General features: G+C 44.4%; 1 protein-coding gene and 2 long non-coding RNA genes across 3 annotated transcripts; 2 read left to right on the plus strand and 1 right to left on the minus strand.

Annotated features, from left to right (window-relative positions):
• The first annotated feature begins 8,835 nt into the window (after nt 1-8,835).
• Nucleotides 8,836-9,704, plus strand: LOC135414513 (uncharacterized). The gene is made up of 2 exons (XR_010430703.1): nt 8,836-8,933; nt 9,587-9,704. It is a non-coding gene; the product is annotated as an uncharacterized LOC135414513 (long non-coding RNA).
• An 11,848-nt stretch (nt 9,705-21,552) lies between these two features.
• Nucleotides 21,553-42,357, minus strand: GATA6 (GATA binding protein 6). Its single transcript, XM_064655322.1, has 7 exons — nt 42,231-42,357; nt 39,986-40,914; nt 36,476-36,642; nt 32,999-33,124; nt 31,521-31,608; nt 31,279-31,385; nt 21,553-23,179 (listed from the first exon to the last, which is right to left on the minus strand). Exons 2-7 carry the CDS (start codon nt 40,893-40,895, stop codon nt 23,012-23,014), a joined length of 1,566 nt encoding a protein of 521 aa, XP_064511392.1. The 5' UTR covers nt 40,896-40,914; nt 42,231-42,357; the 3' UTR covers nt 21,553-23,011.
• On the plus strand, nt 41,699-52,925 carry LOC135414510 (uncharacterized). Its single transcript, XR_010430702.1, has 3 exons — nt 41,699-43,243; nt 44,224-44,420; nt 49,549-52,925. It is a non-coding gene; the product is annotated as an uncharacterized LOC135414510 (long non-coding RNA).
• The last annotated feature ends 18,487 nt before the right edge of the window (nt 52,926-71,412 follow it).

Consider the following 71,412-nt stretch of genomic DNA (forward strand, 5'->3'; position numbering starts at 1 on the left):
TACTTAACCAAGGATGCTGTGTGGCAGTGTTGCAGATATCATACGTTTCTCCCCACCAGCATCCTGCCCAGGTCTGAGATTCCACTGCCTGTAAGAAACATATGAAATATTAAAATGCATAAACAAATTCCCAGTGTAACTGTTGAAGCAGTCTGCATGACAGTAAGTTGGACCAATTGCTTTCAGATGAACTGGTGGTCTTATCATAAATCATAACATCATCAAGCTACTTTCATGTTCAAGATGATAATCATTTGAGTGTCACAGAAGAATGTGAGGCTTCTACAGTAGAATTTGGACCATCCCCTCTCAAATCTATTTTTTCATCCCAAGTTGGAAGGACTTACCATCCACTTGTGTTTTCCTTCAAACAATGACACTCTCTGAAGACTCTAGGCTGAGATCTTGAGCAGAAAAAATAAAAATGGATGCCTCTAAAGGAAACTTATCTCAAGGGAGTTTGGTAGCAGATCAATATCATATTCTGAATATCTGCCCAGCCTCTGATAAGTTTTTATTATTACAAATGTATTGAACTTACAGGAAGAAAATCTAGAAATTGTATAACTATTGGGGTCTTTTTCTACCTTTCTTCTTTTTAACCACTTTTTTTATGTGACATATGCACAGTTTTGCATTACTGAAGTCCAAGAGTGCATTGACCCATTTGTGCCTGAGAATCCTTTAAGGTACTGTGCTGAATGCAGACTAGGTAACATTTTTGCAGCATGAGAAAAAAAACACAACTGTAAGGCTGATCACTTAAAAGACTGAATGTTTTGTTCCTCTTCCTTCAGCATGAGCTGCTCTAGCCAAGAATATTAACCCGAATAACAAAAGGGATGGCTGAAGGGGAAGTGCAAGATGAGGCTTAACATCCTCCAGACCTGAAAGTACTTTCTGCAGCCGAAGCTTCTATTGTTGCTAAAGAGGCTGTTGTCAGTTCAGGGACACAGGAGCCTTTATCTATGTTGCTTTGACTATATTACTTGAAATTCAAGGAGAGTAAATTACTGGAGTTACAGTATGAAAAGAGTGTCTTGTCATATGAGACCACCCAGAAGATGTTCTCATATGCAACCTTGTAAAGGTCCATATTTTTCTAGTTGTTAAGGATTCATTCCTTAACAGTGAGTGTCCTCTGAAAGCCCTGAAAATGTGTCCCTGAAAGTCCTGATTTTCACCCAGTCAGGCCATCAGACAGCCATGCTGTTTGGAGGAGGGGGAAGGAGTGGAGCAGCCAGCTTCACTGGCTTGTAGTGCCTGGGTCAGCTGAGCCTCAGGAGACCGCAGAGTAGAGAAAGTGTCTCTGCTTGCACATCTCACCATCTCCATGGGGCAACTGTATCTTTCTGTTTTCCGTGGGTGAACTCAGAGCCTTTGCTCAGGCCGAGATGCAAGTTCATCAGTGTTAGATGAAGTACCAAGTCAATGACTGGCCGGAGACCTGCCTGGTGTAATTGCCCAGGCATTGGACCACGGAGGTGTTTGCCCCAGGGTGCACCCATGACTGTCAGGCAGGGACCTGCTGGCACCCTGACTGTGATGTTGAATGCTTCTGGGGCTGCTCACAGACATGCTGAAATGGGAAAAATTGTGACTTATTCAAATAATAGCTGGCCCTCTAGTCAGAAGAACCTGTTACCAGACACAAATAGGCAACCTAATGCATACGCTTTTTTTTTCCACTACCCCCCTTGCACAAAAGAAGCCATTTAAGGCTCAGAGAGTGTTTCCCACAAAGCCAGAGGGCAGTGGGTTAGTGGTTTCCTTCCTTAATGGGACGTGGACTGTGGGGCTCCCTTGGCTGTGTCGTGGCAGGGGGCAATGAAGGAAGGAAGCGGATAACACACAGCCATCCTGCATGCACCAAAGGGGCACAGAGGAAAAGTTAGACGTTGTGAGCTGAGAATATCTGGGTTGAAGAATAAAAGCCAGGTGATCTGCAAAAGGGGCTAGAGATCCCTCCCAGCACTGCTGCAACATCTGTGAGAATACACAGGAGCTGAGTGCCTCCTGCACCTCTTAGGCAGCACCTATCATCCTGCCATCCAGCCATCCTGCCATTCTGCCATCCTGCCACCCTGCCTCTGACATGAGACAAAGGGACAGGCTGTTCAGTGAGTGGCAAGTGTTGTGATCAGAAAAACACAAGCAGGAGACAGAGGGAGAAATTTCAAAACAAAGCTAAATAGTCAACAGATACCATCCTCCCTCCCAAAAATCTTGAAGGAAATAGTTGTATCCACACTGTTTTTCACCCTATCTGTGGTTTTATACCTATTATCTGTTTAAAAAACAAGTAGTGGTGTCAGGTCAATGTATCATATATTATCTTCTATACATAAGCTTACTTCTCTGTTCAGCCTTACTATTAGATGAGCAGGAAGCAAGAAACGGTGACTGGTTTTGGTGGGAAATTCCCAATATTACAGTTTGCTTTGTATTTTAGATAATGCAGAAAATTGGAAAAGCACTGTGCCTACAAAAATTGCAGTGAAAATCACAAATTAAGTATTATACCAGTATCTAATTACACCGAAATCTGAAGGAAATGATAGAACATCTAAGTAAGGTGAAATCAACAATAAAACTCTCTTTCACTCTTGTGGTATGCCTTTCCCAAAAAAATATACCAGATTAACTAAAGGATTAAAAGCAAAGATGAGGAAGAAAAGAAAGTGGGTGAAAGTGGCAGCAAATGAACAAAAAAAGGAAAGACAGTAAGCTCTTATGCTTAAATACAGCCTTCCACAAGACTACAGATTGGTGTAAGATAGATTGAGAATACTTTTTTTTTAATTCATGTGTCTCATGGTTCAAAGATGAAACACTGGAAACATCTGTGCTCTTTTCTGCCCTATTTAAATCACTTCAGGACAAATCCATCCCTGTTGTAAGTGGGTGTAACTCTGTTCAAGCCAGTGGAGTTGCACCTGCTTACACTAAGGCGAAATTTGGCTCAGTTTGGATCCAAATTAACTCAACATTTGGAAATAAAAATGAGAGGCTTGGCATATTCCTGTATTTCATCTGGAATCTCATAAAGCTTGAGATTAGTTTATCTAATAGATTTACAGCTTGAAAAATATTTTATTCTGTTATCAACTCAGTCCAAAACTCTCTCTTTCCCTGCTCTCTTCATCCTTCTTCCCTCCTCTCTCTGGGCAGGAGGATCGGTCCTGCCTTGGCCCATGTTGTCCTGTTGCAGCTGGTGGGGAGCACAGCTAATAACAGCACATCCTTTATGATCTCCAGAGTGCTCCACAGGAGATTGTTCCTGTCGGTAAGGCTGGCCCTGCTGCACTCATCTGCCAGCTTCTCCTCAGACCATAAGGATGTGAGTGCCTGAGGAAGAGGAATGCTTCCTGTACCAGCACTGCCAATGACTGGGCTTGCAATGTCTGGCATCACCAGGAAGGAGGAAGTCTGGTTTCCTCCTTTAAAAAGAACTGATACAGAGGCTCGTGTGGGGAGGAGAATTATATCTTTTTTATTATTTTCTTATTATTATTTTTGCAACTTAGTACATCTACATTTCTTTAGGAGTCATCAGGGCCAACTAGTTAAGCCTGGGAACTGGTAAGCATTTAAAGGGATGTCTTTCAAATAAATGTAAGCACAAGGAAATGTCGAAGATCCTCCACACCAAACCCACCCATTCAGAAAAAGCCTGAGTAAATAGATAGGCTCTGCAATGTGTTGGGAAAGTCAACAAACTCAGGCTCTCTCACAGGAAGGGGGAAGTGAATCCCTGAATCAAGGATTCTCTCCTGAGGAGACCCTGCCCACTACTCCGAGAAGTATTGAGTTACAGCCTGTTAATACAGTTTCTTGCTTAGCCCTCCAGAAAGACTAGTCCAAAAAAGCACCCTGGAGAATCTGGCTCAACAGAGGAGAGGAGCTTGTGTTATGCTTGGAAATGACCAGCAAGACAGATTAGTCTTTGCATTACATGTTTGCTATGTTTGAACTTTGCTATATATGCACAGATAGGTGTATGATACCCCAGCCTTCAGGGATAACCAAGCGAGCACATTGTCATGGTCCAGGAAGGGCTGTGAAACCACTGGTAACATTTTCAGATTTGGCAGATGGTAGGAAACACTGCTTGGAGAAGAGGAAAAAAACATACGGCTCAGCCAGGAAGGTAGTGGTATTTCTTGGATTAAGTACTTGCAGGATCACAGAATGGCTGAGGTTACAAGGGACCTGTGCAGGTTTAGGCTGAGGTACAATTAATTTTCTTCATAATATGGGGTTATAGTTTGGATTTGTGCTGGAAACAGTGTTGATAATTCAAGGATGTTTCTGTTATTGCTGAGCAGTGCATACACAGCCTCCTCTTCACCCCACCCCACCAGGGAGGAGACTTGGGATGCATAAGAAGCTGGGAGGGGATACAGCCTGGACAATTGACCGTAACTAACCAGAGGAGTATCACAAACCATATGGTGTCATGCTTAACCTATAGAGCTGGGGGAAAAGTTGACCAGGGGCAGCTGCTTGGAGGCTGGCTGTTCATCACTTGGTTGCTCGAGAGCAATTTGTTTTCCTTTGTACCGTTTGTCTTTCTTCTGTTTTATTTTGCTCTCTCTTTTTTTTTTTTAATTTATCTTCCTTTTCATTACATTATCACTATTATTGTTGTTGTTATATTATTATTATTAATATTGTTATTGTTGTTGTTACTAAATTGTTTTTACATCAACCCACAAGTTTTCTCACTTTTACCCTTCCAGTTCTATTCCCTCTTCTCCTGATGGGCAGAAAGTGAAGGGGCTCCTGGGCGGTGCTTAGTTGCCAGTTGGAGTTAAACCACAACAGTACCTCTGGAGCTGACCTGGACCAAACTCTCAGCTTAAGCAGGGCCATCCCTAGATCAGTTGCCCAGGACTGTGCCCAGACAGCTTTTGATATCCCCAGGGTGACAGACTCCACAACCAACCTGTGCCAATGCTTGATTAATACTGCCCTGGTAGAATTTCACAGCCCAGCATCTCTTCATCTTTCAATCACAGGATTGCCATTTCAGCCATGTCTCAGCCCAGCAAGGGAACTGAGCTGCTGCCTTGCCTGTGTGGGATAGCCGGTGGGTCACCTGATGGGTCAGAAAGGTGCTTATGCCACCACAGGACACAATGTCCCATTGCTTCCCATGTCACCTTCATATCACATGACTGTGCAGGTTATATCTATCCAGAACACACCACAGACCACAAAATTCAGAAGTTAATAAGTTCGATTTTCTCTATGTGGAAAGAAAGCAGCAACTCAGATGGAGCATGATGACTTTAATTCATAGATATGTTTCTGTCATCTCAGGACCATCAGAGCAGCATCTCATGGTAGATGTTTAAGAATCGTCATTTCCGCCAGACTTTCATCTCTTATGAGAGGGGGAAAAAAGTGCATGCTAGTGCATGGACATCTGTAAGCACAACTGCAGCATCTATCCCTAATCTCCACTCAAATATGAGTCAGTCAAATGATCCACCTTGTCTTTGCTTGTATGCTTTTGTCACTACATGGTTTTTACAAATACTGTTTTATTAAACCTTTTTTATCAAGCAGAAGACAGGAGCTTGTTGATAATGTTGTCCATGTCAGGATAAACCTGAACACATTATTTGTCAAACGGTGAGGCTTGGCTTTTCTGAAGGAAGCTGTCAACAGCTGTCATGAAAGCTGTTTGAAAGAAACCGCTATTTGCCTATAAAAATTTTGTCAGCAATGAAGAATCTACTTTAAAACCACAAATAACAATCAGCTCACCTTCCAGATCCTGCTAGAGTTTTCCTATTTAAAGCATACTGGATTAATTTCTAGCAGCATGCAAAGAGCATAGTTTGTTTCTTTGTGCTCTTCTTTAGCTCATTGTTGATTCAGAGAACTACACCACCGAGACCAGGGCACTGAGAATGAAGAAACCTTATATTAAAGCAGATGTAAATTCTTGTTTAATGAAAAGAAGTGGGAATTTTGCCATTTACTTCAAACTCCTCTGCTCTGATCCATAAGAATTTGAATCTAAACACAAAAATACAGCTCTAAAAGTTTGGACACCAAGAAGAACAAGATAAATTAGTTGTCAGCAGACGTGAGATATTACATATTTTTTGGCTCTGTTTGGGATCTTTTGGAGCCGAGAACTTTGATAAGTATCCTTGCTATTTTACTTTATCCAGGAAACAAGCTAGTTTTTCATTTTTCCTTCAAATGTTCAGAAGTGATTTTTACAGTCGGTAAGTCCACAATAAGAAGGATGAAAAGTCAAGCCCATTGTGGTGTACCTTGGATGAAAGATTAGCAAGGATCAGCAAAAAAATTTTAAAGAACATATCAGGCTGTTTATTCTATAATAATTCATAACTGGAAGTTAACTTCTTCTATGAAGAAATCAAGAAGTACTTCTTCTCATTATAAATGGTTTCTAGTATCTCTGAATTTTCTTCCTGTCACAGGGACTGGTTGAAAGATCCAGCCAGTGTATCTCGTAACACAGATTAATTGTGTCATCTGATACATAAAATCTAGAAAAGAATTTGTTCATCTTGGCTTCTGATGACTCTTGTACTGGTCATGTCATCTAACTTGAGGTGGGTTTTTTGGTTTTTTATATTTCACCAAGATGCAAAATAGAACTATCAAGTTTCGTCTGTCACTGGCACCCAGATTCCATTGAAGTCACTTATTTTCAAGGCTGGAATTTACCCAGAAAGCAGGAGTACTTTTGTCTTTCCTGCAGATGTCTGTGTGACAAGCCTATCAATCTGTACAGCTGATAGTGATTCCACATGCTTGTAAAAAGCATGCTTGTAGCTGCCTATGGTAGTTATTTGCTTTGTTTTGACTAGCTCCATTACTTATTTTTTTATGTCTTGCAGTCAGAGAAAAGTAAAATTGCTGATAAACAATACTACAATGAAGTGTTCAGAGTTGTGAATTAAAGAAGCTGGAAGGGAGGGGGAAATAACAGAGGGGAATTTTATCATATATCTTTGACCTGAAGCAATAATAAATGTGAAGTCTGTATAATCATGGGTGATGTTTTTATATACGTGTCATATTTTAAATTGGTTTGGGAGAGAAACACATAAAATTGATTGGCTGGTGATGTGGCAGTAATTATGCAAATATAGACACTCGACCATAAAACACTTTAAAGGGGAGAAGGTAGTTCACTAACAAGTAAGCATAAAAAAATGTGATTATTGCATCTGTCCTAATGCCCTGATGTCTCTCCTGCCAAAGCATGAAAGCAATGGATGTTGTGTAACAAAATTAAAACTTTATAAAATGTCAGATGAAGGTCATAAATAACTTTTCCTTATAAAAAACATGTCTTTAATTGTCAACTGTGTCTTTCTTACAGTTTTGTTCAGTCTTGGGCAAAGTTCAGTTTTATGAGACCAACCTTGTGTAGCAAACACACCTTTGCTCTGCTGCTTTACTGCAGCGTTAATGTTTCGTTTGCCTTTGGGGGCGGGGGAAGGTAAGGGCTGTTGCTGTTCTAGCCTTTCCCTTATGCTGCTCAAATGAGAACTCTGAGGTAATAGTTCATGGAATCATTCCATGAATTATTCCTGGTTCCTGCGATAGTAAGTAATGGCAGTGTTCCCTTGCTGCCCACTGCACAGTCCCTGTATTCTTCAGCTGCATGAATTGTGGTGTAAAATGGTGGATGCTTGAGAAGGGGGGGAAAAAAATTACACACTTCTTCTGATCCTAAATGAAGCCTCAATAAAAATTGTCTGATTTTTTTTTCTTGCCACTCGCTTTTGTCCAAGATGTTTTGACCCTATCCCGGGCCACATGTATCTCTATATGTCATCATGACCCCAAACAAACTCAACCCCAGTCTACATTTGCATGTACCAAATGCCCACAGCCCTTCCTCAGCATGTGGACTGCATGCTCTTGAGGGATCCAGGTTTTGAGGTATTAGAGGCAGTCATTTATCAGAAGGGGCTTGGCAAGGATCAGCTGTCCAGAGTATCTTCAAAAGTTGACCTAGGAACCGTCAAATGAAGCTAATAGCATCAGGGTTCATGGCAAGCCAAAGGCAGAGGTTGTTCTTGCAGCAGGTGCTGGACCTGTGTAGTTTCTTGTCAAAAGACACTGTGGATGCACATGATTTACATGGGCTCAGGGAGGAACAAGACAAGCTCTGGACAAGAGATCCATTGCAAGCTAATATGTAAACAAACAGCAGGGGCTAGGAAAGTCCAAAACATTCTGAGCTGAAAAGAGTGTAAGGAAATTAAAAGAAAGCATACATACTTGTCCTGTTCCTATGCTTCCCAAGCATGTAGCCAGTTTTTTGTATGCAGTTTTATAGACGGAGTATTGGACTAGAAGGATGTTTGCTAAATGCTTTTTTGCCATCTAGATAGGACATAATAAATATATAAATAAGAGGGATTAAATCTTGGACCTTTTAGTCTCTCAAGTAGAAAATCACTCATACCTCCATTATTTCACAACTAGTTACAGAAACTAGTTGAAACCAAGACTGAAAAGGTGAAGGTGAGGAATCTCAGCTGCTCTCAGTGCTGTTATAAGGCAAGACCATAATCATGCTAAAAATGCTCATTATTATATAGTCCAATAATCAACATGAAACCAATAGATGTTGATTTCTCCCATGTGTAGAAACGGTGATTTTAATACTGTATGGTGAGATCAATAGGTCATAAAGCAGCAAACACCATGTCATGACATGCAAAAGTCTGTCTGCTCTGGGAAGCCAGGAGCTCCTGCCCTGTACAGCTTTCAAGGTGACAGTGCACACACATTTATTCTTTTTTTCTTATTTCGTTATCATGCAGGTTTCTGGAGCCCTTATCAGGCATGAGGTCACACAGACAGAGAGAGCCACAAGGGTAACAACTTTCATGGCTCCAGTAAACACAGTAGCTCGGTGTTACCAGGTGAGATGCACAGGACTTGGTAAGGCCATGCTTTTTAGCCCTATTGTTGTCATCTGCATTTAGTCCAGTGTCCATCTGGACTAAGAGAGAATTAGCTTAGGAAAGATGTATTTATTTTCTGACACCAACAGCCAATATAGTCAGGAGATAGTCCTTCAACACAGTACATATCAGACACCAAAGAAAAGGCATCATTTCAACCCATGTCCTGCAGCTAGTCCAAACACAGAAGCTAATTCCTGATGGATTCATTTAGCACTTAAAGGTAACTAGTAGGGAAGTGAAAAAAAAAAAAAAGTCCATTTCTGATTTAAAAGCAATGTTTGAATCTGGCACAGCAGAAACAATAGCCTGTTTCCCCAAGTGGAGATCAGGTATATTTATTTTACAGAAATATATGGGTTTGTGACAATCAAAAGCAGATGTTCATTAACAGGCGGGATATAGGTAGGTTTCCAAGGCATAAAGCATGAGGAGAGCAAAGAGGCAAAACATTCAGTCTCCTGCCTTGCACCTGAATCTGCCCAGCCCCTTAAAACAGTTTTCAACCATGCTTTTTGATTTTCATTTTTTTTAAGTTACAGCTATGCAGATGCTGTTTCTGCTAGCCTTGCAAAACACATATTTCAGAGATCATTTTGTTTCCATTTCAGGATATTTCTCACTTGCTTGCCTTTAACTTGACCTAGGATACAGAGCTAGATTTGAAATCTGATGGCTGCAGATGTGCAGAGCTGAAAGACTTCTTTTATAAACCCACTGCAACCTTCAGTCTGGAGCTGAGTTTCTTCAGATCCCATGTTTGGTACAGAGGGATCCCTGTGGACATGTTATTCCTTATATAGCTTTTTTGTGTCTCCTAACAGTTTGAAACTCCCTGACTGGAGGTGAGTGATGTTGCACTAGACCAGGGCAACCTTATTTCAAGCAGGAACTGTCAGCAGAATCGGTGCAAGGTCAGCCTCTCCACTTGTTCCTTTCAGGAAACTACTCCTCTTACAGACACCCTTACACTAAACAAACCACCTCAAATACATGTGCTGCAGCATTCCTCCATATGCTGGCGTCATGAAGACTGGCAAAAATGCCATGGCAGCAAATGTTAGCAGACTTCCAGACCAAATCAACTCCCATTTTCCCTTGTACAAGGACAACGCCAAGATAACTTGCCAGTTGGCTGGGTTTCTCTTCCCAAACAGTGCGGCAGAGTATCAGCAAAAAAAGTCTCAGGAGTGTTTCTGCCAGGGAAATTGACTGATGGAACTGGTAACTGGATCCAACACACCGGCAAATGAATTATTTTTATCGACTGACCCCGAGTACGCCTATAAGATCATGGTTTTTAATTTTTGTCTGCAAGGGTGTCTGAATCGCAGTTCCAAACCAAACTGGGGTCTACATGCTGCAGATCAGTCACTTGTGTGCTTTAAAACTTAAAAAAAAAGTCAAGAGAAACACGGTGGACTTTGGCTTGTGAAAATTCCCCCAATGGCACACTTTCCTTCATCAAAAAGCCTGAGACATCTCTGTCCACCCACCCAAGTGGTTCACGCTCCCAGAACATGCGTGGTCTCAAACCAAGAAGGCTGGCTGCACATTAGACGAAATGTGGCCTACGAGTTATCCTCAGTGGAAATGCTCATAAGCCCACCTTGCAAAACAGCTCTGAAGAGGAAGGGACTCAGCACCTTAGCTGCTGCATTTCAGGGATAATGGTCACAGCAGCAGAATCCTAGTCGTAACTCCTGCACAAATCTTCCAAACCTGTGCAGTTATACAACATGATACCACTAACATAAAGATAATAATAATATTGACTATCTGAAGCAATAATGACCAGGTTGAGTCCTGGTTCTCATCAGTAGTGGCTCCTGGGTCCCTGGTACCCTGAGAGGGAGTTGGCAGAAAGAAATTTCAGGACAGATGAGGGAAGGACTCCAGGGACTCTGGTGGGCCAAGGAGCTCCTCAATGTCCCCCTACACATGGTGCAGAGAAGCGTTTTGGAAAGGTCTGGGAGCAATGGGCATGTAGGTTCCACTCCTGGCACAGACCCTGAGGCCATATGAGTGGTTAGTAGGTCTATCATCCACATACATAGGGGATGCAGGAGCTGGAGTCTGAGCCATGGAGAGATCTCTGCACCCCCCGCTCTGCTCTGCTTCCAGTGCCTGATCCCTGCACTACAGACCATGGGACAGGGCTAACAAAGTTAAAACAGGTATTTGTCACCACAGACCTTATTTCACTGTGTTATGGTAAGTCACACAGAGCAGTCTTTATTTCTCAGGCTCAGCATTCAGAGCAAACACACTGCTGTAATCTTTAGCAAATACATTTTTGCTTGCACAATAAATCTGTTCAGAAATCACACATTTCCATTCAAACTAGTCACTAAAGAGTCACGTGTTGGGGCCTATCTCTGCTTTGTGCTGACACTGCATGGGCAGAGAATCACGTGCCTTCATGAAAACATATCCCCAGTCTTGAGGCAGGGCTTGGCTCAGGGTCACATAAGACTCATCCATATTTCATATCATGTTTACTCTTCTTTCTTCACCAACAAGTCTTGAAATATGTCACTTCCGTGCCAGCAGACCGACACACACCACAAATACATGCCAAGTGGCTGTATCTATGCTGGGAAATAAAATGGGCCAGGGAACAGTTAAAGGAGGAGTACTGCGAAGTACAGCCCATGTTCCTCTAGCTAAGCTCTCACCCTCCAAAGCAGGGGGAGCAGCAATCCAAAGCAGGAGCAGTCTCTGGCCCAGCTGCTTTTCCCTAACCATGGGCAGCAGTTGGGAAAGTGTAGGTGGTCCCAACCAAAACCATGCCAAATAGTAATATGAGCTGGCACACACCATTGCCTGTGTCCTGGCACTGGTGAGTCCACCATCGGGGACACCATCTGAGACCCAGAAGGTGCTCAGTAAATGTCTTCTCTATGAATGACTCCTGTGAAATTTTAGGGAAACTACAGAGGCTTTCTAATCCCTGTTGATCCATAAAATGGAGATAACAAACCCCACTGTATGTCTCAGCAATGGAGGGAGGACAGAGCATTTTGCATCTTAAAAGTAATGGGAAAACATGAGAGCACCCCAGCTGTACAAGTAGGTTTATCCCATTGTGTTTGATAATTTTCATCTGAACAGAGAGCAAATACTGATTTAAGTGAGTAATTCATAATCAGAACAGAACTTTGGTTATTGCTTTAAATTACAAATAAAGCCAGTCATCTGCATTGGAAATAGACATCTTTGAGATAAACAGGAATATATACCCTTAAAATATACAGTTAAAAATATTTTGCCATAATCTGAAATGAAGTGTTCTGCATTTTATTTCTTTTTGATATATATCTTTTTTTCTTCTTCTTTCATTTGTGTGAGTGAAAGATGATTATCCATTCTATTTTTATGACCTACTTATTGCTGCTATGCGGAATCATATCACTACATGAACTTCAGTAAAGACAGACACAACTTTCTTGTATTGAAGAATCTAATAAATGGGGTGGAAAAAAATCAGGAATTGATTTTATACAGTGCTGTGGATTTAAAGATTTTTTTCCAATCCCTCAATTGTCCAGAAAATATATGGGAGACAAACCTGTAGCTGGGAAGAAACAAACCAAAATGCATAGGATGGAACAGAGTGGGAGAGGGAGAAAAAAAGGGAAGGAGTGGAAGAAGGAAGGAGGCAAAGCAAGCAAAAAGAAGGAACCACCTGGGTTGATGTTCTCTTGCTCACTTATGCACCCACATGCCACTACAGCATTCACAAGCCAGCGGCTCCACGGGATGCAAAGCATCCCCAATTTTCAGACTTCAGTACTGAAGATCATCCAAATTTTGCAGCCCATATGTACAGCTACATAGAGATATATGTTTGGAATGCCTAGTTTAGCTATAGATCTTCCAAACTACCTGGCCTTCCCCTTATATATTAGATTTCCATTAGATTTTGCAAATTCTGAGGTATGAAACACTTTCAAATGCATATACTTGATGGGTGTGGGAAGCCATAAGTGTAAAACTACATCTTCTGCTGCCATGGGTTCACAAAACTGCAGTGATGCTAGAAGATGGAGAATGAACACTTGATACCAGGTGAGGATCAGCTGCAAAACATATTTTTCCATGTGGAAGAGTTAACTGGAAAGATGGTTAAAGAGCAATATTCCATGACGTCAGTGGTGTTTATGACATGCCCTTTAATTACCCTTACCAGTAAATCAGTGTGTGCACTTTAGTACCACAAAGTAGGGCATACTTCAGAGAAAATAATAGCTCTGTTGATTAGCTAATGAATATGCTATCAGAGAACTCGAGGAGCCCTTTCACTACTGCTCACTTTAAATAATAATGCTAATTAAAAACATACTGCAGGCCTCAAGTACACGCTTAACTTTTCAGACAGTGAATCTCTCACATTCATTCCTTCAGTTATCTGCTCTGTATTTATTAGTAGAAGGATGTTGTCCTTTTCCCTGCCTACATGCTTAATTCATAGGAGTGTAATAGTATACACAGAACAGAGGAGTGAATCTGTTCTGTGATCTTATCTGTGTCTAGAAAATGAACCTCCCTTCTCCATAGGGCCAGGGAAGCCCTCTCAGGATGCACACTGTCCAAGCCTGCTGATTGAGACATAGCCTCGGTGTTCATGTATCAGGGGCCATCCTGCAGCTGAGGATGACAGCCAAAAAATACAGTGTCGGTGGCTTCCTCTTGCCCCCATTCACCTGCTGATGAGGCTGAAGACAGCATGGCTGATGAGGTTAGGTGATTGAGAGAGCTCAGATAGTCACTGCTGTCTCTCCCCAGTGCTTTTACCTTGTCTGCTTACATAGCTAAGTCCCCTCTCTGCTTAGAATGATTTTACCTAAAAGATCATTTAATTTGGGCTATATTTCCTTTACACATCCCTAAACTCAGACTTTCTGGGCCAGGTTATGCCCTTCTGGAGGACTCTCTTTTGGGGGCAGTTGTCTTCAGGACAGCATGTAGCCACTGTGTCTGTCAGTGTCTAAAAGTATTCTCAGATGCAAGCAAGGGAAGTGCAGAACATGCCAAAATTACTGCAAAATTACTGCAACAAGAAGTCTGGCAAATTATAAATTTCCCTTAACTCCACTAAGAAGTTTGCTATCAATAGAAGAGACAACCAAAAATTCATTTTCTCAACCAAAGAGGTTCCGCAAAATATTTGTATTCCTGTCATAGAAGCCTGGCTGTAATGAAAATGTTGTTTTGTTGTTGTTTTTTTTTTTTTTTAAACCAGATACTTTCAACTCATGGAATTAGAACAGCAAATTAAATATCTTCAAAAACTTCAACTGAAAAGACTTGATCTTCTGATCACACTACAGCTTCTGGTTCATCCTGCTTTTTCTCTTGTGCTGCATCTGTCCTTAATCTTAAATCTGAAATCTTCTCCCTGGAAAGGTATATTCCCACTGCCTTCTGCTGCAATGCTTTTTATTAGCAGAGCTCCATCTGACCCTTACTACCTTGCTTCCTTTCCACCCATGCTGAGTAGGTAGCACACACATTTTTTTTAAACACGGGGGTATCCTTTAAACTGGCCATTTTTGCTCAAAACCGAAATTCTGAGCCTGAAGTGCAAGTTCTCTCAGCAGCATCCCAGAGGAGCACTGCTCTCCTGCACCACCACCTGGGTGCTGGAGGTGGGAGTATAACATCTAACGCCCCAACAGCAAAGGGTTAACATATCCTCCCCCAGGTACAGGTGGTAGTCAGGGCTTCTGATGACCAAGATTGCCTGATAGCTCTGGCACCTGGCAAGCCCCTGAACCACAGACTGGCCAGCTCAAACTGCTTGGGAAAGCTGGCTGAAGCCTGCCCTGAATTCCTCTGCTTTTTATAAGGCTCCTCCCAATGACTGGGGCTTGATCTAAGTAGCTGCCTCATTAATTACAAAGGTGTCAAACTTGCCTTTGTTGCTAACACAGGTTTCACCTCAAACCAGGCTACTTGCTGCTTCCCATGTGCTTGCCTGCTTTAGTTGGCCATAATGTCGGGCTGGGCTTGTCTCTTTTGAAGTTTCCTTATAAATTGGAGCTCACCTATGCCACTGAGCTGTGCGGAGTTCCACTCCTGACTGCAAGGGGAGCAAGAGCAGGCCTAGGGCTGGGAGGGATTGGGATGATGTCAGTGTAAGTCTATAATAGAGTAGAGAGGCTAGGTTAAGATTTATCACAGCTGTGTACAGCTGAAACCTCAGAGTTAACATTTCACTCCCGTAGGTTTCCCCATCAATGGAGTACATTGACTCATGACTAAAGCATCCTGACCACCTTTCAGGTTGCCCAGAACAGGAAAAGCAGAGTGTACACGAACCCCATAGTGCCTCAGTATACAACAGGTGTGAAATAGGAGTTTCTTTCAGTTTTTCCCTGAGTTTTCTTATATGTGGCTCATTTCAGAAGTTCTAATCCTTTGCTTTAGATAAGAAAGGGTTTTGCAGAGTGGCAGATTTGACCCTGTTGCCCAATCCTGATGCAAGTGCTCCAGCTCACATCCCTAGCTACCTGCATAAGGGAAAAATGCACGCCAAAAACTAATCCTGCAGTGGGATCAGGACTGATTTACAATGGAGAAGAGGTACAGAACACAGCTGTCAGTGCCTGTCCATGTCTTCCCTGGTGAGCTTGGACACAGAGAAATGGTAAGACATCAGTATCTTGTTTACAAAACCCAAATCTGCTGGAATCTATGCTTAAAGTCTCTTACCTTTGCTGAAAACTGATCATGGAGGCTTAGAAAAACAAGCTGTTTTTCCTGAATTTCCTGCTTATACAAAGCTTTCATTTAGTCCCAGGAATTTTATCACTACTCAGAGTGAAGCATAAGACTGGGTAACGAAGTGGGACCTCTAAAGACATCCTTTGCCTCCTTCTGCCTTGAGCACATTTAATCCTAACAATGCTTTCTGAGAACTCGCCTTTTTTAATTTTCTGAGAGTTCCTGAAGTTTACAGAGTAAAATTGTTTCATGCCTGAGTGATACCTTGAAGGTATCACTTGGTGGTTGCAATAAGAATAAACATTTTATTGGTCAGACTTTTGAGCAATTTTTTCTCCCTTTTGTTAAAATTGTAATGCTATTTTCCAGTACCCAGGCTCTCACCTTGATCTGAAAAAAAAAAAAAAAAGACATGTCAAAGTTATTGGAAACTATAGGACATCATCTTCTTATAAAGAAGGGAGTGTTGCTGTCTTTGGGAGACTGTTTCAGGCTGAAAAGTTCCTAACAGTTTAAAATAAAATAAACTTAAATGAATCTTGTGACATACTTCATTAACTCTGTGAAGAACAGAGGGTATGCCTTATTTCTTGTCCAACTCATGAAAAGTCAAAGAGGTGCCCCAGGCCGGGTGTACAGAGTGTTGGGACAGGTGTGTCTGCCCAGACCTCACAGGTGCTACTTTTCATCTCTGGCCCATCATCCCAGCACTATTTTTAATAAACTTCGATTCAGGTAAAATGGAACAATCACAGGCAATTGTGGATTATGGTAGAAAAAACCCAGAGAATAAAAGATCTAATTTTAAGAAAACATAGACACGTGCACACACACACCCACACACATAGAAGATGGGGATCCCCAGCTTGCCAGAGGTCCTTCCAGGCTCAGAAAAGGCCAGTTTCAGCTTCTTGGTCCTCAGGTACCTTGAATTACAGTGAGCAGAGCCTGCCCATGAGCAGCTCCTAATGATGCTGCAGTTGAGGCACAGCACACCTCCCCTCCATCAGGCCTCCTTCCCTCTCCCCTCTACAGGCCCCTGGCCAAACACGCACACCCTCTCCTGTCAGCAAGGCCACTCCTGGGAGGCATGTCTGCCAAGCTTGTGCAAAACCCCTTCAGAGTGGGAGCACTCACCAGGATCTTCCTGGCTGGTTTGGGGCTCCTCTCTACTGCAAAGGGATCAGATGAATGACCAGCCAAACAGACAAACCTCATCCCCACTCTCTCATGCCACAAGATCGGGTCCTCTGCAAGCAAGGCACAAAAAGCAGCATTATTTTAAGTGTTATTTATTCCCATGAGAGGAACAAGTAGAATTTGGATCCCAAGTGGGGTTCAGTGCATTAACAGAAACCTCCCATCATGCTGTTTTTTTTTTTTAAATTGCTACATTCGTAAGTCGACCCACATTGCCTCTGTTCCTTCTTCAGGCTGTGGTCTTCACAGCATCGAAAGGTCACAGACTGAAGACCTGCAGACCACAGTCTTCAGAAGAGGTTTCCTTCCTGCTTCTCCAAGAGCAGGGGCTGTTTAGCAGCCCCTGTCTGCGTGCTATGCCATAAGACGGGACAGAATTTCATGTCTCGTTTGTTCAACTTTGAAATGTGGCCTTTTCTTCTATAGAACTCAGGTTGTATTTAACAGGAAACAATAAAGATGTGGGACAGTTTTGGAGAGGAAGTAGGACGTTTTAGGTAAGCAAAAAAATAATTACTTATGCTGAAACTGGGTCAAAACACCACAGTGTTTACCACTGCTCTCAGGAAGAGTGCCATAGTTTTTTTAATAACAACAAAAATTCAAGATCTCAGCATTGGGTCTCATCCCAAAAAGTTATACGGTTTCAGACAAAATGGAAACTAATACAGCCTATAAATCATGATGCAGCAGATGTAACCCGCTCAGTCCTGAACCCAGTCACTTTTGGTCAGCTAAAGCTGGTCTTCCAGCCAGCTTTGTTGCAATGGCAACAAGAAATTGAGCACTCGTCTTCCTCCCTTGCTCCCATCACTAATTATGTTCGCTGTTTCAGCTGAAGCTAAATGATCGTTTTAATTAATCCAGCTTCACCTTCTGGCCACTAGATTTTGCCATGTCTTTCTCTACAAGGTCAAAGGCCTCCTAGCACCTATCATTTTCTCTCCATGAAGGGACTTACTATACCAGTCACATTTTAGTCTTCTTTTAGGTATTCTAAGCAGACTGTGGTCTTTAAATTTATCAAGACTGGATATTTCCCCCAGTTCATCAATCATTTCAGTGGTTCTTTTCCCTACCTTTGCCAATTTTTAAACACTCTTTTCAAATGCGGATGCCAGGTCTGGATGCAGCATTCCAAAGTAAAATTACCTCCTTACTCCAACTCACTGTTTTCCTGATTCTTTGTTCAAGGGGTACATTAGCGCTTTTGGTTACAACATTGCTTTGACAACTCTTGTTTGACTGCGTATCCACCCAGGCACCTAAATTTATAGGTCAAAGGTCGGACTTGATGATCTTGAAAGTCTTTGCCAACCTAAATGATTCTGTGATTCCGTGAAATTCTACTCCCCTTTCCTACATATGATACCAACTTCCATCAGATCTCTTTAAGGAAAGATTAAGAAGTGTTTCCAAAACACATTACAAATACACAGTGAAGATCTCAAGCCTTTTGCAACATGTGGAGCAGAAGGCACATGAAACTGCTCCTCAAGCCCTCAGTTTCCTTCTCGCTGGCCCACTGCAATAACCCTTGCCCTATATTTTAATACTGAATTCAGTGTGTTTGACACAACCCTGGAATGTCCAGTGTACACAGATTTAGGAACTGGAGGATCTGTGAGGAATGAAGTTCATGACAGCTGGATAAAGGAAGATCTGGAGCTGTGAGCACACAGAAGAGTTGAAGAACATTTCGGGTTTCTGCAGCCTATGCTCAACTAAGGCTCACAATAGCAGGGGCAGGGTGTTACTCTTAAATCTCTTCTTCTCTTAGACAGAAGCAGAAGTTACATGATTTTTGTGCAGGAACAGATACTATATTACCCAAGTTCTATACAGCAAATCAGCTACTTTGGTTCCTTACTTCACACACAGGTCCTTGCCTGCTGATCATTCACATGAAACAAAGTCCACTTGCAGTTCTAGAAACAGACAGGCACCTATTACTCTCTTTGGGCAGCATCCAAGGCTGCTTCTCTTTGCTTTACCAACCAAAACCCAGCAGCTGTTGCACCCTCAAGTACCTCTACAGCACTCAAACCACAGCAGTATACACCCTAAATGCCATACTGAAAAATACCACTCTGAACCACAGTACGGATTTCAACTTATTTCAAGCAATTTGAACAGGAAAAAAAAAAAATTATGAGTGAGGGTGTCAGTAAGACTACTAAAACAGAATCTAGGACCTAGGGAATATTGGATGCCAGAGTAACACATGTGGCCAGGAGCAGTCTGATCTTGGGGGGCCACCCAAGCAAATTTGAGCCTTCAAGTATTGTTTGGTGGGGGACCCTGAAGCAGATGCTTTGGGACACTGGCTATTTAATTTTTACTGTTTTCAGAGAAAAGGTACTAAAGTGACAAGTAGGCATATGCCTTCTTTTCCCCCACAAATGTCAATTCTGAAGCTTCATGACAGAACTAAAGAGATGCTCTGGGGTCAATCTGCCTTGTTCAGCCTCACTAGTAACCAAAACTCACAGTCAAACTCTTTCTTTGTTCTTTCTCAGCCCACCCCAGGGCTGTCACTGAAGAGAAATGGGGATAAGAGAGGAAAGCAGTGATACTGATGATGTATGAGCCACAGCAAAGTCCAGCTCACACACTCAAAGAGCTATGCCAGCTCAGCAAGACTAAAATGCAAAAAAAAAAAAAAAAAAAAAGAAAAAAAGAAACTTTTATTTCATCTAGGAATAGCAGCTCCAGCAATCAGTACACTTGGAGAGGTGTTTTGGTAAGTAGGGATGCACTCTTCTTACAATCTTTTTCTATGTAAAATCATAACAAGGCACCTGGCTTTGAGCTCCTCAGCACCTATACAGTAAGGCAACATGGTACTGCATCTGCCTTTACTCTTACAGAGGGTTGAAAACCTGACAGTACTGCTTCTGGTCCAAGGAGGCAAAGTATTCCATTCTTGATTTGTTGATGGAAAAAAAATTGGAAATACCTTCCCTATGAAATATTGGGGGTTTTCTATGGGTTTTTTCCCCCTAGAAGAGCATTTTCATCATCAGATCCAAGAGGAAGGTTCATATGTTCCCTGCAAGACTGTAGGAACCACCCTAAGATAGACCCTGGGTCAAGGTGGTGCTGAAAAGGGAGCAGGGCCTCCTAGGAGTGCTCTTAAATTGTGCCACAGGGTTTCAAAGCAATGTGGCCTTCCACAGGCTGCCAGCAAGAGCATCAGCAACCAGCAGCACAAAACTGGAATATGCTGCTCTAAACCTCCTGTTTTATGATAACTCCAAGTAACGCAGCTCTGACATACCCATCAAGTATGAGTTATGTGCTAGGCTCTTCAGAATTGGCACACCAAATTTCACCCTGCCAAGAAAAAGGGAAATAAAAAAGGATGCCGACCCTAGCTAAGGCTGAACACTCTGCAACACCACTTAGCAACAGCTTACTGGAAAATCACAAGTAAGGGCATTTTAGTCAATAAACGCTTCAAAACAAAGGATATTCACCCTCTTCTCCACATCTGTTCCTTTCTAAACCCAGTGTTTCTCTGCATGGCTCACCTTGCACTTAGATAGGTATTTATTTTTGTAAGTCACAAGATCCAAGGCCCCAGGGCTAGCAGGGCTGGGGTACCTGGCCATATCAACCCACAGGCAGCAAGGATGTGAGGTAGCCCAGTACCAAGCGTGGCACGAAGGTCATGCCAGGAAGGGTGAGTGATCCCCACTCCTGGCTGGCCACAGCAACTTAAACCCTAGGTAAGGCTTGGCCTGACTCCTTTTTGCTGTTTTCCTGCTGCAGCTGTACAGCATCATTCATTCCATGGTCCTCACAATACCCCCGGGGTAAGGAGGTAGCCTCAATGGTGAGGTTTGAAAACCAAGGGGCAGATTCTTGGCTGGTGCAAGTCAGCACAGCTTCACTGCAGGCCAAGGAGCTACCACATTTCACCTAAAAAAAGATCTGGCACAGAGAGGCAAAAAGATGCATTGCAGCCACTCTGCAGGTCACTGGGTATGGAGGTTGGGCATCCTGGCTTCCAAGTCCAACAGTACTGGTGACATAGCTGGAAATGTCATACATGGCAGTAAGTCTTGCTCCAGTCAGCTGAGCAATGAAGAAAGAGGACCAGTTCTCAGAGCCAGCAAAAGGTTTTCCACTTCCCTCAGTATCTAAAATTCACTGTCTTCTCTTTTCAGCAGCAGTGCCATCAGTTTTTGGTGCCCTTCACCTTTGGTCACCGGAGGATGCCAGCAGGCACACAAATGCTCTGCCACTCAGCAGTTGTGTCTGCAGTGGGTGACATTCTGGTATTTGCCCACTCATCACTGAGTAGACCCTTTAGCTACAGTGTGAAGGCCAAGAAAAACCATGACAGTCCTCACAGGGCATGGGCTCAGTTCCCCAGACGTCAGAAAAATCTCACATGTGCCCATGTCGAGCTTACATTCATAGGTGAAGGCCCTAGTTTTACATATCATCAGAGGGTATATTGAGGGAAGCTGCAGAAAAGCCACACACAATGCAGACTTAGATAGACAGAGCAGGCACTTCAGCTGGAGACCTCTGGGGAGCCATCAGACATGCCACCTCTATCAGGTACATTTCCATAGCTTTTAATGTAGCTTAACAATTGTGTCTGAGACAAAGGAGAAGGCACACTGTACAGGAAAAAAAATCTCAAAATGATACCCTTTTATTTTTAAAGCTCTGATGAAACAACTTTCCAAATGACATCCCACTTAAAAACCAATGGAAACCAACCTAACTATATGTCAGTCACACTATACAGATTGCATCCTACATTTTCAAGATGCCTTCAAGATATCTTTTGTAGTATTTACAAATATATCAGTTAGGTAGTAGTAAAGGTTCATTGCAATTTGTTTCTTTCCAGCACACAGTTACTCAACGGCAAAAAAAGCCTTGGGGATGCATTTGCATTTTTGTACAACACTTTTGAGCAAATGGCTAGGGCAATTTTCCTGAGAGAAGGCTTGTTCTTTGAAACTCTTGCTTTAACAACTGGAAATACAGAAAGTGGATGCATTTTTGTTGAGCTAAAAAGCCTAAGGATGCCTAGTTAAGTTTTTCTTTTAAATTACTTACGTACCATTAAGTTAAAATGTTTACATTCATTCGTATAAAAACCGTTGTTAAATCTTATGCAAATGATTTAACACTGATTGCTGCAACGCAAATTGCACTTCTTTAAAAAAATTATTGTATATATGGAAGAAAAATATCTGATTGCTACCCTGTTTACAAATTTTGACTGACTCTATACAGTTCAGCCAGAAAATATGAACTTTCATAAATCTCAGTCACAGTGTACTTTAAAAGTTATATCGTAGTCTTGCAAAGTGAGTAAATATCTTAAACCAGGAAAAAACCAACCCCAAAATCTCCTTAACCAGCTGGACCTTGTGGGACTTGTACCAAACATTGTGATTTCTTCCAGGGGCATAGCTGGGCTCTGAGGAGCAGAGCAAGGCACACTGAAGATGGAGGGCAAAGGAGGGAAGAGGTCTGACAGGGCGAAGATATCAAATGTTCAGTGCAAGAAGTCTGTGCCGACTCAAGCCACACGCACTTCTGTCACTCATTAAAAAGTATCTCACTATCTCTGGTAATTAAAGTCTTTGCTACTTCCTCCCCGACAATGGTGGCTTCCACCAAATTCCTAGGGGAAAAGGCGATGAGAGAGTGAAAACAACTATGCAATCAGAAAGGCAGCGCTGCTGGGTAAGTTGAAGATGTATTTCTGGAACCCGTCAATAGGTCTAGGTCTATATGTTTTTTTTTCTTTTTCTTTTTTTTCTTTTTTCTTTTTTTTTTTATTTGTTTTGGGGGTTTTGAGGGTTTTTTTTGAGATTGTAAGGCTGCATTAGCTATCCCCCGGTGGTCATTTGCTTTCCCTATATTTTTCTTGCATAGATGAGGAACTGGATGCTTTGGCAGAGCCTCTTTCAGAGGTTGAAAAACACCTCTGCCACCAAGGCTCAAAAACTATTTCAGAGGAATGGTCTTTGCCAGCACTCTTGCTTCTGCTGCAACCGCTCCACAGGAGAAACTGTGTGTGGACATCTGGGGGCTGCCGTGCAGCACCAGGATCCAGCTTCCCTCACATCGGGTCATGCCAGAGCCAGGGCACACCAGGGATCTTGTCTCACAGACGCTGTCACTTCAGCCGTGGAGGTCAGGCTGACTCCTGTGTATAGCCCATCTTGACCTGAATACTTAAGGTTGCTGCTTTCGGGACTGGTGCTCTCTCCTGGGCCAGACATCACTGACGAGCTCGCCTGGAGGGGGGGAGAGAACAAAGAGAGAGGCATTGAGCAGGTGAGCTTTGCACACACTGGGTGCAAGTGAGAGCACAGCAGGCCCAGGGCACAGTCATTATCCCAGGATTTCTGCAGAAAAACAAGGTTTGCCCTCTGCTTGCCCCTGTGCCTCCAAATCCTGAAAAAACCCATGTCTCAGCATTAGCCCAGTCACTGAGCCCTGTTGATGGGAGAGATATCTGTGTTTGGAGAGGTGGAAAAGAAAGCACGTGATGTGCACAAAAACCTGGAAATCAGACCGTGGTGAAGAAGCCCGTGTGTGTGTGTCCCGCTGCCCCCTACTGAAGAGACATAAGTGACAACTCCAAAAATGTGATCTGGGAATGGTGGCACCTGTAGTTTTTCTTCCACAATTGGAGAAGCCTGATACATCCCAATTCTCCAGCAGTAGATATGGAACACCTCCTGGAAATCAGCCTTCTTTGGGTCCCTCAGACCCTGGAATGCCTAAAATCATTCCTCACCCTTCAAAATGCTAGCCACGACCACTTCATCCCTGGACACTAAAGGAGATGCTCTTTAATCTCCAGTGGAGAAACACTATGCCTTTGAAGCAGGAGAGACTTTTTGTTCCGCTGCCTATACAAGATAACGTGCAGGGGAGCCCTGGTAGGCACGAAGATGAACCTCTGAACTGCACTGGAACCAGTCCATTTATTTTAACAAAGAAATGGAGAGTTACAAAGACAAAGGAACAATCATTTTTTCCATGAGTCTGAGCAGATCTACTAAAGAGGAAAAATTCACTGTGCCAGACAGAGAAGGGGCAACATTTTCACCTGATAAAGGAAATGTTTAAGAGCTGACTTCATGCAAAATTAACCCTTGGATATGTCAACTTTAAAACCTTAATTTACTTGTTAATGGATAGCCTTCGGATGAAATTCCTTAAAAAAAAAAAAAGGCTATCCTAAACTGTGACTGCAGAAGCTTCCTGCCTGCTGTTTAAGTGAAAAGTATACATATTTAATCATTTTACTAGAGTAGAGCTCTTGGCTCTCCTGGACCTGTGCCAAGCTAGCAGTCCTGACACAGGAAAAGCAAGGCTTCATTTATTCAAAGGTAATTTCCAAATGGTGCAGTGCAGGGTTCTTTTTGCCATGCTTAACCCAAGGAAAACCTCACCTTCTGAAAGAGATTCTCACTGTTAGCAGTCATTTTTTTCTGAAATAACACAGACTGCAATATTTTCTTTAGCTTTCATTAAAATGACTGACAGCCACTACTCTTCCACCCAGTCATCAACCCCGATCCCACTCCATTAGTCACTACCCAGAAATGCAGAGAACGAAAGAAAAACTGCCTGTCCCCCAAAACCAGCCAAATATTTCTAAGAAATATGTTTTATCGCTCTCTCAAATATACAATTGCCAACCAATGACGATGAATCTCTGTATCCTCTTTCCTTGTGACTGTGCATGGAGAATTCAATGAGGCAGGTTCCATGTCATCCTTTTCATCTGGTTTTGGTCTTGCATCAGCCTAGCTTTCCAAAGCCTTTTTTTTTTATTTCTAATACAACAAATAGACTTCCATCAGCACAAGATACATAATTTTTAACAGCTTCAGAGTCATCTCCCCACCTTGGAAGAAGGATTTAAATTAGTGTTGAGCAGTGTTTGCTCAACTTGAGCTAAAAATACTTAAGAGCTGCTTTGAAAGGTTCTCGTTTGCCCATATTTGCCACTGTTGTTCCGGTAGGCAAATACCTTATCAGTACCTGTTTTTTTCCAGACTTGCAAAGTGTAATTCACTCTTTTCCTGATTAAGCCCTACAAAGGTGGCATGCATGGACCCACAGTTTCCACATGGGATTATCAGGTACCCCTCCCTTGGGCACCCCAGAAGGGAGGACAGGAAGGCACATCCTGTTTAAAGACTGCCCATCCCTGCCCAACCAAGGCCGGATCCTGACTCTTTTGAGCCAGAATGGGCAGGACCTGGGCAGGGCTGCCAGGCCTGGAAACCCCACCCCGGTAATGTCATGACAAATCCAGGCAACTTGGGCAGCTCCCAGAGTGAGACATGGAAAACAAACTTTAGCTCATGAAAAGGGACGTGACTGAATCGCGGCTCTGTTTCTGAGCCTTCCTACCTCTGCTTTACTTCTCCAGCTTTAAGGGATGGAAGATGACAGAAGTTGCACTTAGTTATTAGAAGACATTTGTCACCTAGAATAAATAAACTGAACAATGCTGCTGAAGTCAACAAGATCTAATTCACAACAACTGGCTCTATCGGTAAAAAGGTAATGCATTTATTTTCATTGTTGAAATCTGGTAATAGAATAGGTAATCAATTGACGGTCAGTTTCCTGAGGAAAAAAAGAATGAAGCCCATTGGGAAGACACTGCCTCTCAAACAAACTGGAAGGTTGTGTTTGTATCTGCAAAGGTTCTTTTTACCCAACCAGCGGGAGCTGGTCAGGAGTCATTCCCCTGGTAGGTTGTCCAGATCAGAGGACCTGCCCACCATGTGCACAGGGAGACTTCAGCTAGAGCCACAGAGCGATTCAGACACCTAGATCGTACCCAAACCTGCTGTCAGCACCCTGGAGCCGAATTTATCCCTACTGAAGCTGCTCCAGATCAAAACCAGGCTGTTCAGCCTGTGCTGGTCAACATCAGCAGCTCTGGCTGAAAGAGTCCTGCTTTCTTCCATCCACTCCTTTCTGCACCACCTGCCCACCACAGAAAGTAGGGAGAGAAGAGGGACTCTTTTCCCCCTGGCCTTCTCCCATACCTCCACAGGCAAGAGGGAAATGCTCTGGGCAAGGACAGCTGGAGGGGGTGGTGAAGGGCCTTGATCCAGACCTTTGCGCTACCAGATAGACCTTTGTTCTATCCATTTCACAGGTTCAAAATGCTCCATGAATTTTGGACATTACACTAAGTCTGTAATAAGCAGAGCCTCAGCTGAGACTCTCTTCCTCCTCAGTTAGCCTAGTTTAGTTTTGCTACACTTAAATGATAACCATAGTCAGCCAAAACACATTTGCAAAGACTGCTTTCGCGTATAAGGTGCTGTGCCAAACAGTGGAGTTCCTAATTTTCCAGCCTCAGCCTCCCTGCAATAACTGCCATCCTCATCAGAAGCACATTTTCCCAATACTGTCACTCCCCGGTTTCTGAAGAGCAAGTCTCAGCACTGCAAAATGACGGCTTTTTTTTCTCATATAACGACCCTCTTAGTACACAAAATTGTCATTTCTCATTAGTCCAATTGATCCTTTTGTTTAGACGGCAGACGTGTAAGTTTACATATCTTCTAATCTCTCCTTTGTATTATAGCAACATAAATCTGTGGTTAATACTTTATTAATTTCCTAAGGGAGGCAACTTCCAGCATGGCTTGGAAAACTGATGACCCCACTGCTGTCAAGGGCTGTATGAGTAACTGACTTTATTGCTTTGGCAATAAAACAAAACCAAGCAAAAGGTATGTGTCCATATGCATATAGAATTTTGGGGTAGAAGTAAAAATACTTTTTCCTTGGTTTTCCCTACTGAAACAAAAAAGATGGATTGCTTCCTTCTGTTTCATACAAAAATGAAATGCTCTCTTTTGGATGCAAGTACACAGAGCAAAGAAAATCAATGACTCCATGTATGAAACCGGGGGGGAATAAAGCAGCTTCCCATTTTGTCCAGCAGTGAGGACTAATGCAGAAGAGGTAGGAGACCAAGAAAGATTTAAATTAGAGTGTCAGATCTCCCACAATGCCCTGTCTACCACACTATTTGGTATGGTTGCCATGTTCCTCATACCTCCTCTTGATCTTATTCCACCTGGTTTAGATAAATATTTATTCATACCAGGACTGAGGCACCGTGTTCCCATTTTCCAGATGAAAGTCCTACCAACCATGCTGATGAGCCTTTCTCGTGGCAACTGTCTCAATGGCTACAAAATTATTCTATAACAACTGAAATCTTATCATCAGATAATCTGAAGAGGACATTCAACTTTCCAATATCCAGGTGGCTAGTACATTGTTTTAAGAGATCCAGTCTCTGGTTCATCCAGACTCTGGGACATACTGTATGGAGCCTGATTCCCCTGCATGAATGTCCTACCCACTTGCTGGCTGAACAGGAGCTAACAATACCATCTCTAACCAGATCACGAATCTTCTTCTGAAAACAAAAGAAAGCAAATGCAGGAGAAGCTGTCCAGATAATCCAGCCCCATCCGTTCGGCATTTTGGGGACAGCTAAACCTGCGTTTTCCTCCTAGCTTACCACCTGCCAAGGCCATCTCAGCCAGCTCTCTTACTTCCCACCCTGAAACACAAAAGAGCCAATCCTCTTTGGTCTTGGAGGTTGAGTAAACCTCCAAGGGAAGTAAGCACTTGTTTTACCTCCTGTGTTATTCTGTGGTGTGTGATTATGGTCCTTCTGAGAAAGCTCCAAACTGGAGGCAAAGGACACAGAAAAGACTTCTCAATGCTGCTGAGCCTTTCCTGACATCAGGCCTGGCTCAAGGAGCCTCCATGTCCTGCCATAAAAAGCAGATTTTACAGCAGGTTTCATACTGCCTTTTATCCTAATAAGGGAATAAAGTCCTTCTGGTTATCACAGTTGTTGGAGCTCCTGCATGGAAATGGACAGGTTTGCACTACAGACCGTGTCCTTTGTTTAGTAACTTATTTGGTGGAGCTTTTCTCTGTACAGTTTCAGCAGCATCAAAGGGAGACCAGGTATAGATGCAGATGCAGACTGTCTAAAACCTTCAAATCTTCTTTTTACAGGGATGTAAAGCAACTTCATATATCATGCAGCTGGACCCTTTCCATATTAGTAACACAGGACACCCAGTACTTATACTTCTTAGGAAAACAGAAATGGGCTTAAATCCTAGATCCAGATGTGAATTTGGCAAATAGTCCCTTTACAATGGGACAACAAAATGTCTCCGATCCAAACACTTCTATACTTTTGGATGTTTGAAATCAACTTTGCCCTCACAAAAATTCATTAATCATATCTTTTAAATGTTTAAACTTCAGTTAGAACATAAAATCAACATTTAAGGTTCTTGCTAATTTGTCTCAAAATTGGCATCATGTAAGATTCCCTCCATGAAATGGATGTTCTCAAAGACATTGCCAAGAGTAATTGCTGCCCTTCTCTTTTTCTGCCCTCTCTTCTTTATTTTACTTTAACAGAGATAAAGAAAGGTAGGGCAAAAAGTGAATGTTACTGACACAAATGAATTCTGCTGAATTTCATTTCCATTAGATTTCTACATAACTGGAAACTTTTTTGGCAGCCTCCCATAAAAGGCATAATAAATTGCTTTTGTACCAGTACAGGAATTCATTTTCTCTGTTTCATTTAGCAACAATATTGCTGTGAATTTCACACAACAGTTTCTAAAACGTCATCAGATTTCTCTGCCTAATGTCAATCTGGCATTTTTCCCCTCTTCACAGAATAGAGGCTAGAGAAGTGAAAACAGAGCAAAACAAAAACAAGTTGCCATGCCTGTTGTGTAACGTGGGGAATGAGCCAGGTTTGCTCTTGCAGCAGGTGTCCGTGTTTCGGCTATGTCACCAGGACCAGTAACTGGAAACCAATGCTGGTCTTGTTAAAGTGACCAAAGATTGTACAGAGACTGGATTCATCCATCTGAGGGTTTTTTCCCTCCTGACATAACCCGGAGAAGTTTATTCTCCTTGTGCAAAGCCATTGCCTATTCTAGGAATAATTACAAACCTCTGACCTATCAATGGATCAACTCAAAAGGGAAAAATAAAAATAATCAAGGAAAACAGAAGTCTAGTAGAGTATCTTTACTTCAGCATGTGATCAGATTACAAGCTGCCTCACTCTAAAATGCTGACACCCCTTTACTCATGACAACTTCAATGGGCTTTATGAGTGCTCAGTCCCTTTCATGGGATTTAGGTCCCTAAGAAATTATTTTGCATCCTTTGCAGTCAAATTATGTCTGGAGCAACAGGATCCAGTCTTAACAGCCACCTCCTTCTAATTTCAACCTCCAGTCTCCCCAGTCCTCAGTGCTTTGAATTACAGATTCTTGGACAAAGCCAGGAGCTCAAGTGAAGAACATGAAGACGTCATTTACATAGTTACCATGTCTTCATTTACATACTTACAGGGCTGGGGTGGAGGGGTGGGAGATCAATAGCCCTTCACACAGTTTGGGAGGGAGTCGGGGGGATGCCCATATATTGGGTTGCTGCTGCAAATTCCCCTCTTCAGTGTGTCATAGCCTCTCTCCATTACTTCCTTTCATTGAAATTTTTCACGACAGGGAGGGTATTTGCAAATGCTTTGCATATGCAAGGCACATCTGATCAAATCATGGTGAGGATAAAGCTGTGCAGGTTTTATACCCACAAAACTCCACACAGCAGAATCATATTAAATATGGTACTATTACAATTCTAATATAAAGATTATTAATAACATGTTTGATATACTTTTCTAGGGAGAAGGACTACAGAAAGAAAGTCAAGCTTTAGCCAGCCAAGAAGGCAACAGCATAGTGTAAATCGGATCTCGTCTATATGGCCTCTCCTTCCCCAGGTAGCACGTGGCCGTGCTGCCACAGCCTACACCGCTGCCTTGGTCTCAGCTGGGATTGTGCTTCCATTTCTACCCATTATATAAATCTCAGCATATTGCTCAGGGTCACTAGTACTGCTTAAGGTAATGTAAGGAAAATTTGGCTACATTTTTTCCTTTGCAAATATTAGGGGAGAGCCTAAAATAGTGCGTAGTAGTTCACTGGGGAAGTCTGAAACTCATTCTGAAACTGAAACAGTTCACTTTTCAGTTGTCTTTCTCTTTCTTTGATGTGATCTGTTTATTTTATTGGATTGACAAGGTTTTCTCATGTCAAAGACAAGCCCTTTCAGTAATATCCTAGTCTCATAGGATCCAAACCCCAAACCCAATGCCCTTGAAATTGGGTGGCCCTGTCAGTCCACAAACAATCACATTTACTAAAAAATGGTTTTTTTCTTCCCCTTGTACAATGAAACTTTGCACATCAGAAATTAAACTATTGAAAGTAATTTGGATGTTGGGAACGCCAAGACATTGAAAAATAGTTATCATAAACAATGTCTTCATTTTATTAATAAAGAGCTACAGAAAGCCACATTAGGAAAGCTTTTCAAAGAAATTGTGTGGCAGATTAAGGGATACAGAAGGCCGAGAAGTGAGTGTGGATACAGATAAGTCTAGCCAAGGGGTTAGAAAATAATCTACACGAAGCTTCACAACTTTAGCAGTAGTATTTATCCCACATGCTAACTGAGTAAGAAAGGAAGTTTGAGATGGTTGGAGTACAAGACATAAAATAAAAACTAAAGCAGGGGATGATCAGCAGTCCTCTGGTGCCACTCTGGAGCTCGGTGCTGCCAGATGCTGAGCATCTGACCCCTGAGAAGCTGTCTGTGGGGAGAGGGCTGAACCACTGTGCACTGCAATCAGCAGGACACTACAGCCTGATTTCAGCTGGGTCTGGATCGAGATTTAATCGCACATTTTAGTTTTACAAGAAAGCTTTTATGATTCACTTCATACAGCAGGACAACATTTTGCTGGGGTTTACCAGGTATTCGGGATAATGAGTAAAAATGCATATATATATATATATGAAATAGCTTTTGAAAAACATGACATCAGCAGCAGTGCCTGGAACTATAAATTCTCATCAAATCATATCAGAAAAAAAGGGGTACGTGCACAATTGTTTCTTGAAAGGATCGGCTGGGCCTGAGTTATTGTCTTCCCTCCTAAAGAAAACCTTTGAAATTAAAGAACCTAAACATCTCGAAACAAAATGTCTGGGGTTAAGCTGTGGCTAACTTAATCATAACAATTATATAGATCTTAATGAAGAGGTTTGTAAAGTACTTCAGCTTGTCGCTCTGTTTACAGCTATATGTGATATCCTCTGAAAATCTTGTTCCAGTATCAGCTAACAAAACTGGAAAGTTTATTTAGATTATTGTTCTGTTAGATAAGATAAAAGTTGTGATAACACTGCACAGTGATCAGCCTGCTTACAGATACACTTACCCCGGAGGCCGCAGTCTGTGCGCTGGGAGAAGCAGTTTTGCTACAGTCATCTGAGTTAGTAGAAGATGTGGATGTTGGAGTCATAGGAACTGCAGTAGTACTGTTACCTGAAAGATTGAGAACTGGTATTAAAAAGAAATATTTTCCAGCCAGAGAAGAAACAAAACCCCTGTAAATAAACCAAAAAACCCGAAAAAACTATAAACTACTGCTATTACACTTTCTTAGCTTTTTATATTTACCAGAGCATGCCTTTGATTTATTTATGTTCTTAGGTTTTCGCTTCCTCGTCTGAATTCCTTCTTTTTTCATAGCAAGAGGTCGGGGAACCTGAAAAAATTAAATTTCCACACCAATCATAGAGTTGTATATGTACCCTAATATAAAAAATCAAAATACACTACAAGATCAAGTGTGGTCTTTGAAAATGCCTCTATAGCAACTCACTTTTTCCTATGCCACAGTACAGATTTTATAAAAAGTTTGCATTTTATTTGGGCAAAGCAATGGTTTGATTAAAGGGAAGTTTTAGCTGAATAAAAGAAGTAGGGAAACTTCTTGATGTAAGCTAGACAGAAAACCAGCATACATTTAGGGAAAATCAGCATCATTCAGGAATAGGTCATAAGAAATTAAACTGGATGGGGTATATCTGATCCTTGACTGTTTATTTCAGTCAGTTAGGAATTATCTCCAGTGCCTGATTCTGGAAAGGAAGAATGCATATGAGAAGAAAAAATACTCCTCGTCCTGTGGACCAGCTGCACAAACCAGATCATCACCAGTAAATGTCTCAGGATGGAACCTTTAGGCCATAATCAACTTAGTAATTTTTCTTATAAGCAGTTCTGCCCCTAATACAGATTTATATTTTCCAAATTTATATTTATACTGATAAATTTATATGTGCTCAAAAATAACTGTTGTGTTCTGTGTCATCACAATGATAATCATTATACAGAAAAAATCAATTTAAAATATATTTTAACTTAGTGACAACACCAGTGTGGGGAAAGACAATTCAGGTGCATGCTTACTATCATTATAATGTTTAAACCAGTGACATAATTTACTTTTTTCTTGAGGCCTAGACCATGTCTCAATCACTCCTAATGCCCTTGCTCTTCAAACAGTTTTTGCTTGACCATAACGCAATCCACAGGCGTATCACCTAAAACGTACTCCATCACATTCAGGATAGACCTTTTTTTTTCATCTTTTATTGCCTAGCAAAGGCTGAAATTGCATTTAAAGTTTTGCTGGCATAGCCATCGCTTGAATTACATTTGAAGTTTTGTTGGTATAGCTATGAAAAACTGTCTTATTAAAGGTCTAGGGTTTTTCTCCCCACTGAAGAGCTGTTTTAAATCCCAGTGGCAAAAAGACCTCTGCTGTTCATCCAGAGGTCGTTATTTTATAAAAATCTGTTGAGAGACTATAGTGGCAAACACGTAACTTGTCAAAAGCACAGCACGCTAAAGTGGTATAAGTATTTTCTAATGTCACACAATTTTCAGTTGTTTTATGCACCGTTTTTTAACTCCATGGCCCAAGCCACGAGTCAAGACCATTAGGATCAACAGAAACATCTCCCTGACTTGAGGATGCTTAGTGCCAGCCCCCAAGGACCCCAGGTACCTGCCAGCGGGAGGACCCCCCCCCTTCCCCAAAGGAGCACCAGAGCTGGCAGGAAATCTCCCTCAGCAAAGCAGCCACTTACCCCATGGAGCTTCATGTAGAGGCCGCAGGCGTTGCAGACGGGCTCACCCTCCGCATTCCTGCGCCACAGGGTGGTGGTCGTGGTGTGGCAGTTGGCACAGGACAAGCCCAGCCGCCGCGAGGAAGGCTGGAGGTAAGCACAGGCAAACGTGCATGAACAGGCAGGCAGGAGCACATGGTTTATGTCTTTATGGTTTATAAGAAGTACTTTAACACATGGTGGGGATAGTATGAGATTTTTTTGTCATATCTATCAGCAACGTCCCAGAATTAGGACAGAATTATCCTCATTTCAGAGAGTGGAAAGCTGATGTGAAGAAATACTGAGAGTTTGCAACCCCAGGCAGTCACGGCAGAGGCACAATTCATATTTGGGAGCTGCTGACCCAGAGACCTGTGTTCAGATCTCCAGGTATTAGTTCTTCCAGCAGGACAGCGAGGAAACATCTCCACTATAGCTCCATCCATCTGACAAGAAGGCACATCACTCCTGTGCCACCTCTCCAGCCAGTTCAGTGCACTCTCCCCTGTGTGGTGGGTGAAGAGTCAGCTCTGATCCTGCCACTGATACTCCCAACTCATTGGAAAAAATCAGTCACTTTAATCACCTGCCTTCAGTGGCACTGCAGCTGAGAAAAACTTTCCTGGGCATCTGAGGAGTAACACGTACAACAGCATTATCTCTGTAAAAAGATCTTTTTATCATCACCCATTTTATCCTCACACAAAAAGCAATGTGCCTTGGGAGTGTGTTTTACAGAGCAGAGCTTCCCCTCAACCAGCAGAAAAACTGGAGGGTGACAACAAGGTCCCCATGGCAAACAAGCCATTTATGACACTCTTCCGTGGAGTTTGGAGCCAAGATGAAGCAATCTTGTATCAGAAATAACCATATAACCTAGAGCTTTATGGCCGCAGGCTGTATATCATAAGCGAAGGCAGTCCTCATAAACATGTGAAATGAAGGTGAATGGGTTATAAAAGTTTCTGTAACAAGTGATCTCTTTTACGTTCATCACAAGCAAAGAATTCCAGCTACATCATAAATCTAGTCTTTTTCAAAGTATCGCATTGTCAAAAAAAAATATAAAAAAATCTGTGCCTAGCTCTGTGTCTGGCAGCTGAACAAGTTTACATGGAGAAGTCAGTTTCAGAGGATTGCATTAATCTTATTCTGACTATAAAGCACCTATAACTGAAATTACTAACTTAAGGGTACAATGCCCTTCCTCTTGAATCATTTACTGCTGGGTTGTTAGATGTAACTGGGTCACCTTTGATACCGCAGATCTGCCTGCCACTTGGGAAACTGATAAAAACGTTTTGAGAACGAAGAATATTCCAGACCAATAACTGAGTTTCTTTAATTTTATCTGTTTGAGTGTCTCTAGCAGTAAGCCATCATTTTACACTGCAGCTCCGAAAGAGCTCCAGATTAAATACAAATTTTGTAATCTTGAATCAGTAATCCATTATTAATTGCGCTGAAAACAAACCAAACCACCCAGCCAAGTATAATATAGGCTGAAGTACACACATATAGTTTTTAATCTTAAAAATCCAAGTCTCACGAAATTTTTGACCTCGCTATTAAATACGTATGCACAGTGTTCAAATCACACCCTTGATTCAATATGAGTTTTATGTGCATCGAGTGAAAGAAAGCTGGTCTTAAACACATATGCTTCATTTTCTTTCTTTGCTAGTGAAATGCTGTCAGATGTTTCACTCTGTTAAATCCTTCTCTTTCCTATGCAGCCTGGTATAAATCTTCATGTATTTTATTTCAATAGCTTTAGCTTATTCCCGTATCTAAACAAACAGGGGAATTTTGGCATGTTTTGAAGCTAAAACGACTTTTCTGCTGCAGGAATTTTATCAGAAACTTCGGGGCAATCTAAACATATTTAGCGTTTTCAAAACATTTTCTCTTCTCACCTACATATTTCCACGGTTGATTTATAGTTATGGGCAGGGTACTCGGTAGGGATTGTTACGCAGAGCTATTTCAGAGTTATTTCGCTGAGGTGTCAGGCTGAAATCAGGCTGTAGTCTGACTCTGCTTTAGTCTCCTCACCCCCACCCCTCCTCCTCCTCCAAAAAAAAAAAAAAAAAAAAAAAGAAGAAGAAGAAATAGAGAAATGCTAGAGCCGAGTATCAGCTACTTGAAATCTGCCTTGGGAAGAAATAGAGAAATGCTAGAGCCGAGTATCAGCTACTTGAAATCTGCCTTGGGCCAGGATGCCACAGACAGTGGGGCTCTGATGCGTGAGACAATTAGCAGATCTGTTCCCTCCGCTGCTGCCTTTGTTGCCCGTGATAACACCTTGTGTCACGAAATTTACTGAACGACCAGATAGAAAAAACGGGCACCTAGCAGTAATTAACGTCTGGCTTAAAGTTAAATTAACTCTTTGGCTTAAAAAAAGGCCTTCAAGCAGGGGCGGTTTGATTCTCGAGCGCTTACTGTCTGCTCGGATCATCGTTCGTTTTGTTTCCCCTCGCTCCGGTAAGGACCCTAAATTCAAACGGTTGTGAAATAAAGAGCGGTAGATGTTGTAACACAAGGAATATAGTCACGGAGCGAAGCAGCTGTCGTGACTGAAAGGCGCTTGAAAAGCTGACGGGTTTGATACACTGTCTCCATACACAGGGGTCCAAACATCAGCTTGGATTATACCGGCGTGATTTATTGTGGCTCGCTCGGTAACAGCCATTACTGAAGAGCATACTCTTTCTCACTGCTGACCTCCACCCAGATTTGCTAAACATAATGTGCAGTTCCCGCTTGTTAAATTTTCTCCTTGCCTATTCAGTGCCAGCCTGAGTTATAAACAGGGGTTCTGGTTTGTACTATTTATTTCCCCCCCTAGTTTTATGAGTATATTTTTAGAAAAATTGTCGCTCATTTCTTTGGAGTAAAACAAAACAAAGGCTATTATCATTGTTTAAACAATTGGTTTTCTTTGAATTATATACAAAACTTGCTTACATTCCCAAGGATCGAGCTGTCAGCAAACAAAGCAGGTCTGGAGAAATTCCTAGCCCTCTGAACAAACACTTTCCAACCTTGATTTTTTTTCTTTTGGAAATGCCCAACATCACCAGCACAAATTTCTTCCAAGTCACTGAAGCCCCCCTCACTGATGGGGCTCATAGCTCAAAAAGCCAGACTGGCCCATGCCCCGTGTGCAGCTCACTGGGGACGCAGAGGGCGATTTCGCCAGTGCAGGGCCTGAAGGTGGGTCCGAAGCAGTTCCCAGAAGGCTGCCAGCCCTTTTGCTCCTCATCATGACCACTTCGGCCTGCAAAACTGGTCAGGAGCCCCACTCGGTTTTGAAGCTGGGCAGACCACCAGGCTAATACACTGACTGCTCTCCCACACCCTTGCCCCCCGTTTCTCCCTGGCTAGCGCTCACTGGGGGTTCCTTGGGGCCCAGCTCCTCTCGCCCACCTCCTCCCCTCCCTCCCCACTCACCACTCTCTTTTGGGGCTTGATGAGGGGTCGGCTGAGGCCGTTCATTTTGGTGTAGAGCCCGCAGGCGTTGCACAGGTAGTTGCCGGTGCCATCTCTCCTCCACAGCGGGGTCTGGATGGAGCCGCAGTTGACGCACTCCCGGCTCTCGGACAGGTCCTCCAGCAGCTCTGGGAGGCAGAAGGGAGAGGCGGTGGGGCACGGCCGCAGGCGGGCGCGGAGCCCAGCGGAGCCCCGCGTAGCGCGGCCCCGGCCCCGCCGCGCCGAAGGTCTGGCCCCGTGCGAGCAAGCAACCGGCGCTGTTCAGCCCTCGGAAAAGCAATTCCCCGGCGGTGACGGCGAATATGAGGTGATTTTTTACAAAATCCATCCCCTTTTTTCTTTTTTTTTTTTTTTTTCTTCTATTTATTTAAATGTACCGACCCCAGCGCAGCCTTTGCTTTCCAAACCCCAGCGGAATCGGTGCGCCCCGGGACGGGCTGGGGGACACCGGCCCGCCGAGGCGGTCACTCCAGGCCCGCCTTGCACTCACGTCGGGATTTGGCCCTTGGGAAAGCCGGCCGGGGTCCGCTCGAGGGGCGAAACCCCCACCGTGGTGCCCACCGAGTGGAAAGGGTGGTGCGCTTGGCTTTTGAAGGGAGCAGAGAGGGGAGTTAGATGCCTGCCAGAATAGCCACTTGCAGAGCCACCCTGGGAGCCAGATATAAGGAGTGGTCGTTTCGCCCAATATTCCCCATGGTCGAAGCTGGGCAAGAACTTTTTTACCCCGACTCTTATTTTAAATGCCTCGCAACTAGTAAAGCTTTAAGTTTAGAGGCAGAGTTTGAGGCTTTGGTGTGCCAAGGCAGCGACGGGCAGCGACCACTTTGCCACGGCTATTTGGTCAAATTCGAGCTAGTTGGTAGGAAACGGAGGAAATGGAAAAATACGCGGTATTCTGCCTCCTGCTTTCATAGTTACTGAACACTGAGAGGAAAATAAGGTCTAAATGCACGGGAAAAAAAAAAAAAAAAAAAAGAGAATCCACCTATAAAAGCTGACACCTTCACCCCTGCGAATCCCTGTTCTGATTCAACTCCCCATATTTCAGGGAGGGGAGGGAGGAATAAACACGGTTTTTACATGGACGGTGCCACGTTGTGCAGAAATAAAAAAAAAGGAGATGTTTGGATTTCTACAGCAGCTTTCGAGTCGAAGCTGGGAATGTCTGTTTCAGACTCAAGAGCTTCATCATTGATTGTTTTTTCTTTTTTTTTCTCCCTCTGCTACCTGCTTTAATTCATCATTGGGTTATTCTTTTACGTTTCGCTGTATAGCGAAAAAGAGCTTATAAACCTCGAGCAGCTTTGGACACAGGGCTGAGGTGCCACGGCGGGCATTCAGCTGGGAAAGAAACGGCCTTTTGGCCCGCACCCACCCAAATACTTTTCTCCCTTCGTTTGCAAATTATTAGGCGTTAAAGAGGAACGGGCACACGGCACAGTCCAGAGAGCACAGTTCAACTGACATTGTCAGCGTGTAGCTCTTAGCACATCGCTAAGATTAATAAATCTTTGCACTAAAAGCGCCACAGAAGACTAATCAGGAAAATGCTTAAGGCTTCAAGGACGCTGAAGTTAAACAGTTATTTGTCTCAGCTATTTACTTTATAACATTGCCTTCGTGCCTCTAGAAACAAATTCTGCCGTGACAATAATTCTCGGGCATTTAAAAAAAATTTTTCTCTTACCGTGTAATACATTTATCTTCAAAGAAAAGAAAATAAAGTTTTAATGTTAGATACTGTTTTAATATCTCTACGAGTAACATTAAACAAGATTTGTCAAACTGTCTAATAGTTAACCGTAAAAATATATTTCCTCTACAATTTCCCTGACAATTTTCCTACAATTTTGAAAAGGGAGCATGCGTGGCTTCGGCTTTGCTGGCGCGTTTTGCACTGTAGTACCAGAAAACTCGCGTGGCCCAGGAACCGCGGACTGCTTTGCTCCGCGTTACACCGCGATGCGGCTCCACTGACACCCGTCCTTTCCCTCATCGAAAAATTGGCTAACTCGTGCCCCACTGGTTCCCAGCACTGGGGAACAAGGGCAGGAGAGAGACCCCCGGGACCAGGGGAAGCTGGCGTGCTCCTCCGCGGCTGGCTTGGCATTCCTGCCCCAACCTCCTCCAGCGCCCGCCTCCTTCCCTTCTCTGCTCCTTCTTACTCATCCTTCTCTCTCTTCCGCGAGATTCTCCAACCCCACGTCTCTCCCGGAAAAAAAGAAACAACAACAAAAAACCTAACAACGAAAACCCCAACAGATTTATTTTTTCCTTCATCGTCTAGTTTTATAACTTTTGGAAACTGAGGTAAAAACTCAACTTCCGTGTCACCCTGAGACCCGGCTTTTCTTAGCACCACTATTTCTCTCTGTTATGTTATTAAACACCAAGTGGGAAGCTTAAAATGCTTAAATCTACCGGGTACCATCGAGAGAAGGGACGACCATCACGTATAACCCTAAAGAAAGATAAAAAGCCATGGGGTCATTATCCACAACACTGCACTGAAAGAAAATCACGGTGTCTATAAAATATACCCACCTGGTGGGTAGTTTACGACTAAAGCGAGTGCTGATCAAATCTGTGTATGCGCGCGTGTATGCATACACACATATATATAAAAACATATACATAATATATATGCATAATATCTAAAAATATGTATACATACCCACACACACCTCTCTATACACCTTTATTTATATATACATACATATATTCTAAAGCAAAAGAAACTACAATAATCGTTTATCTTTCTACCTCTGACTAAATCATTGCAGCTCAGCCTCCACTTCTACAATTAATTTAATGACTCCAAGAATTTCCCACACTAAAACAAAAAATAAGAACGGGACACCTCGGAAACGAAAGCAAAACTCCATCAGGAGGTGCTGTATTTTAACAGCAGTTTATAAATGAAATTTCCTAGTTCATATCCAAGGTTTTGCTTTGTTGGTTTTCTCTTCTAACGAAACAGTGTTTTGTAGTTGAAAAAATCCAAAAGGGGTTAAGGGAGCCCTAGCAATTTTCGTTTACGCTACAAGAAAAACCAATTTGCAGTGAATTTGTCACCATTTCTCGGCCAGATAACCACACATAGGAAAAGGAGGAACGTAAGGGTTTGGAAAAATTAAAAACTAGGTTTAAACCGGGCAATTCCTTTTGGGATCTCTGGGTTTGTAACCCCGATCGCCGTAGTCCAAACAACGCCGCTTTGGGGGACTGTGTTCCCTCCCTAATCCAACACAAACGACGAGAGCTACCTTCACTCCAAAAAGCCATGGTGTCGGGACTGCCATCCTGCCACAGGCACCAGGGCCACCCCACGCCGTCCCACCTTGCCAGCGAACCCCGCGCATTCCGGCACCCCCGTGGCCCCTCCAGCGGGCAGCCCCGGCATGCGGCGACCCTCCCTGCCCTACCCTACCCCGCCCCGCCCTTGCCCGCGCTCCCGGCGACGGGTCCTACCTGAGCTGGGTGCCCGGACGGGGATGGGGGCGGCCCGGCCCTGGAGGCAGTGCAGCATGGAGTTCTCGAAAGGCGCCGTGGGCCAGGCGGGGGTGAGCTGCGGCCCCACGTAGGACGTGTAGGGCCCCGGGTAGGAGCCATTGAGCGGCCGGGCCAGGGGGCTGTACTGGTCCCTGGCGCCCAGGCTGTTGCTGTAGGCACCGGGCTCCCGGGAGGCCCCGTTGGCCACCGGCGGGCTGGGCGAATAGGGGAAGCGGCCCGAGGGGTGGGAGCCGCCGCCGGTGCTGTACGAAGGGCTTTCCGCGGCTGGCTGGGACCAGACGGCGTGGCCGCCGCCCGGGTGGCTGGGCTGGGCCGCCCCGCTGCCTTGCAGGTACGGCAGCGTGGGCAGCATGGAGCCCACGCGGGTCGTGGGCACGTACACTGGCGAGCTGGGCGTGGAGTGCATGAAGCCTCCCGGAGATCCGTCGTAAGGCGTGGGGCCCTGGGCGGCCGAGATGGCGAGGGTCTGGTACATCTCCTCGGGTTGCTCGGCGCCGAGGGCGCTCAGCTTGGGGCCGCGGCTGGACCAGATCAGCTTGTTGGTTTGGTCTAAGTCCGCGAAGAGCAGAATGTCCTCCCAGCTGAGCCGGCCGGAGGGGTGGGGGGCCCCGAAGTGCACGTAGGGGGCGAGCAGAGACCTGCCTTCGGCGGCGGGGGGCGGCAGCGGGGCCGGCCGGTGACTGTCGTCGGTCTCCGGCCGAGGAGTCTTGGAAGAGCCGCGTTCACCCTGGGAGCCGGAGGAAGACGAGGAGGAGGGGGGCGAAGGAGGAGACGGGCGCGGCTCCCTGGTGGCGAAGGGGCAGGAGGGAACACCGGCGTCCGCAGCGCACCGCTTCACCGCGCACCAGCCGCCTTCAGCCACGGCCATCCAGGTCCCCTTCTAGCCGCTGGGTGTGGATGGGGAAAGGGGAGGAGGGGAGGAGGAGGAGTGGAGATGGGGGTCCGCAGAGCAGGGCGGGAAAGGAGGACACAGAATAGCAGGGAAGGGGGGGAGAGAGAAACAATAATAACAAAGTTTGCAAACAGGACAGCCCGTCTCCCTCCCGTAATGAGATTCATCAGGGCTTATCTGGACCCTCTGAACGCTTAATCAGTCATGTCGCCTAGGCGCTGTTGTCCCTCCCCACGGAGGTATGGGATCAGGCAGATCAGATCAACACGGGCCGGGAGTCGCCAGTCCCGCAGGGCCAGGGCTGCGGCTTCGACGCCGCTCCCCGCGCTGCGGGCGGGCTGCTCCCTTCTCCTTTCGCATCCCGGGCTGCGGATTTGAACATGAAGCACGCCGGGGAGAGGTGGGCGGGAGGGCGTGGGGAGAGAGGGGGGCGAGGGACATTTTTCCCTGTCTGTGCCGCAGCCCCTTCCTTGGCTGCTGTCGTTGTTATGATTATTTCAATGAATGAGTCATTTGACTCGGTTCCACCGAGAAAACAATTAGTAAGTCGATCCCTTTAAGGTTACTTCTCCGGAGGGCAATGTTAGCTTTTCCGCGCATCGCCTCGCTTGTTTGCTTATTTCCAGCCCAAGGTCACGGAAAGGAGGAGAAGGAGGAGGGAAAGGCACCCCTGAGACGGGAGATGCGCACGGCCAGGCGCCGAAGTGTGCGCGGCGGCGACGGGACACGGACCGGGGCAGGGGCCGGGCCGGGTGGGATGTGCCTGCCGCGGAGGCTGGTGCCAGCGGACAGTCCTGGCTGAGGGCCTGCCTCCAGTCCGAGCACAACTCTCGGGGCTGACACCCGTCCCGAGTCGACCGGTCTCAGTTCGGAGCCGCCGGCATGAGAGAGGCTGAACAGACAGACGGACACAGAGCGTCCGGTGCCCAGCCTCAGGGAGAAGGGGCAGAAAGTGAAAGGGGACGCGGAGAAGTGACAGCAAGAGAAGCGGGCGGTGAGGCTCTCCGCTCTCAGCCCACCTCGGGGCTCTTCAGATAGCCATAGGCACAAGAATACAGGACACACACAGAGCCCCCTCGCAGACAGGCACCAAATACGTCTCTCCCTCCTGCGAGGTAACTGGGAGATAAGGCTCCGGCAGATAAGGGCTCCAGGCACCGGCATCGGATATCCCTCGGGCTCCCCAGCAAGGCGCAGCCGACGCTGCGCCGCGCTGCCCTCAGAGCGGCCGAGGGCGGAGAGGCAGGAGCAGAAGAGCGAGGAAGAACAAGGGAAATCGCGGCGAGGCAAGAAAAGAGAAGGGGGCCAAACCTGGTGCCGATGCCCCGCATGAGGCCGGGGCGCGAGGCCGCGGCGGGCGGTAAATCCAGTGCGGCGGGCGTGAGCGGCGGCGGCGAGTCCGGTGGCGGCGGCCGCCGGTTCATGTATAAAAAGGAGAGAGGAGGCGCCTCTCGCAGCCCTGCCGGAAAACTGCAGGCAGCCGGCCCTGATTGGGCTCGGCCAGCCCTAAACAAACACGGGACTCCGCAGGGGTGCCAGTCCCGGCGGCCAGCCGGCCCGCCGCGCCGCAGTCCCGGGGGTGGGGTGCCCGCAGCTACAGGGCTACGGACCCCTCCTTGGGGAGCGGGAAGGAGCAGAGAGGGGACTGCCCTCTCAGATGCCACAGTCTTTTATCTTCCTGTCATGGTTTCAAACCATGACAGTTCCTTTTTTTTTTTTTTTTTTTACCCAGAAATAATACACACTCTTCCCTCCTCCCCGGATAATATCTTCTTTATGGTGAATATTCAGCGTTTTGGGTTTTTTTTCTTCACACCTCCCGGCATCGCAGCGAGCATCCCCTGGCAGCGGCCCGGAAGGATGTGTGCTTGGCTCTCGCCCTAAGCAACCAGGTTTCCCTCCTCCAAATCTCCCTATTTTTGCTCCTTAAAATAAGAGCTATCCGAGGGTAAAAAATGTGGCTCCTCCTTGAGTTGCCCCAACCGTCAGGTGAAACCAAAGCAAGCTGTGGGATGTGTCCATCCCAGCAGCTGGCGGTAGGCATTTTCCCTCCGTTTCTTTCTTATCCCCCCCCCCCCAGCCCTCTTATCTCAGCTGTGTACAAACTGATATGGTACTTAGCAGGAAAGTGACTGGAAATTAAAATAACTTCGTTCACCAGAGGTTATCAGTTGGATATCTGTCATCATCAGTTTGTACAGAGAGTCATCGGCGGCTAAAGGCTGAACTAGAGCAGAGCCCGGCTCTCGGCAGCCGGCAGGCATGAGCCCTCCCGACAGAAACCGAGCCCAAACCTGCTGATGCGCGGTGCTGCCGTTCCTGGGGTAGGCACGGCTTTTCTTTCGGTCTTTCCAGGCAAGGTGAACGGGAGGTGAAGAATTTGCAGTGCTGGGGGTACGGCAAAACTCTGGCTGTAGCCATCCGGTCTGCCGGCGTGGGTGAACCGATTGTGACTTGGAAGTTTTATTATGCGCGTTAATTTTTGTCGTATAGCACGGCAGACGTTTGGTCGGAAAACAATCAATTTCTCGATAAACCGTTTCTCTATTAAATTGTACGATTAAAGGTTATACTTCTTTCTTGTCAGTTGTCTCTAAATAATATCCTTAAATAATACCGATCACCCTGTCAGGTTGAAGTGATTTTTTTTTATTTTAGGTGTATTTTAGTGGGTTCAATATAAAATAGAAAATAAGCTTTTACAATCGTGGGCAGGGATTCGTTGTCTGCCAGAGTCCGGCTCGTTTTCCGATCCCAACTTGCAACGTAAAATATTTTCTCATGGTTTTTACCTGCAAATGTGCGACAAGAGCAGGAGAAGACGCGGGAATCGATGCCCACGCCACTTCTCCCCAGCTTGGGTGCTGCCACTGCAAATTTGTGTGCTGAGAAGCGCCGAGCTATCGACTTTCAACCCTGCATTTCCTTTCAGTCATTTGGATACCTCTTTTCCATTTAAACCCGAGAGTATTTCAAACACGTGTAAGGGTGCATATAATGCGAGAAATACCGTGAGGGTTTTTTTTCAAGCCAGCGGCACATGCCGGTGCCCATGTAACCCCAGAGTGGGGAGTGGGAACCTGCCCGGGCCGGGGGGTGTCTGCCCGAAAGTTGATGGTGGCTGTGAAGAAGAACGGCCGCGCTGGCCAGGCGGGCGCCTCTTTCCCTGACTCCAAAGTGACCCGTGTTTTACACTTCAGGCGCCTTGGGTTTTTTTCTTTTTTTCTTTTTCCTTTTTTTTACTGCCGATTAGCCTGTTTACCTTATAGCCGGGCTACAAGTTTCATTTTATTTCCTCCGACAGATACGATAAGAAAACCCGGCTTAAACTGGGACCAGCGTGGGAAACCGTTTTCAGTCACCCCTTTCCTCTCCGTTTCGGGTTTGCTCTTGAACCGCTCAAATATAGTCTTCGGTTCCTAACTTTTCATTACGTCACTCCTTTCCCAAATCCCACTCTTCTGACGTAACTTTCGCCCCGGAGCTCCGGGAGGCTCTCAGGTATCTCCTGCCCCGGGCCTGGGTTAGGCACCCGGGGGTGCATGTGTGGGAGCATTTTTGCGGCCGGGGGGATGCTCGCTGTGGGAAGACACCGCTGGGGAAGTGGTGCCAGCAAGGTAACCGTCGCTCCTGATCGCTGTGGCAAAAGAGGGAAGAAGGCAGATTGGGGAAAAAAAGAGAGTTTGTATCCGATTAAGGCAAATTCCCTCGTGGGCACTTCAGCCTCCCAAAAAAGGGTTGGGGGACAGACATGTGCACGTGCAGAGCAGTTGCTCCTTCCCCCACTTCTGAGTCTCTGCAAACGTGATCCCTTTGCAGGGATGCACTAGGGAGGAGGGGCAGGCTCGGTCCGGCCGCATCTCTGCCGCCCCGGGAGCAGCGGGCATCGGCCGCCGTGTCAGGCTGCGATGCTCCCGCGGTGCTGCGGCCGCGGGGGGCCGGCGGGTTCGGGTGTGAGGCGGTACGAGGGGTCACCTCGGTGACTATCGCAGGTTGGAGTGTGTTCTTTTCCGAGACGTGTTTATGTAACTTAATGTACTTTAGAAACTGCTGGGGAGTTTAGGCCGGGCTGATAAGCGCAGCGGTTATTACGGGCGACGTGCCGGCACCTCTCCGCCTCTCTTCTCCCCTTCGCTTATCCGCACTACTTAAAATATACTTTTATCAAGGCCACCCCACGATACGGAGTGTTTCCATCCCGCAGCCGCTGTGACATTGAAGCGGACTTATCGATCGGGGCACCGGCAGCGCTCAGGCGCGCCCAGGTCAGCGGGGAGCTGCCGGCCGGCCGGCTCCGAGCAGGGCTCACGCTCCCGCCGCAGGCTCCGCGGCTGAAGCCGGCGGGGCAATCTGCATCCACCGGGAAAGAGGCATTTCAGAGGGATAGGGGCCTTTGACATCACCCATCACCTCCACGTCGGGCCGGGCGGGACAGCCCTATGGAGCTCAGGGTAGTGGTTAATCAAATTGACCTCCAAAGCAGCAGTGTACTGTACACAGCACAGCAAGGACGGGGGCGGGCATAGCGAACGTACCCTTTGCAATAGACCAGATGTGTCCCGTGGGGAAGGGGAACACCCAAATTCTCAAGGGTGAGGAGGGATTCTTTTTACTTTCTCCGAAACTCCTAGCGAAGGGCTGCCAGGTGCTCTCAGGCCGGGCTTGAGCTCCAGCCTTTTTTGCTGGACGCAGATAGCAGACTCCGGGCCCCGCGGCTGCCCCGGCCCTGGACAGGACACCCTGACCAGGCTCCGAGGATCATTGCCCGCTCCTGCCCGGTGGTTCGGCTCTCCCCTGGGCTGAAGCCGTGCCCAGCGGTGGGGAGTGGGGCAGAAGGTTATTCCCCACTGCAGTAAGCAGCCTCCCCGTCACTTGTGACCTTGTGCCGCGTGCGTTTGGGTGATTTCCACGGTGTCTTTCAACCCTTGACGCTCAAATAAGCATCAGGCAGCAGAGAGCCCACATGGACATTTATGCAATAGGTGTCCGAGCGTGTGGGTTTTGCGGTTTGTTTTGGTTTTGGTTTGTTTTTTTGTTGTTGTTGTTTTTGTTGCTGTTTGGGGGGGGTTGGGGGAGTTGTTGTTGGGTTTTTTGTGTGTGTTGCTTTTTGGGTTTGTTTTGTTGTTGTTGTTGTTGTTGTTTTTGGTTTTTTGTTGGTTTTTGTGTGTGTATTTTTTTTTTTTTTAATAATGATCTACAGCTTCTTTTTATTTGCCTGCCCTCCAGTATCCGAGGTCCGGCTGGTTAATGATTTCAACCTTTAAAAAAAAAAAAAAAGGAGAGAGATATTAAAATCAACAAAACGCGCGGAGGAGGCTCCTGTTGCTGCGTAACCTGACTCCTGGAGCCGGCGATCCGCAGTACCCGCACGCTGAGCCCCGCTGGGGCGCACAGGACGAAGGCGATGCCCTCCAGCTCTCGGGGTCGCTGGGAGGCAGACCCACGCAGCACCGTAAAAAACATAGTTATGACTTAGATGCTTCTGTCCAATGGGCGCATACGCGCTTTGTCTCTTTCCAAACTCATACACGGGGACTTTGAAAATGAGTTAAGGATTAGTTGTACTGCTTCTCGGCAGTTTTAAAGGTTTTTAAGAGTCGGTGACTAAAATGGCCTAATTTTGACTCTTTTATCAACGGGCACCTCCATGCCCTTACTACGAAGCATTGGGCCTGTGTTGCACTTATGCCTTGTGGTGAAGAATACTATATACTATATATACGCACGCACACACACACACACAATAATTGCAGCAACCCCTTTCTGCGCACAACTGTAGAGATAAATCAAGTACCTCGACTCTGTGTGTGGATTGGGTTCTGGCGCCCCGGGTGAAAGAACCCGTTTCGAGACAAGGCCAGAAGGAAAGGCCCCCACCCTTTGTCCCGCCGCCTCGCCGAGGGGACAGGGCGGCGGGAGGGTGAGAGCCGCCGCCCCCGGCGCCCGGGGCCGCGGGGTGGGAGCCCGGCGCGCTCCCCGGGCCGGAGCCATGGGGGACCCCTTGGATCACTGTCTTTTCCTGCCTGGGTGCTAGGGAAGGCTTTCAGGGCTCTCTTCTGCTGGATCTGACACGAAAAGCCCGGGGGAAAGTTTCTGGGTGTTCTTGCTGTGAGAAGTTGTTGTGGGAGAGAGGGATACGGGGGGATGCGGAGCATGGCGGAGCCGCGCTTCTCCTCCCCAGCGCTTCAGCGCCGGGCTTCTCTTCATCCTTCCCCGTTCCCTATCACGGATGTTAGGCGATATCAAATCCGATCTGCAATCAGCTATCCTACCTCCGCCTCTATTCCCGCAGCACAGGTTGCAGAGACTTCATTCTTTCTCACTTAAAAAACAAAACAAACAAACAAACAAACAAAAAAACCCTCCAAAAAAACCCCCAACCCCTCCCCAAAAACCCCCCCAAAAAAACCCCAAAACCCCAAAAAAGCCCAAACCCAAAACCAACCAAACAAAAAACCCCCACATCCCACACAGGCAAAATCCACCGTCACCAACTGCTCCCTGGACGGTTGTCGCCACTACCGTGAAAGAAATACCGTTTTATTCATCGAAACCTGCCGTACAACACTCCCCTGCCTTAGTTGTCTTCTTACTTCTCTGCCCAGGAAATAAAATGAACAATCAGAACAGATAAAAATGTTCCATTTAAATGTTTTCCACAGGACAAAATGAATGCGTCCTCCTGGAAGCATTTTTCGGGAGTAGTTCTGTTTCATGCGTGTCCATGCTGAGATCCGGCGGGGCCGCTCCGTTTCTTTTGGCATCGCGACAGACTCTCGCCTTTCTTTTTGAAACCGCTTTTATCGCCATTTACCTGCCTGATCGAAATGTCTGAGACCTAGTGCCGAATAATAATAATAATAATAAAACTCCAAACAACGACATTCGCAATCTTAGCTAAGCAAATCGCTTCCCTCCATCCGAACTAATAATGTTTTCACTAGTTGCTTTCGTGAGAAATGCCAAAATTTGAGGACTTTGTTCCTGCTTGGAATGAAAGTTGATTTTAAACGTTAAAATAATATCTTCCAGAGCGAGTCTGACCAGTTCTATAAATGGAAGCCCTACTGGATTGGAAAATCAAATCAAAACAACCACATCACAGAATCAGAGGTTTCAGAGTTAGTAGATCGGGGTAATTAGATAGCCTATTAATAGCCTTGCTCCGCGCTGCTATCAAAAGTAAGTGGATGACTCCTGCCTTCGGAAGGTATGCGTTAAGCATGCCACGGGAGGTAGCATGCAGACCGAGGAGATGAGGAGAGGTTTCCGACGAGACGTGTGGGGCCCCACCGACAGGCAAAATGGGTGTACCCCCCTTGGCCTATCATCCCCGCAGACGCTGGCTCTGCCCTTCGTTTGATAGATGGAGGTGTCGAAGGGAGCCGCGGAGGCAGTTCCCGGCCGTGCGGGTCCCATCCCCATGGGCCCGAAGATAAGCGATGCTGCTAATTCACCTCCGGGGACGCGACGCCTTCCCTTTTGCCTTTCTTACCCTAGGTGTTAATGGCTTCGCGGACATAGCCTTCTATTTGCAGTTAAAAGTACAAATATATACGTTCGCCGTGGGAATACCGCAATTCCATTTCGTTCATGTAATCACTGGCAGTGTTTATCCATTTCGCTTAAGCCTCCAGGACCAAAGAGGGCGTGCAATTAAGTCGCACCTTTCGATTACTTTAGGAAAAGGTTGGTTTTATGCAGCCGTTGTTGCTGCTCATGTTAAATTCATAATTCAATATTAAAGGACACCAGTATTTGCAAACAATAAAAAGAACAATTAAAAAGCCGATTGTCCCCAAACTGGGTGGTTATAATGTACTGTTCCCCTGCTGTTATTGACTGATTTTAAAAGGTCACAGATGACTGAATTTTAAGGAGTCAAACGACTTTCTTTTAATTCTAATTAGATGAGCAAGAAGTAGTGTAGTTTGATATACATAAGGCATTTTTCATGCTGTTATTTTTTGCATTTTTTGCATACAAACACTTTCTTAATTTATCTTTCTTAATGGACATAATAGTTTTAGTATTACAGATGGAACACCGTAACAAAGTAGATAGGTGTAATTCTGATGTTACTCGGGTTTGAGGGTTTTTTTTTGGGGGGGGGGTTGGGTTTTTTTGTATCCTTAATGTGGATAAAGACAGCAGCCTTTTTCTGAAGTAACAATCCTCAGAGTAAATCAGTGTGATGGCGGGCTGTAGAGCGACTACTATTTCCAAGGAGAAAAAAAAAAGGACCTGCTCACTTTCAGTAAACTCTAAAGATAACACTGTGCAACAGTATTACAGGATAACTTCAGAGGGTTGCTGCTAACATCCTCTGCCTGTACTAACATCCACATCCATCATGGATGGTATGTGGATCATGCTTTTAGCATTTGCCAGTGACCATCAAACATAAGTTTAGCCACGCACAACTTTAATATTCACCTGTGAAATAATGCAAAAACAAAAAAAAACCACCAAAGAAACAACCCAGTGTTACTATAAATTCACATGTATTATTTGCTTTGCAGCAGTGCATTTGCATTGTGATGTTACTGTAGGCTGTTTTTGTTGATAGTGCATGTGAAACAGGGCTTACAAAGAAGCCCTGCTTCTGTGTCTCTGCTCATTTCTCCAGATACTAAAAATGTCTGAGGCTACTCATTCAGCTGGAATTTGTCCCACGATGACTTAAGCATGAAGAGCCAGTGCCACAGACCTCCATGGAAATTTCTCTTTAGGCAATAAACCTTGCTAATGGATCCGTTCTGAAGTTCACAACAAGAATTGCCACTTGGCCCTTCAAGTCATGGTTTTGACTTAACTAAGCTGGCTTTAAGCAGACTCTGTTAAAAACTCCAGATGCATATTTGGTCAGCTAATGCCAAGTTTTCTGCTGTCACAGCTCGGAAGCTGTTGGTCCCAAACAAACCCAATCAGCCCTAATTCAGCAGCTACCATAGTTCCTGTAATGAACTTAATAGTAAAGGTAATGTAGATGCTCTCTGTGATTTATGTCAGGCTCTGTCAGGTTTAACAGCACCTCTTTATGATGCAGATGTCGTGCTGCTGCATGGACACTAAAGATGGCAGATCCAGCTCTGTGGCCAGTACACCCTTATAAACTTACATTGTGTTTACTTCCGGGGGCCAGTGACCCCAGCAGAAAGGACAACAGTGAGCACTGACATCAGTGGCATCTCTTGGTGCCACAGATAAATCCAACAGAGCTGGGACTGTCAGAGCCTGGGAGTGCTGGGAGATGAAAACTTTTCCTTAGCTACTTTCGGCTTTCCTCCAAGCACCCCATATGTGACACCCTATGCAGTACCACTCCCCACAGATCTCCAGCTGGGCTGTAGTGACAACACCTTTATGTAGCACTACTTAAATCAAAGTGTTTCATCTTCTATACTAAGTCAAACTATTTGCCTCCAAAAAAGCCCGTATCAATCAAAATGTTTCATTTTGTCCAAAATAAAGTTTTTGTGCTGTTTTTTTAATTATTTCACCCTTTAAAGAAAATGAACTTGGAATCAAATTAGCAACAAGGTTCATCTTGAGAAGGCAGACAAAGTGGTTTGCATTTTCCTCTCTCTTTCATTTTGGTAACAGGCTTACACCTGGGTAGGTAGGAAAGGTCTGTCATGCCTGAAACAGAAGCCAAGAACCTCAGCTCCTGATCCCTGCTTAGCCACCAGAAACTACAGCAAAACTTTTGTTTTCTGCTTGGACAGCAGGACACAGGGAAAGCAACAACCCCTGAACTGGCTGAAACTGCTATCTGTACTCTGGGTTGAAAGTTTAAAACTTTTTTTTTCTGGAAAAGGTAGAGTCTAACATGAATAAGTTCCAAGATATTTCACTCATGGAACTGGAGAGGAGTATAATTCAGCCTAAAATGAGAATTAATGCTATACTCTTATTTTAGTTCTTACTACCTATGAGAACAGTTCCTACTCATCTCACAAACTCTATCTGTGATCTGTGCTGTTTTCAAATGAATTTGGTTTTGCTTTTGATAACTTCAACAGAATTGTTGAATGACGTTTCCTTTAGAAGGAGTTTTCCAAAGAAATTAATCTAATTTCTGCTTGCAAGAAATGGAGAAAACATGTTTTTCTTGTGCCTGCTTGGAACTACATGTACCTCTGAGGTCCAGAAGGTGACATATCTTTCACAAGTGTTTCCTTTAATAAGTGTAGATAGGACAAAGTAATGATTGTGACCTGTAGCTACTGGAAGGGTAAAAATATTCTATACTGAAATATGCTAACCGTAGCTCAGCATTTGGACTTGTGGAGCATGGAGCTGACTAGGTTGAGCCCATGGAGAGAACTGGAAAGCAAACAATTAAAGCTCAACTGGAAAAGGAAGCCCTATGAATTAACCAGGATTGGACCAAGTCAGCAGGACAAACCCTACAAGAGCTTGGCTGAATGCTAATGTGAGTATTTTTGGGTGAATTCTTCACGTCGTCTGGGCCTTTTGGATCTAGCCAGCATTATTACAGTGAAAGTAGGATATGTTAAACATTTTGTTATGATTGAGGGTAGAATTGGAGAAATATATTAAGTGGATGGGAAGGGGGGAGAGTGATGGGGACAGTCCTATCCAGGGCTCTGTGACTGTAGCTAAGTGAGCTGAAAAAACACAAGTTTGGATTCAGCAAGAGCTGCAGTAACAAGGGGGAGTGCCATTGCCCAGGTTCAATACAAGGAGAGAAGGACCCACCATTGTGCTTGCTGCTTGGAAGATGGGGTGTACAACTCAGTCCTTGCATCCCTGGACGGCAGCAGGGCCCAGGTGAAAACGCGGCCCCCAAATGTGCTCTTCCTCAGCACAAGGAAGAAGTGCTGTCTTGGGTCCATACCCCCAAAGCAGGCACAAAGCTATGGCCAGCAAACCCATGGGGTTTCAGTGGCTCTGGTTGGCTCACAGGCTACCTTGGACCAACCCAACTCTTTGCATAAAAGCAGAATCCAGTACACCTAGAATTACACTTTACTAAGAGGAATAACAATGCATATCCTTTATGTTACTCAGCACTATGATACTTCCCGTATCTGTTAATCTGAATGTCAAAAATACGCTGTTTAACAGATTAAATTATTTTATCAATCCTGTATTTGGAAGACAGAAACCTGCTGTGCAAAGCTCGAGAAGAAAATAAAATCTAATGATGAAGGACCAGACTCCTATGGGACTTTTGCTGGAGAAAGGCCTACAACAAGTTTACCTGTTTGATTAGAATGCAGTAAAATGCAATTTCCTTTACATCATTACACTCTAATGTCAACCTTAGAATCACAAATTCATTGAAAGCTGAGCAAAACAGCTCAATTAATATTACCATATTGGTAATAAAAAAACCCACAAAAATAAGCTTTTAAGGAAATGTGTTAATAATTAAAAATAAATTTAGTGTTCTAAATGAAGAGTACTGATGGTGCTAAAAAGGGCAGTGACTTAATTATTCTTGTTGATGTCAGTTATTCATTTGTGGGCCATCAAACTATAAACCAAGGTACTTTATTGACTGCAATATTCGCTGGATATGTGCCATATTATTCAAGCAAAACAATGCACTGCAAAAACAATACAGAGAAGAGGTAATTTGTACAGAGTTCATGAGACAATTATATCATCTAAATACAAAACTGAGTCACTATGCCCTTGGTTCTCTTTATTAAAAGAGAATTGAAGGATATACTAAACATACTCAGACCCTAGTAATTTCAATTTGAATCCTGCCCATACACCCAAGCACCCAGAGACTGGTGTGATCCAGCACATGGATCATGAGTCCCAAAGAAGGATGCATTGGTGTGGGACTCAGGATACTACTTCATTTTCCTGTGTGCTGGAAGTTAAACTACTGCCCCATTTTCCTGAGAAGAGCTTTGAAACTCACTCAATATCATAGAACAACGTGAAAACACACACACAAAAAAGTACTTATTTCAAAAGAGGACAGCAGTTTGAAAGCTGTCTATATTTTACAGGCTTCAGTGGTGCAGAGCCTCTGGAGAAACGTAGCAGGAGCATTTGGATGCAAGTAGATGTGTTTCCTGTTCAAACAGAAGCCAATCACTGAGATGCCTGAACATAAGAGATAACCAAGGCTTTGCACATATCACTTACTTGTTCACAGAGAAGCTCATCAAAGCACAGAAATGACCAAGGCCAAAACAAAAGTAAGTTGCTGAATTATTCTGTGAATTTCCAGATTGTAGCTACACTGCAACATTTTGAACCCTTTTCAGATGTTTTTCCTTAAACTTTTAATGCTGTTTAAGGAACATGTAAGTATTTCATTTCTTGATCATGTAATGAACTTTATTAAATAAAACATTTTTTTAAATCTCTTCTGATGTTTTTTATGCTCAGTTTACTGTGCATTTTGAATAGACTTTAATGGGTGACATCTAACCATACTATAACAAATTGTGGAGGAGGCTAGTATTCAGAATGATTATAAGGGGTATTTGTTTATAAAACAGGAAAAAACCTCAGTGTCTCTTTATTTGTTTTTGTTAGTAGTAATGCTGGCTTGCATACAATAATTTTTAAAATGAATGCTAAGACGATCTAGGAGACAGAATAGCAAATGGAGAGCCTGGGATACCCGAGTCTGGTTTTGTACCAGGCAGGGAAGACATAATTCTGCATATTGGAAGGTACAATTCTATAGCACATTGGCCTTGATGCAATCCTTGCTTAAAAAAATCTTCTCTCTCTGCCAGGAGGGAATCTTCTGCCTGGAGGAGTCACTCCAGTGCCAGCCAGTGCAGCAATCCACTGCCTTCTCCCAGTTGTGTTAATGAAATTCCTTGTGAGCCCACACTGGAAGAAAGACCATTGAAATTATTACAATCAAAAATAGCTCTCCCTCTTTTCCTCCCACAAAGAGTTTATTTTTAACTTCCATCACCTCAGTGTGCTGATTTTAGCACTGCTGTACACACAGTTGTTTTGGCATGACTGAGGAGGTGACAAACTGCAGGCCGGAGGTGGAAACAAACATCTGGGGCAGGAGCTGGTTGCAGCAGCTTAGCTGCCAAAGGCAGTGTATCATGGGACTATGGTATGATGGTTCACAGTATGAACTTAAACTTTGCCTTTCCTGTCTGTTTTCATAGCCATGAGGCATCTCTGCTCCAAATTCCTAGTGCAAAAGTGCTGGACCAGTGTTACTTTCCTACCCCAGCCCGGTTCATTTACATTAGTGATTTGCAGTCATGTGAGCTATATCACTGGAAAACACAGTGCAAGTGAAGCCTCAGCTGACTCATGAGGCTTAAAGACATTTAGATGGCTAACTTTCAGTCAGGAGAAGGCTTAAATGGACAGGGTTAGGAGCAGGCATATGGTCAGTGACAATGCCTTGGACACAGGACAGAAGCCACCTAGGCTCACAGCTTTAAATGTTTTGCTTACATGCAAAGGATCGAGCTGTGTATGTGACTCAGGACTGAGTAAGAACTTCTGCCAGGTCATTTTGGATTCTTCCATCTTTTCTTAAAGCACAGGCCATGAGTCACTTGCCAAAATCTTCTTTCTTATCTCTCCAACTTCCTGACGTTTTATGGACCTCAGGCTATGGCGGCCCTTTGACTTCTTCAGTCCCCTGCCTGTGCTTTTTGTCTTTTGAGGACTTGAAAGCTACAGCCCAATTCGAATTTTCGTTAACACCTGTGTAAGCACTTGGGTGAACTTGCATAGCCTTTAAGCATAGGGGAAGTCAGATAATATCTAATCCTGTACCCATTAGGGTAAAAGTGTGTCCCTAGCACATTGGTTATTAACCAATGCATTGTAGAGCAGACAATACGGTGCATCACATAACCCATCCTACAGTTTCCTATATTAAAACCAATTATCTGACTGGTTCACATGTGACAGCATCACAGCATGATATCGTCTAGAATCCACTGAAGTCAATGGAAGAAACACCAATTCAAGTGAGTTTGGAGATCTCCTTTAATGCCTCAGGTAACCTACCTTACATACACATCACAGTCTGGCTTTTGAGCCTCCACCATGTTCATAAGCCTTTATTTTTCCTGCCAGTCTTGACCTAGACTAGGAAACTGGATGATTTTGTTAATCATGATGACTGGCACTTCTGGCAGATTTAAGACTTCAGTGTCAAACTTTTCAGTAAGAAGATCTTGTTTGCCTGCACAAGCATATGGCTTCTCTTCTGCTCCATGTGCACTGTTCCAGTCCCCCCTGAGGTTTGCAGACCTTCTTGTAATGCAGATAAATTTAAAATAATATGACATCGCCATGGCTCTAAAGGAGCACTTCCATGGCACTCTACTGTATCCTCATGTCATAAACAAAATGCCAAATTAAAGGTCAACCTTGAAAATCATCTAGCTCACAAAAGCATGATTTTGTGATGGAATGGAGTAGCCCAAGCTTGGCTGGACTACAAAGACCTCCAATCCTTTAAGAACTCAATAGAGCTTTAGTCCATTGTCTACAGAATTAGCCTTGGAACTATTTCTTCAAAGGGTCTCACTGATTTCAGGGACTTTACCTGCACTGGAGTATTTTTCTGTTTATCTGTTAACCTCCTTCATGCCTTTTCTGTCCTCACTTCACAGAGGTAAAGCACCAAACAACCTGCATGGAATATACAGAATCTACACGCTCTGGAGAGTGCGATATATGGCATGCAAAAAAATTTTTAAAAAACAATGTATTTTCCTAGAAACCCTTACATATCCATCAAGCTGCAAGTTATTTCAGAGAATACTGATGCTACTCGTAAAAAGCCATTGCCAAAGTCAACCAAAATTCCAAGAAAAAAACCCCAGAAGGGCAGGCAGACAACTAATCCATTTTGGAGCTGTCAGGTTGTGACCTGCGGTATGTTTTCACAGGAAAGGCAAAAATGAGGTTCTTTCCCAAATGAAGAACAACATGGTGATTTAAATAAGGAAGGATAAATGACAAACATACAGTTCTGCCTGCACAGAAAACATTCCCAAGAAGAGGACTGATCCAACATGTCAGTGTTGAATCAGAGCTCCCACTCCTGAGCTCCCTTTCCTGGCTGCAGCTTGTGTAAAAGACTATAAGGAAGGAAAACCCATGGAATAATGAAGATGAATGCAATAAATATACCTGAGCCTGTCTACTTGTTCTAGTTGTTAGTGCCACTAGAGAAACCCTGCAGGGCTTTAAGCAGTTCTTAGTGATGAAGATTTATGAAGCCCTTTTAAAAACTTCATTAAGGGGTCAGAGAGATTTAAGTGGCTTTGCAAGCTCCACGCTAAGCCAAGAGAATCTCTTTGCAGAAACTCAGCCAAAGGCAGCAAGGGCATAGCTGGCTTACAAGGGCTCTTCACACACTCTGGCCTGGGAGGAACAATGATGGGTACCCTATGTATCTGGGCAGTACAGCATAATGCTGAAGTCCCAAGCAGGGTTGTGGCAACTAAGATGGTTAAAGGAAGCTGCTTAGCGAAAGTATTTCCTCTGAACAGTGTTAAGGCCAGCATACTCTGGTAAGCTAGCCAAGTCTGCATACACTGCTAGCATAACTTTCTTCTTCCAGTTTCCCTTAGTTTGTCCAAAATATGGTAAAACAGTTTTTGTAATTCAGACGTGTTTTCCTCCGTCTGATGGCAAGTGCTGCCCAAACCTCATAAAATCATTGCCCAGAAACATGCCTTCCCTACTGATGCCTCCAAGCAGTTGTTTAGGACTATGATTATTTAGATATAAATAGCAGTGCTCATTAATCTAGCAATCACTCCCAGCTACGAAAATGCAAATTGGATTGGCTTGTTTGTGTTTTCAAGAGAGAGAAGGTGGTGGTGGTAGGTGGGAAGGGGAATGCTCCCCAGGTGCTGCTGTTTATCACCTTTTTGTCTCACTGTGAGCCAGGGAATGTTTCATCTGCACCCTGCAGAGCTTTGCTGGGCTCTGTTCCACCACCATTGAGGTGGGTGTGCATCACACACATCTTGTAAAAGTGGTTCTTGGACTGACAGATTGGGTCAACCCCATAAAAAAAAAATTCTGGACTTTTTTTTCTATAGGTATGCAGTGGAAAAAGCTCTGGTAGCTGGCAGAGCCAGCAAACATTGACAGAGCAAGAGATGAAAGCTGCTTTGGTAGCTTCACAGGTAAAACTACTATTCCCTTTGTCTTACTGAAGCTGCTGGGCCAGCAGGAAGCAGCCATGATGGAGCAGACCTCATGAGCTGTCACAAAATTTGGTATAACCAAAGCAGCAAATCTTCAGAAGCTGTGTTTCAGCTTGACTGCCCACCTGAAGTGAACACCCTTTGCTAGATGGCTTATAACCCAATACACTGTGCTTCAGATGGAGTGTGGGAGGCAGTACACAGCCTCAGTGCCTAGCAAGGAGGAGAGGGCCTCCGCTGGAGCTAGAAGGAAAAAAGGTAAAAAGAGAAAGATGGTAGAGTATGGAGAAAGAGAGACCTGAAAAATCTGCAGCAAGAAAAGAAATGCTAGACTGAGCCCTTGAAGACCTCCCTCACCTCACATCCCATTCCTGACAGCTGCCACTTACAGACACCTCCCAAAAAATGCAGTATAAGGCAGCTCGTCTGCCTTTTTTTTTAAATTGTTGTTATTATTATATCCAACATGTTAAGTACCTTCAAATCTAAATACCTTTAACATGAATTGAAGTGAGCATCTGAATTTTAGCAGTGTGTTGTTGGACAGAAAGTTTAATAATGGAATCAATTGAACAACTAATTTTCTAGATTTTAAGGGAGATTGTTCATACCAGCCTTCATTTAGAAACACACTTTTTACATTCACAGAGCTTAAAACACCTGCTTTACACTAAAGGGGAGGAATGGGTAGAACCATGCACTTATGAACAGGGCTTCTCAATGAGGTTTCATGGCAGAATGGCTCAAGCCTGAGGTGTAGCCTCTGGTAAGGGTTAAATTTACGAATGATGCAAGAGGCAACTCTCTGGGTGACAATGCTATCTGGCACTACTTTAGCATCTGTTAGAAATACAACATTGGCTATAGACTTTCCCAGCTGAACTGTAGCAATACTTCCCAAACAGTTATTTGATAAATGACTCAATATTAATGAACAGCATAAGGAATTTTGTCTACCATTACCCCCATCCTGCAGTTTCTTATAGGAGCCTTACCTTTCTATCCTCATTTGAATACAATCATTTCTGGTGCATTCCTGAAGCTAGCAACAAAGTCAGGAGGTGTCTTCCCCTCCGCAGGAGCAAGCAGAGACTCAAGAGTGAGTGGATTATGATTATGGCTGACAGGAAGGAGAAGCCTCCCTCATGACAGTGACTCATGAGATCTCAGCCTTGACAAGAACTACTACAGAAGAGCCAATTGCGTAATATCCCAAAGAAGAGCGATTAAGTGGCTTCATTGATAGAGGCTTTGCATGAGCTACACACTACAAATAGCAACTTCATTCAGGCCATTTCAATGACACATGCTAGAGACAGGAAGATCCAAGATAATAATGTTTTGCCATGGCATTTTGGGAAACTGGAGATCAGAAATTTTTCCAGAATGGGAAGCTTGTTTTGCTCCCTGAAGGCTTTGTTTTGATTTCAAGCACTGCCGACTATGCACTGTTGTCACATTGTTTAGATACCTTTTTTTATTGCTCCCTTGATCGTAGGGCACAGGGAGATTTCTTCAGTAGACAAAGACTTTTCTGAGGCATATGCTATAACAGTGGAAGGAATCTGCTCCAGAACTTCCACAAATACAGGGTTAGCTCACAGTATCTACGTGCCTTTACATCAGGAGCATTGTTCTTGAATATCCAATGGAGACTGGAGATATAGGGTGACAAAGGGAAGCAGTGGGTGGTTCAGGCACCCGGTGGCTGAGTTCCTGGGTGCCAGTGTCAGCCCTGGGTGCTGCCCTGAGGTGCAGCAAGTTTCATCTCTGTTGGTCGTGTCTGGCTGCTACCCCTTGTGAGATGTTACAATGGCTCAGGTAGGAGAGTAAAGCTGTCCTGGGTCTGCTGTACGTAAGCCTATCCCTGACCTGTATGGTTTAGAGTAATAGCAACTTGGATGCTATTAGAGTAAAAGCACTTGGATGGCTTAATAACAGTGCCAGAAAACATATTACAGTGAAGTGTACCCTGATCCTTCATCTGCAGCTGTATTCATAGTCTGCCAGAGTAGGAAATGTCCAAAGTGACAGGAATCCATGAATCAGGGGGCCATTTACATTGTTGCTTGTTTTTCTTTTTTTTTTCCCTTTCATTTTCCACATGCAAAATAATATAGGTTATCATTAGGCTTAGGGACTTTTGATGATCCCCAGTTAGCACTCCTAAACCTTCTGCTCCCTTCAAGTTCGTGACTGAAACAAAAGATAAACCAAAGTAGAATGCAGTCCCGAGTTTCCTTGAGTCAGCAGGAACTTTGCCAGCACTTGATTTTTTAAAATCTGGTTTCCTCAGCTAATTCAGTCATGCAAAATTAGCAGCCTCAAGAAGAAAAGGGTAAATGTGAGTGTGCTACTCCTGTTATACCCAAAAGTGGGTTATGTTTCCCATCAGCTCCCTCAAGCAAAACCTGCATACCTGTGAAGCACTGTATTTTTTTTTTCCTGTCTCTCTCTGATGAGACTTTAGGGACACGTGAGCAACAATGTTTCTTGCAAACTTCCTTTTGGGCTTTGGGTGCTGTCATGGCTCTTACCCGGGGGCTGTCAGCCCAGCCATCATATCTTATTTCAGGAGAAGGAGAACATTACTCTTTCCTTTCCCCTCCATGTGGTAAAAAGCCATAGGGAACCGCAGAGCTACGTCATCCTGAATTGCTGTGACTGATTTGCCAGGGAGCTTTTCCTACTGGAAGGCCAAAGTGCCACAAACTGTCTGCCTGTGTGCGTACCTTGGCTGTGTGTAGGAAATGGGGTTGGCAGAGCAGCTCCTGCCCAGCACAACACTGTGAATGGTTCCCTTGTACCATCCTGACTGCAGGAGAACATGGAGCACAAGCAGGAGTGAGAACATCTGGCAGTGGCAACTACCTAAAACTGCCATGTGGGCTCAAGTCTCACCTGCTGCATTGTCTGAAATGAAACTGAGTATTTCAAGGCTGACTCATCAAATGAAAGAAAAAGTAAGTGGGTCTTCAGGTAATGGGCTTCAAATACACAAATTAGGCTGCTGCAAAGAGAAAAGGAATATTTTGTCTCTGTTGGCAGATGAAAGGTGCAGGCAATGTTAAAGATCCACCAGAGAAAACTGGAGAATTGCCATTGCCTGTGCTCTTAAAAGGAGGTTAAACACCCTAGGAGAAGGCAAGACATAGGAAAAAACGGATTTGTTATCCCTCTGAGGTCCTTCCCAAGGGACGACTTCTGTGGCTCTGCAAATGTGTGATTATCCACATCTGTCAATGGATAAGGCATTCATGGGGGAGAAAAGTTTCATCCTTGATGAATCAAACAAATGATTCATTAAAAATCAGCAGCCCACTCCAGGAACAATCCACTGTCAATGTAGTCATGAAATCAAGAGGAGTCAAAAAACGAACAGCTGTGGCACAGCAATGAAACCTCTCAGCAATTAAAGCCCACCAATAAATATTGGCGAGTGCTGGAACGAACTTTTATATTTCTAGAAATTATTTTAGCTGTGGAAAATGTAAACAGTGTCTTCCCTGCAGACACAGCCAAAACTAATCAAAATACTCCTCATAACACAAAGGAAATACCTCTGGGCTGCGATAAGAACGATGAATGTAGTTCTTTTATGTCTCCACTACCTAATAACAATAAGATGGACTGGTGGCACTGTTTTCAGCACAGAGATTAATAGTCAGGGAGAAACTGAGAAGGAGAAAGTACACTTTCAGTTTTCTTTCCGATGGCTAATTAAAAAGCCCATATCTGAGAGGAAACACTGTGGAAATGAGAGTTATTTGGATGTGCCTTCTCCCATATACTATCACTCTGCTTTGTGAGGAATGCTTTATTAACGCTAATCTCATCTCTGTGCTTTGACAGAAGTTACAGTTTCCTTCCTTTGCAGCCGCTAAGGCTCAGTTCTATTACAGGGTTTGTTTAATGGGAGCTTTATTATTTTACTAAATTACCTCATCTTCTGGGAACAAACTTAACCTTGAATGTCGAAGCTAAATGTCTTTTTAATGATGCAAGTCTGTTTGGAAATTGTACTTTGATGACTCTAAATTTTCTTCATTCTGCATGTTTAATATGTGCAATATACACAAAAAAGTAATTAATTTCTGCAGGCTTTTCTGATTCAGTATTTAATCAATTTGCTGCAATTATTAAGGTTAAGACAAGAGGGAACAAACATTCTTAATGGTATTCAGGCACCACAGAGGAGCCCCTTGCAATCACTAGGGAACCCATCTTCAGTAAACTGGAAAATTATACAGTATTGATGCTTAAATATTCCGTATTGAAATGTTTAAATTCTAAGATAATATAAATAAAACTCCTAGGTGCATTTTGGAATGGAGCTTTCTTGTGCTGCCATGAGACCTAATGAGAAACTGTGAGAAACAATGAGAAGCTACCATTAACCCAAATGAGATGGTGATTTGATCCATACTTTGTAGTCAGGCCAAATGAATGTGATTTTCTAGAACAGTCTGTGATACAGTGGATCTCTCTGATTCCAGGGAAACAAGGCTTTGGTTACAAGGTGGTTTTCTGAGCACAAAGGGTGAAGCAGGGTACAAGGCTATTTTGTTAAGATCTGATGCACACTAGAGGTATTACTGTCTTGGTTCCTGGTTGATTCCCTCCCAAATGCCTCTGAGTTGCTGCAAACCCACACAAAAGACTTCTTGACTCTAGAAAAATATGTGTCTATGTTTAGGGTGTGTGCATTTTGGGTACTTCTGAGGCTGTATTGCCCAGAGGTCACCTTTGGGCTAAGTTGGGGGCACTGTTTTTTGTTTGTGTGAGACTTGAGTGGGAAGAAATACATGAAAATCAAACAGAAATATGCTGTTTGCCAGTGGGGTAGATACACTGTGATGACTTATCTATTTAGGAATATTGTTAAAGCTTGTGAACTTCTTTCCACATCTCCATTCAGAAAAGTCCTGTACCTTCCTGAACTAGGAGCAGAGGTCTGGGCACTGCCTCCCCTTCCTCATCAAGCCCACACAGCCAGGCACAGTCTCCGATGCTTCCTGGAGACACTGAGTTGCTCCAGACCTGCTGCATGTGTGTGCACACATGTCCCTTGCCTGTCACCTGTGAAAAATGGTGCAGGCATCTGGGCTGGTTAGGGAATCAGCATTGGAAAAATTGATGCTTTGGGGAAACAGCAATTTCTTCCCAGCCACTATATTTTCAAGTGAGAGGAGTCCTGAAAGAAATGGCAAATGTGTCAGGTTGCAATACCAGAATAGCTCCTCTGGGGTGCCAAGAGGTTCCCAGGAGAAAAAGATACCAGGACCAAAGGAACAGGCTGGATAAGTTGTTCTGAGGGCTCCAGACAGCCCTTACCTCCATCAGGCTTCCAGTTGTGCCCCACATTGCTAAGGTATTAGAAGTAGGGTTGCCATGAGTAGGTCACTTTTAGCACAATTTCCATTCAGCCTTTCTCATCCTATGAAATAGTCCTGGCACATCTTGTGAAAACAAATTCTCTGACAACAGCCTCAGAATTGGCACTAGTTATTTATTCTGTTGTTAGACACCTAAAGTTAGCTAAATATCATCCAGAAGAAAAATCAACAGTTCTGATACCTGTTTTCCTGGTCCTTAGAAGTTGCAAACTTCTGTCTGAACTCAGAGGAAGAGAACTGGATAATCTCATCAGATCATCCACTCTTCTACTATAATGCACCCCAATCACTCCAGATCAAACTTTTTATCCCTTTTTGGTGCCATGCCAGTAAAATCACCTCTCATTCTCTTTCTGTAGCTTTTTTATACAGAGACTTCTGCACTTGCCCCAAGGAATGCTAGTTAGTTGACCTGAAAAGATTCACAATCAATCAAGTGCTTCCCCACCCACAAACTTGGTATTCCCTCCAGCACCCCCATTCCTGTAATAGTCTTGGGCTGCCACAGTGTTATGAGTCTCTGAAAAAGTCTCTTGCCCTGCTAAGCAGGAAGGCCAACTTTCCCCTAGGCAAACTTTCATAGATGTTTTAAAACCTTTTCCAGGCAAGAGGCATGAGACAACATAATGCTGTGGGCATCAGAAAGCTGAGGGAGGAGTTCTGGCTTAATTCGTTATTTGAGGATAGCAGCTATTCCACATTACTTTTCAATGAGATGGGGATGATTTGGATGTGGACTGGGTTACAATGTCATTTAGTCACGTTTGTACCAATTAGTGCCATTTTGCTTCCCCCAGCACCTGGGACTGCCCAGGAGCCTTATGCCAGTGCAGGCCCAGGGTGTCTCTGAACTGACTGTGGAAAGAGCACTTGCCTTGCACAAGGGCTCCCCTTGTGCCTTAAGCAGCTTGAGCACCTGTGCTTTATTCCATCTCTAACTGTAGTGTGAAGATAAAATGCCCTGCAAGAAGCCACTGAAAGTGAAAAGTCTGTATTTCCTGCAGATCTTTTACATGCTAAGAGTATATTTTCATATTTTCTTCTCCCTGGCTCTATGGTTAGGTACAAGTTTTATGGCATTGCTTGGAAATTCAGTTGACAGACAAGGTCCTGCTGTGCTACTAAACATAAACATTTCACCTTCTTGTTGTGTTAAGCCTTGGCTGGATTTCTTTTTATCATTTTTTTTTTCCCGAATGGGAATGCAAGCAGCTGAAGCCCAGGGAGAAAACATGAAAATAGATTTCTAGGAAAGTAAAAGGGCTTTACCAGCACGACAAGTTGCTTATCAAGAACTATTTTAGGAACGTGAGGAAATGAAACTTTGATGAGAGAGTTCCAAGAGGGAAGATTTACTAGGGAGCTGAGGGTTCAAAGCAGGATGACAGCACAGATATCAGGAAACCTTCTCTGCACCTGTTTCTCAACCAGTTGCCTAACCATACTCCCCCTCCTTTCTGCTGGCAGCTGAACAGCCGAGATCTGCATCCTCTTTTGTACTAATCCACTTCACCGTCTGTCTGGAAATGTTTGCCAGTCAATTCATTCCCTCCTCCTCCTGAGTACAGACATAAGACACAGTTCCTGATTTTAATGCCCAGCTGTGCTCCAGAGACCTCATATAAATCCAAGTCACACTCTCAGAGAACAGGGTCTCAACATGCCTCAGTTTCCCATCTGTACAAGGGAAATATGTTACAGCTTTCCTTTCTTCTTTATACTGTCTGTATATTTTCTAGTGAGGCATCAGGCTCCTCAGGCTGGTAGATACTTCCTTCGCCTCCTTCCTATATCCAGCATCTAATGCCAAATGAACCACCTCAGCTTCAGTTTACAGGTGCTGTCATGATTTAATGGTGCCTGAAGCACTTCTATTATGGCCCTTTGGTGCAAATTTACTGCAAATCAAAGCCCTTTTAAGGATGGTGATGACGTGTAGTCTTCCCCTGTGCCAGTGCTTTGCACATGGGCATTTTGTGAGATCTCCTCCAAGCTGCATGACTGAACCATTGGTTTCACAAGTAGGAGTTTTGCCTTCCTCCTGCAGGCTCCTGCCCTGGAGAAGTGCCCAAAACTCTTGCTTGTTGTGCCAGATCCCAGGATCCCAGAACATTGCACTTCTGCCCCTGTGCTGTGATAAGCCAGCATGGATGGCCTTGCTGAAGTCAGCAGATCGTCGTACAGTGTCTTGGTTTCACATGGGATTTTGGAGTCAGTTTAGGATGATGAAGCTAGACACCTCATAGGCACCAAAGAAGGCTCACATCTCCTTTTTGTGTCAGCAAGTGATTCTACGTCTAGATGAGAGTAATTGGGAACAATATCCATTTCAGCCAAACTCCAGCTCTATCCCAGATGGAATTGTTGGCTTGCAGTGGTCACAGCACCAACCAACCTTCCCCACTTGTCAGCTTTTAGGAAGGAGTGGGATTGTGGAGGAAATAGCGCAACAGACTTCTTGTCAGCAAGCCTGGGACAGGGTGACAGAGCCTGGTGGTCCCAGGGACATCCTCAGATGCTCTCCTCAGAGCTGCACAATGGTGGCCCAAGCTGCAATGTGGGGTGGATGCGGTGGTTGGCAACGTCTGGGTTGATAAAACCTGGAAAGTGAACACGGCTGCAGAGCCTGCTTGCATGCATCATGGGGGAGATGCCTCTCTGATCTCTCATCACCCACACACATAGGGCATGCACTGGGCTGGTGACAGGCTCAAGGCAGTGAAAACAACCACCTACAGCCCAGCATCCGTCTGCCATCTTAGCACAACTGGTGGTGTGAGCAGGATATCGATAGGTCCTTGGGCACCTGCTCCAATAAAGTCCAGGCCAGCTGTTCGAACATTCTTGCTTGAGCCTTGTTCTTGCTTGATCCCACATTAGAGAGGGCTCCTGGGTTCCAAGCAGCACTAGAGAGGCTGATCTTGGGACATGACGTGTGGGAAGTGACTCAAGCCATGGTGGTGTAGCTTGTAGAGGAAAGACCAATCCGGAGGGTCTGATGGTTTGTCCACTCCTCAGCCACAATGAAGGGATACCAGCACATCTCCACTTTGGGGGGTGAGGACCTTATGGAGACCTTCCTTTGAAGCATGAGCCCATTGTTTTGACACCGTTCATCGCAGAGACAGAGAGGGCAGAGTTGGCTCCCGTCTGAGCATGACCCAAGCAATCTGGGAGAAGACCTAGAGGACTTCTCTCAGAAGAGTGCTGTCCTCTCTGAACTTGAACTATATCCCATAATTTCAAATAAAGGATGGCCCACTTAGACAGCTGAGGAGTCTGCATCAAATTCCCAGGCTTTTCCTCCTCCCTGACAATGAGAAAATAACTTTTAATATCTCTTATATATCAGGTTCATGACCTCCTTAAAGAAAATTATTCTCATTTTAACATCCATGGCTGAAGTACTTTTATCAGTGTGTGAGCAGTTTTAAGGACATAGCTGTCTCAATCACATTAGGCTCCACTTTACATAGTTTCTTCTGCTCTTTTCCATCCCTGTCCTCCCTTTGCTTGCAGACCTTGCCCTGGCAGAGGTGGAAAGAGTAGCTGATTGCAGATGAGAGGCAAGGTGTGAGCTATGCACTTGGAAAATTTGGTCAGACATGCATCTTTCATTGTATGAATGCCTCTGTGGTTTTCAGCAAACTTATGGGATTGTTGCTCCCGTCATTGCTGTTGCTGTTACTCAGGAGAACCAGAAGATTCATCCCAAGTACCAGACCTTTTGAATTAGGGAGAGAGGTAGAGAGAGTATGCTACAAAAGCTTCTGGTAGGAGATATATACATAGTGCAGAGATATTTGTACCAGTTAGATGTATGTAAATATATAAGCATGCACATTTTTTGCACATGTATTTATCTTACATATGAGTGTGTTTGTGTATATATATATATACTCACACACACACACACACGTATAGACATCTCCTATCACTTACAGCTCTCTAGGAAGCAGGACTGTGTTCTCAGTGCCTGGCCACAGTGAACATGTCTTCAGTGTCCCCACTGCATTCACAATCAGGAGGACCCCCTAAACTTTGGGGCTCTCACGACCCATATCTGATTGCACAATCAACAGCTGGCTTTGGCTGATCTCTGCTTTGGGCATCTTTTCTGCCTGGACAGGGAGCTCAGCCTGAGCTACAGCCTGTTCAAAGTACCACACTGATGTCTTTGATTACAATGATGTCTTTGAGACATCTTGTAGCAGGAAGGCTGTGCTTCAAGCTGAAGAGGCAGACAGAATAGAGTGGGTGTTGTTGCATCCTCTGCAGAAAACTCCTGGGAGAGTAAGACCAAGTCTTGAAGCTTTCACCCAACAAGCTTTGACTGCCTTGAAAAAGGCTGCCTTTTCCCTCTTTTCTTCCCCCTCCCTTAGCAAAACTCTGAGCCTGTGCCAGTCCTGGGCATCAGAACACTGTGCCACTCTGCTGCAGCCGCTCTGTGACAGCCTGATGGGGTCGGTAGGCGTTTGAGGCCGAGAGGAAACCCAGCACCTTTGCACACTGGAGCCGTTTACAATGACTTTTGTTGCTGATGGCACATGTTTGGTTGTACTTGTTAAATCTTGTTAAACAGGAAACAGGTTTCGAGGCGAGAGGGTCCCTTAGAGTTCAAGCTCCCGCTTTCAAATGTTCTTACAAGATGCACAATTGGCACCGACTTACAGGAAATATTTAATTGGAGTCGGAAGGCGCTGGCTCCACCGACCTTGTATTACATTCCTCTGTGTGCTCCTTTCACAATGATTTTCACCTATAGCTTAAATCAGTGTTTTATTTATACCAGCCAATGATGAATCCAACACCATCAAGGGGACGAGCAGACCACGGATATATGCAGTGAACTAAAGGGAGGAGCAAGCAGCAAGGAATAGTCTTATGAAGGAGAAGGGGCTGCCGCAAACCCAAGAGTGACATATTTATGAGTCCAGTATCAGTTGCCTGCACTGATAAGCTGCGGTCATTAAAGGAAGGAAAAGTCACCTTTGTGTATATAAAATATACAAGATTCATAGTCTGAAAAGACTTGACAGGAAAACATTAGGTAAATAAAGGATATCCCATAAAGCATAATGTGAAAATTAAATTACCTCAAAAGGAGGGAGGCTGTCTGTCCCAGCAGTGAAAGTGAGGAAAAATGAAATTCCTCTTTTCCATCTCAAAGCTTATTTGACTTTAGGGTTTTGGGTGGATCTAGACACATTGTTATTGATGTCTATAAAAAAAGCATTAGAGTCCATTATATTGGACTGGAAATGCTGCAGCTTCCCATAAATTTTCACTACATGCTCACAAGGTGGTGAGAAGCATGTTATGCGTTGCTGCTCACAGTGTCCAAATAAAAGAAGTACTATTTCAGGGGTGAGTTGGACTTTCAACATTATTTCTAGTTTTCAGATCTCACCAGATTTTCTTTTCATCTGATTTTGGGAGCTGTAGTTGTAAAACACTTGGAAATTTTCTGCCTTCCTCCACAGACTTTTCTGGTGACTGAAACATATCCAGGATCCACCTATTTTTGCTTTAACTGGTTGGTGCACCTCCAAAGCTGAGGAAATGTTGAAACATCAGGGAGAGGCAAAAGGAGGGAAATTGAAAGAGTTCACTTATTAAACTACTCAGTAAAAAAAATAATAGGGGGGGAGGGGAAGAGAAAGAGAAAAAGAAAGATAATCCAGTATTTAAAAACTTAATAATTAAAAAAGCAATTTTTTTAAAATTTATTTTTACAGAATGAACAATTTCACAAGTAAGAGGTCTGCTAGAGGCTGTCTCCATGGAAGGCACGCACAGCCCCTGCCTTGCATACAGGTGGCCAACAGGTGAGCAACGTATGGGTGTGAAGCCTCAGCAACAAGTCCCTGCAGGTGCAGCCCTCAGCCCCTCCAAAGCTGATAACCAAAAGTCTCACTGATGCCCAGGGTCTTGGTAGTGTTTTTGTTGGGGAGGAGCTGATTCAATCTGAACCAAGCCAGTCTCCTTTTTTATTTTAAACCTTTATGCTGAAGACAAAATCCCCACAGTTGTTAGGTAGATCCAAATGCAGTTTGTAGCCACTGTTAAGGTCACATTTATTTTTTTCCCAATGGAATTCACAGACCAACATCTATTTATAAATGTGACAGTCTACTTTAATTGTCCATCTTAATGGAAGTCACTTCCCCAGTGTGCTGTGGGATTTTGGAGTCATAACTTAAGCAAAGAGCTCAGCACCAGTTCCTTGGGTTTCTGTTCCCAGAGTCATGTGCCAGAATTGCTGATCCAATTGAAAACCATTTGATTGTGGTGCATCACACAAGCACAAGTCTCTCTGGTGCCCAGTCAGGGGCTCAGGAAAGAGAGGCACTTATTCAGCATAGCCTGCTTTTTGCACTGGAGGTTGCATCAACACCTCTTCCCACCCACTCTTCTGTTTCAGATCTTTTCAGGTCTGAGTCACATTACTGTCACATCTCAATCTGCCTGTGAAGCCCTTTGCTCTCCAGGAGCTGACGGTGTCCTCTCCAGAGCATCTCCAGCCCCTCAGGATTCTGCATCAGGCAAATGTACTGAGCATTATTATAGGTGACCACTGAAAGGAAGAAAGAGACCAAGAAGCTTATTCTGGGCAAACTGAACTGAATCAGCAAGGGTGAAACTTCATTATGTTTGCAGACCAGTTGTCTACTGGCATCACTTTTGCACATCAGTACTACTATTAAAGGGTCACCATAAAGAGCTCTTCTCCCATTTTTGAAATATCCACATCATAGATGCACAGTGTTAAACTTAGAAGTTTCCTTTCCAAGTCAAAGCAAACACAGGGCTTTCTGATCTTGGCAATCAAGGTTGCTTCAGTGACCTCCACTGACCTGGCTTTTACCAGACAAAGCCCTTGCTCTTCTGGAGCTGCCTTGTCCTTCCAAGTGCGTGGGAGGAGGTCCCTTATTTTTATCATATATCTTGGAATTGAAAGGTACCTCTGAGCAAGGCAATCACTATCACATCCAGGTTTGAACTTAGGAAACTGTGACTAGCAAAACAATAAATCACCGATTTTCCACCTCTGGAAATACAATTTAGTTCAACTGTGTCGCATTTATGCACAGCCCTTGGGGATATTTCTTTATTTGTAAGGGGTTTACTTTCAGAACTCTTCATGTGATCCCCCATTAGATAAACAAAGTGAGATCCAGAAGAGAGATCAGGTTTGCAAGAAGCCTGCTAGATGAGGCAGCTTCATTTCATTTGATCGAGAATTTTTCTTTTATTCACACTTTGGCCCTTTGCTGATGTCTCAGCTCCCTCTCTAATAAATAACTGGTCCACATCACTAAACTGCTGCACATAACTCAGAGCAATTTGTTACTGTTGACAATGTCTGTGCAGCAGGGGCCCAGGAACAGGCCAGCATGGAAGCAGTAATACCTCCCACTCTTCAGGAACATGATTTCTGCCTGATTACAGCAGGGGTCATTGGTAGGACAATGCAAAGAAGGTCATATACAATTGCCTTCACACAAATTGTATATGCTGCAAGATACTCACATGAGCTGCTTTACCCAGGAGTATCTGACAGGAGAAATCAGTTCTGTGATATCAACAACAAAGATGTGGCAGGACATTAAAAAAAATTAATACATATTAATAATAACTAGAACACAATGAAAGTGTCTGAACACTTGATACAGCCCTGGGCCCAGAGGGTAGTTTAAAATACAGAAATTCCTCTAGAAACAATGATATAATAAATCCAGTAGGCCTAAGGTCCTTCCAAAGATAAGACATTACACACAGTCTCCAAATACTTGGTGAGACTGTAACATTAAGAGTCATGTATAGTTTTAAAAAGAAATGAGAAAGGACTATGTTTTTCTTTCCCCCCTTGATCCCCATCTGTCTGTCCTTCACGAACACTGAGCAGCGCAAAGAGGACACATTCTCATGGCATGGTTACTTTGATGGCACCCACCGAGAGTCAAGATGCAGAGAAAGAGGTAGTTTCAGGGTCTTTGCTGGAACAGGAGAGCTCAGCTGTCCTCTGCCTGCAAAACAGTTTGAGGGTTAGCTAAGGGTATGTGGAACTATGTACATGGGGCACCTACTTTTTCTCTTCCCAGAAAGGTCATGAGAACTGAGGGACAAGGAAAAGCAGCTCCTGATCTTGGGAAGAAACCCCTCATCCTTGTACATGCCAATTGCTCCAGTTCAGTGGGGCCTTTCTCAGCTTTCCTTTGTCTACACACTTATCAGCATGTAGTGCCTAATGCACCTTTCTCATTATAGCCACCTTCCTTGGGAGCCCTTTCAGATACACGACATGGAGAGGAAGCAGAGGGAACATTATTTCTGTACACACTCCGGTCTTCTGTTGCCAATTAGTGGGTCTCTGTGGATGTTGGTGTTTGAGCCTGGAAACCTTGGGGCTCAATGGAAGAACATCAAATGGAAGGTGAAAAATAGGTCAACAGAACAACTGGAGGGCAACTGTGGTTTCCCAGGGCTGTAACATCTGGGCTTAGTGGCACCGTGTGCCAGTGCTTTCCAATTTCAAAGCTGTCTTATTTGTTTCTGTGGGAATTTCGGGGAAGTTTGTTTTTGCTGTTGGTTTTGTGTTTTTGTTTTGCTTTTTAACAAAGCACCTTTAGAAAGAGTATGCTTTCCAAAAAGACATTGTTTAAGGTAATAATACAGGAGGGAAAATGGAGGATGTGGGGTAAGGCAAGAAAGTAGCAAAGCAGACAGAATCTCCTCAGTTGCTCTCAATACAAAAACACTGGGTCTATAGGGTTTGTCATGGATTAAAATCAAGAGGGCCTCCTGGAAATTTTCAGATACATTTCATGGAAGACCATTTATTCGGGGAAAAAAGAAAAACCTCATTTTATTTCTTGAAATGTTATGTTGTTGTTTAAGATCATGGGAGAGGCAAGTAAGGAGGAATATCAAACTCCC

Source organism: Pseudopipra pipra, chromosome 1 (genome assembly GCF_036250125.1).
Source record: "Pseudopipra pipra isolate bDixPip1 chromosome 1, bDixPip1.hap1, whole genome shotgun sequence".
Taxonomy (NCBI): domain Eukaryota; kingdom Metazoa; phylum Chordata; class Aves; order Passeriformes; family Pipridae; genus Pseudopipra; species Pseudopipra pipra.

Excerpts from the sequence above, each read along its gene's own strand:
- GATA6 (XM_064655322.1), bottom strand. The coding sequence starts at position 40,895 with ATGGCCGTGGCTGAAGGCGGCTGGTGCGCGGTGAAGCGGTGCGCTGCG. Across the intron at positions 31,386-31,520 it reads TAAATCAAAGGCATGCTCTG|GTAACAGTACTACTGCAGTT; the intron begins GTAAATATAAAA and ends TCAATCTTTCAG. Across the intron at positions 23,180-31,278 it reads CACAGACTGCGGCCTCCGGG|GCGAGCTCGTCAGTGATGTC; the intron begins GTAAGTGTATCT and ends CCCCCCCTCCAG.